The 71293-nt window shown below is 42.3% G+C and overlaps 4 protein-coding genes across 4 annotated transcripts in view; 2 read left to right on the top strand and 2 right to left on the bottom strand.

Moving 5' to 3' along the window:
- The window catches only part of LOC140367374 (growth hormone receptor-like), a 26534-nt gene extending 23336 nt beyond the window's left edge, over positions 1 to 3198 (top strand). Inside the window, exon 9 of the mRNA XM_072453832.1 lies at positions 167 to 3198. Within this exon, the coding sequence (XP_072309933.1) occupies positions 167 to 624 (458 nt within the window). The 3' untranslated portion in view covers positions 625 to 3198. The remainder of the gene's footprint in view (positions 1 to 166) is intronic.
- Positions 3199 to 8532: 5334 nt separating this feature from the next.
- Positions 8533 to 15235, top strand: LOC140368006 (serine/threonine-protein kinase NIM1-like). The gene is made up of 5 exons (XM_072454837.1): positions 8533 to 8773; positions 10616 to 10901; positions 11704 to 11972; positions 12468 to 12973; positions 14978 to 15235. Exons 2-5 carry the CDS (start codon positions 10628 to 10630, stop codon positions 15207 to 15209), a joined length of 1281 nt encoding a protein of 426 aa, XP_072310938.1. The 5' UTR covers positions 8533 to 8773; positions 10616 to 10627; the 3' UTR covers positions 15210 to 15235.
- A 6770-nt stretch (positions 15236 to 22005) lies between these two features.
- On the bottom strand, positions 22006 to 23427 carry LOC140367230 (growth arrest and DNA damage-inducible protein GADD45 gamma-like). The gene is made up of 2 exons (XM_072453587.1): positions 23017 to 23427; positions 22006 to 22909 (listed from the first exon to the last, which is right to left on the bottom strand). Exons 1-2 carry the CDS (start codon positions 23148 to 23150, stop codon positions 22597 to 22599), a joined length of 447 nt encoding a protein of 148 aa, XP_072309688.1. The 5' UTR covers positions 23151 to 23427; the 3' UTR covers positions 22006 to 22596.
- Positions 23428 to 31903: 8476 nt separating this feature from the next.
- On the bottom strand, positions 31904 to 61969 carry LOC140368224 (uncharacterized). The gene is made up of 25 exons (XM_072455176.1): positions 61605 to 61969; positions 58193 to 58395; positions 54615 to 54716; positions 54429 to 54524; positions 53220 to 53330; positions 52441 to 52564; positions 50568 to 50871; positions 49702 to 49769; positions 47503 to 47734; positions 46941 to 47064; positions 46817 to 46907; positions 44477 to 44705; positions 42565 to 42707; positions 42372 to 42463; positions 41590 to 41741; positions 41113 to 41279; positions 39612 to 39852; positions 39427 to 39533; positions 37831 to 38053; positions 37005 to 37147; positions 36131 to 36380; positions 35749 to 35903; positions 35120 to 35360; positions 33955 to 34055; positions 31904 to 33527 (listed from the first exon to the last, which is right to left on the bottom strand). The coding sequence occupies exons 1-25, from the start codon at positions 61642 to 61644 to the stop codon at positions 33520 to 33522; spliced, it is 3747 nt and encodes a 1248-aa protein (XP_072311277.1). The 5' UTR covers positions 61645 to 61969; the 3' UTR covers positions 31904 to 33519.
- Positions 61970 to 71293: the final 9324 nt, after the last annotated feature.

The following is a 71293-nucleotide window of genomic DNA, read 5'->3' as shown; positions in this document are numbered from 1 at the left end:
ATATTGTGGTCTTTGCTATAGAAGTATTTTTGTTTGTCTGTCTGCATAGTCCAGATAACAATAACGATGATCAAAATACAACTAAAGTCATTTTTCTGTCGCTTGCCCTCCAGCTGATAGTTAACATCGACTTTAACCCAACCTGATCATTGTGTTGTTTTCACAGGTTTCCACGATGACGACTCGGGCCGAGAGAGCTGCTGTGACCCGGACCTCCACAGTGACGCGGAGAGCACGCCCTCTCAGCCCAACGCCCCGGAGGACACGCCCAACAAGCACCCCGCCCTGGACATGCCGCTCACCCAGGAGGCCATGTACACGCAGGTCAGCGAAGTCCAGCTCTCCGGCAACGTGGTCCTGTCCCCCGAGGAGGACGCTTCGGGCGCGGATTACTCCCTCAAACAAAAGCCAGAGAGCGATGGCGGCGGTTACACGTCAGACGTGAACGCGGGGAAGATCTCGGATGTGTCGAGGGCGACGTCGCTGCGGCCCGCTCCGGCGTACACAGTGGTGGAGGCGGTGGATCGACAGAACGGCCTCCTTTTGAGTCCGAACCTGCTCAGCTCCAAACCCACGCCTGAAGGATACCTGACCCCGGACCTGTTCGGAGGGATAACGGTGTAGAAGTCTACTCACACACAAGAAGTGTTGCTTACCAGTGACTACGAGGCACGAAAAGGAACTTAAATAGTCAGAAGCGGGCAAGTTTATTTGTATAGAAGTGCTTTACAGATCAAGAAATCATAATTAGCGGTGAGAGATGCTGTCAATAATGAAAATATGTCGATAACAATATTAAGTTGCCCTTAAAAATGACCCCCAATTCAACCTGAAGCTGTTCCTGAACCCTCTAGAGCACAAACAATTGGCTGGAGCCTTTGTGAAGCTCAGACTAGTTTTGGACTCTGATGTCTGTTTTACTCTAATCATAAGTAGAAACAAGCTCTGCACAGAGGAAGATCAAGCAGCCTGAGAGCTCCCTTTTATAAGATAGTGGACAAAATGGAATAAATAAAGAAAAAGTCCTAATTAAAAATACATTAGGGATGTGCTATGAAAACATGAACGGAACATAACATGAATCACAAATGAGCAGAAATATCACTCTTTTAGGTCATTTGAAATAGCATTTGCAATATCCTCTCGAAATTCAAATTTTGCAGATCTCCAAAACAACATTTGCCAATATTATCAATATATATATATATTTTTTTTTTATCTCCAATGCCAAATTACAGTACAAACAAATACAAATATTAAACAAATCCCTGTCAAAGTGCAGATAGAAAACAGAGGTAGAAGATAGACAAAGCATTCAGTATTTGGTCTGAAGCTGCTGTGTTTTCAGGCCCTGGAACAGGAAAACACGATAAGAAAGCATTTTCTTCACCCAAGGTCAATTCTGTGACTGAGAGTTTGTGACACATTTACATCATGTAGCGCCGACCAGTGTTTTAAAACAGTATTATTGCCTCAAAGCCGCTCGCTACAACCAATAAATCAAGACAATTATCTTCTATGTTTTCAAGAAATGATGCCGTGACAGTGAAGTTAATCACAAATTAACTTAATTGAGCTCCAGTATTCTTCTGATGCTGCTCCATAATGAGACGTGCACAGTTTTGTGTACTTTGTCTGTGTTTTTTTGGTGTATTGCAGTGTTAATGTGTCTCAGCAGCAGAGATTGTTTGCTTCTCTTGACAACAGTTACAGAAATCATCACGGTAACGTTCAATCTACTTAATACCACAGATTCAACAACCTTAAAGGAGGATTTTCCCTATAAACCAGGGTTGAATGTGTTTGGAAAAGTACCTCATTGCCATTTTTTTCTTGACATTGTTTACGATGATTTGTGTTTTGATTGTGGGATTTTGTGCAAAGCTCGCGTTTTAAAACACCTCCAGGAGACGTGTTTTTTCCGTGATAAAACAGGATAATGTGAGCTGAATTATGCGATTTGTTTTTGATTGTAAGTTGTTACTTATTATCGGTCCGGACAATTGCCCTTTACTTTTTGTCCCTGAAACAAAACCCAAAACGAGAAGTGACCGCTCTTTCTCTGCTGTTGGGTCAAAACTCTGGAATGAGCTCCCTTTGCGTCTTTGACAAATGGAGCTCTGATTTCAAGCCCTCTCTAAAAACGCACCTTTTCTTGTGGCTTTTAAAGGACACATTTTATGCAGAATGTTTGACTTTTTTTGAGCTTTTAACACTGTTATAAGAGTTTTCCCTTGTCAAAAACACACCTGAAGTTGTGTTTTGCTTCTTTCACACTTGTTTTATTAATCCTGTCTAGTAAGTCCTCTTCCTCTGAGCCTCAGAAAACACTTCCCTAACCCTTTGTGACATCCGTGGCAGAGATAAATCCATAAGTCATCTCTGGACATGAGATTCTGAGCATTTCTGCTAGCTTTTGTTTTATTTTCCCCATTGCATTTCCCTCGGCTGCCAGTAGATGGAGTTCTAACACAGATCCTGATGAGGGAACGCCTGACTCATGTAAAGTAATACACTCGAGAACATGTTTAAAGACCAACAGCAACACAAATAATACATAATGTGTGTCCTTTTACACAGTCTGAGACCAGAGTTTTGAAATGTGTGATTGTTGTTCTGTTTGTACTTGTTTCGTACTCGTTTGTGTGTCAGGTACTTTGGTCCATTTGTTGTTTTAAAGTACTTGACAAATAATGTTGGATTGGATTATACAGCCGGGGTCCACAGTGCAAAGACCTGTAGGTTGTGTGTGTGTGTGTGTGTGTGTGTGTGTGTGTGTGTGTGTGTGTGTGATGAAGGTTACTCGTCATAAAGATTTCTTTTACAAATAATTTGTTTTACTTTTGAATAATATTTGACAGGAATAACGTTTTATAGTGTTTTTACTTGTATGAAAAATGTTTTTTCTTTTTCTTTTTTATTAATCAACTGTCCATGTGTTTCATGAGAAATGAGGACTGTTGTCATGGCAAATGACACATTAAAACTGCAAATATCTTTTGAAAAGTCCTCAAACTGTTGCACATAAAGAAGTTGAGTTTGTCCACACTCTGGTACTGCTCTTCCATTTGGCTCTAGTTATAAACATATATTTAAATAAAATATAGTACTTTTTACTATTGTGTTGCATGTTTACTTTTCTGTTCATATTGTACAGACATCGAATAAGTTCAAATAAACCTCTTTCCTTAAAGCTGCTGTCTTTGTATTTTTTTGTAGTGTTGGGAAGTAATTAAACACATGCAACAAACAACAAATACATTTTAATCTTACGCTGGTGACTTTCTTTACTTGTTTTTAGTTTTTTCTTTATTTCTCACTTTTCTTTTACTTGTTTTTATTGCATGCATCTGTTCTCCTGTTGTAACACTGGAATAGGGCAATCAATGTTTTCTTTGCTTCTGTTTTTTTTCTCTTTCTCCTTCTTTATTTCTTTCTTTCTTTCTCTCTCACGTCCTTAAACATTTGAAAACAGTCTGGCCTCCACACGATAATATAATAGATCCATGCTTCCATACAAGAGCAGGACGTGTGTTTCAGAGCGACACTGCCTCCTGAGGACAGTGACTGAACTGCAGCAGAGTCGGGAGGCTCAGTGTGACGTCAGAGCTCAGCCTGTATCATACTAAAATACTGAAAAATAACTATTGTTATAACTGCTGGACCGCTGGTGATCCTTATTCAAAACCTGTTATTTGATATATTTAGTGAGAGCTATTATCTTTAGCTTTTGTGGTTTCTCCTTTACCACCGTTTATCGTGAATGTCTACATATTATTGCTAAAGGCTTTTGGTAGTGGACTTTAATCAAGCGTTAATTCTAATGTACAATGAGGTTGAACTATGGCCATTGAGGCTTCTAGACAGAATAATTACAAATAATAAAGTGTATTATCGCTGAAAATCTGACGTCTCTTTGGATATTTAGTTTTGTTTTTTACAATAGCGTCACTGTCTTTGTTTTAAAAAGGTCTTTCCATATGTGTTTTAGAGTCGTCCAAATAACTCATCAATGTGACCGCAATTATGTTTTATTGTCACAACTAGATTAATTCAGGCATAGTGTTTGACCTTCTACTGGTCAAATCTTAGTACAATGATAATACAAAAATAAAGTAAAAGATGCAACAACAACAAAAAACACACACGATGACGCTAGACCAGGACAATCCCAGTCAACTCTTTTCTAAATGTACAATATTGTAAACAGATAAAAACAAAATAAGACATAAGCTGCTTTAAAGAAACACCAGAATGAAACACTTTAATAGTTATTATTAATATTCTCCATTTTCTCCACCTGTGCAAAGACAATGTGCACATTTCCCCCAAAACAATGTCGATTATAGCAATTATCATGTTTAAATATGTTTAACCGAGTTTAGCCCTTGCTTGGACTCGATTTGGATCTGGGGTACTCAGAAGGCCACACATTTCTTTAGGTGGTGGTACTTGGTGTGAAACACTTGAGATCCACTTAAAACAATGCATTGGGTGTCAATAAACAGTCATGATAATAACAGCAATAAATAGATTATAAATAAATAAAAATGGCCTATAAACCTGTGAATAGTTTCAGAATACATTTGAATGAGGTTTAGTTTGAGATGAGAGCAGCAGCACACCACCAGCAGAGGGCGCTGGCACACAGACACTTAACATACATTGGGTGTTTGTGTTTGTACCAGGGATGTGTCAAATGTTAATGTAACGAGAATAAATATTGCTATTTAATTTTTTATCTTTGTTGTTTTCTTAACACATTTACCACTCCTGACTATGAAATCAAACTTTCTGAATGATTAATTCAAGATAAACAGCAAGATTTTTTTTTTTTTTTTACCTACCTACCTTATTAACCTATTAATCTTGGCATTTTGTGCTGTGATGTTCCTCAGGGTCGCGTAAAGGCCCCTCACTCAGTCATCAATGAATGAAACAAACACAATTATTTGCAATGATTACAGTTCTGTCCAACGACAATGGAACGGTCACAGGTCAGAGAATCTTTTGATTATTTTAATGCTCAAATTGTGTTAGTAGCATTACATGTATTCAGTTCATAACATGTTGTCGGGGGCTTCAAGCCCCTGGTAGGGTGCTTTATGAATAGACAGCACTGTCACGTTTTCCGAAGAGGAAGCAGAGACTCAGGAATCAGAGGCTGACTCGTCCATCACTCAAGCTGAAGTTACTGAGGTCGTTGGCAAACTCCTCAGTGGCAGGGCTCCGGGGGCGGATGAGATCCACCCTGAGTAATTAAAGTATCTGGATGTTGTAGGACTGTCTTAGCTGACACGTCTCTGAAACATCGCGTGGCAGTCGGGGACAGTGGCTTTGGACTGGCGGCCCAGGGTGGTGGTCCCTCTGTTCAAGAAGGTGGACCGGAGGGTGTGTTTCAACTACAGAGGGATCACACTCCTCAGCTTCCCTGATAAGGTCTATTCCAGGGCACTGAAGAGGAGAATCCGACCAACGGATTCAGGAGGAGCAGAGTGTTTTTTGTCCAGGTATAGACGAGCTCTATACTCTCCACCGGGGGCTCGAGGGTTCATGGAAATTTGCCCAACCAGTCCACATGTGCTATGTGGATCTGGAGAAGGCTTTCGACCGTGTCCCTCGGGGTGTCCTTTGGGGGGTGCTCCGGGAGTACGGGGTCCGGGGCCCTTTGCTCAGGGCTGTCCGGTCCCTGTATGACCGGAGCAGGAGCTGTGTTCGCATTGCCGGCAGTAAGTCAGACCTGTTCCCAGTGCATGTTGGACTCCGCCAGGGCTGCCCTTTGTCACCGGTTCTGTTCATAATTTTTATGGACAGAATTTCTAGGCGCAGTCAGGGGTCGGAGGGTGTCCGGTTTGGGGACCACAGGATTCCATCTCTGCTGTTTGCAGACGATGTTGTCCTGATGGCTCCATCAAAGTGGATGGGATGAGAATCAGCACCTCCAAATCCGAGGCCATGGTTCTCGACCGGAAAAAGGTGGCTTGCCCTCTTCAGGTGGGTGGGAAGTCCTTGCCCCAAGAAGAGGAGTTGAAGTATCTCGGGGTCTTGTTCACGAGTGATGGAGCATGAGATTGACATCGGACTTGTGTTGTGGTAAAGAAGAGCCGAAAGGCAAAGCTCTCTATTTACCGGTCGGTCTACGTTTCTACCCTCACCTATGGTCATGAACTTTGGGTAGTGACCGAAAGGACAAGACCGCTGATACAAGCGGTCGAAATGAGTTCCCTCCGCCAGGTGGCTGGGCTCTCCCTTAGAGATAGGGTGAGGAGCTCAGTCACACGGGAGGAGCTCGGAGTAGAGCAGCTGCTCCTCCACGTTGAGAGGAGCCAGCGGAGGTGGCTCGGGCATCTGTTCTGGTTGCCTCCTGAGCGCCTGTTTCGGGCATGTCCCACCAGGAAGAGGCCCTGGGGAAGACCCAAGACACTATGTCTATAGGGACTAAAGGAGGTTACACACCGCGGCGTCCGAACCGTCCAGATTACATTCAAAGTCTATGTAAACATGCGTCGAACGCGTCCTGCGTTTTCCGCGGCGCGATTCCTGTGTTTTTGTACGCTCTCGACACTTTGAGCGTGCGTACGAGGCGCCCGAGGCGTCCAAAGCGGCCGGCGCGACATGTTCAGCTTGTTCAACTTTCTGCGGCGGATGCGCCGCAGCAGCCAATCAGAGATGACGTGCTACGCACCTGGAAAAAGACCCAAAACAGACCCGCAAGATAAAAAAAGTCCTTAAGACCCAGCTCTTGGAGCAAATAATGAAATCTGGGAGTCCCTGCTTAGACTGCTGCCCCCGCGACTCGGCTCTGGATAAGCGGAAGAAGATGGATGGATGGATAGATAGAACAAAAGTGTAGTAAACAGAATATGAAAACAGACAAAGGAAAAATGTAATTCAGGCCTCAAAACTCCAGCTGTGGACATAATAGATGGATATCTTTGGAGCGCATTTCTGGCAGCAGGGGAAAAGGCAATCACAAAAAAATGGATGACAAAAACTGCTCCGACAATTAAGGACTGGACAGACATGATTACTGACGTACCCACCAAGGACAAAATAACTTCTGGACTCAAAATTTAAGTGAAAATAGATCAATTCAATAAACAATGAACAAAATGGAACTCATATTGTTTGCCATAGTATCCTCTTCTTTTGGATAACATCCTATTACTTTCTAATGTTATTCTTTACTTACCCTGAGTTATCTACGGTCTTGCCCAGCTCTGTTATTTATTTATTTTCTATTATCTTTTATCTTTCATGCTTTTTTTTGCTTTTTTTCTCATTCTTTTCCCATGTTTTTGTTGTTGAAAAAAAAAATTAAAAAAAATTGTTAGCTTGCCCTCGACACGTTAAAGTAAGCCTGCAGGCGTAAGGGACATAATGATCAGCGTCTGAAGATGATTTATGGACTTCCTCCGCAGCTAATGATGACACAAAACAGAAGAGTTGAAAAAAAAGTGTTTCCTGAGGCTCAGAAGGAGTGAAGCGAAGATAGACGTAACTTCAGGCGTGTTAGGATAATGGAACAATGTTATTACGAGGTCAAAGCTCAAACCATTTACAGAGTTGAGGGTTTTGCTGACCGCTGCAGCAGGTGAGGCCACACTTTCATGTTCTGTTCCCGTTCTAATCCAATCAGTTTCCAAGGAAAGCTCTGAGGAGGGGCGGTCATCTCAGCATTGAACATTCTTAGAATCAGAGTCATGTTCAGGATAATAAGTCCTGGACCTGGACCTAAACCAGCCCACTAAAGCTAACCTGGAAGTTTACTTTCAAACCAACTACTTTGGTCTGTCTGTGAAATTAACCTCTGCAATAAAACAAGAACAAGCCCAAAGCACACAGGTTGTAGCCAATCTAACTATTTAATTCTAACATGGAATTTTAGTGAGGATGATTGCTCAAAGCATCTGCCTGGTGCCCTGAGATCAATAGAATCATTTTCATACATTTCCATTTCAGATTTGTGCGTTTTTGTTCTTTTGATGTGATGTGTTTTTTCATCATTTAATAGGGTTGTTTTTATCTATGCATTTTATTTATATATTTTTTACTGCACTGTGTTAAAAAACAAACACTCCCCTACTTGTGTTTTTTTCTTTGTAGTAAGTGGCCCTATGTTGGTGCCGTGACTACTTTGTTAATGTTTGCAAAGTATCTGACAAACAAGTCAGCGCTCATAGAAAGGCCACTGTTGTGAAGTATTTTTCACTTGTCGTACATTTGCTAAACTCACATTGTCCTTCTCCTCACGCCTCGTTGTCACGTCACCGACTGGACATTGGACACCTGCCTTGGTCTGAACCTGAACGCTGCCTGGTCTAATCTCGTTATCTCCGCTCCTGGACCAGCCACACGCCGCTAATCCCAACGAGAACATCTGAGCCTAAGAGTGTTGCATAACATTTCATCTTCGACACGGGGATCAATCAACCTTGGGCACACTCACCCGTGCGAGTTCAGCAAGCGACGACAAGACACCAGAGGTTTGAGAACTTGCTGATTGTTCTTGATAAATCGTCCAGTCTGGTGCTGGTGCTGGTGCCTGTGCTGGAGCTGGTCCTGGTCCTGGTGTTGCCGTTTGACAGGATTGGCCCAGACCTCGGGTTCAGCCCAGGATTAGGCTTCATGACACCGGTGTGAGCGAAGAGGAGCTTCATAGATGTTCTGGTGTGGAGCAGCATGAGCCTGTGTTCTGTGGGGAGATTTTCAGGAGATGGAGACCTCAGGAACAATAACTTGAGGAGGTGCACAGCAGAGCAGCAGGCAATAGGTAAGACTAAAGCTAATTCTAGTATTCTTTGTTTATTATTAGTGTTGACTTTTTGCCGAGATAAAACTGGGCCAAAATTGGATGAAATGGTCATGTTTGACTTTTGTCTTTACACAAACTGATCGAAAACTGCTCTGCGGCGTGAAAAGATCCCAATACATTTGGAAAAACAACTTCAACACAATTGAATTAATGTGAAATCAAAACTATAATGAAGGAAACGCTCCTAATATTTTTATATCTCTTCAGATCTCTGTAATATCATCATTACACCTTAAAGGGCATGTGACAAGTTATTATGCTTTTCTCATTTTGACTTTATTTAGTGTATTTATACCTGTTGTACATATAAATTATAGTTTTACACCAACCGAGTAGGCATTTGTGGAGAAAACATGGAAACATCTGTAGAAAATGACAGGAAGTGACATCACACTCATTCCAGACAAACTTTATGCATAATTTACAGAATTTACACAAAATAAACTACTTTTTTAACATTCTAAGCATTAATTCATCATCATCAACAACAATTGTGACTTTAGATGAGTTTTTGCCAAGAGTTTGCTGGGTAATTTCCTAGTGTGATGTCATCAATTACAAAATGGAAGTGAAATTATAACATGTTTAGCAAAATTCCAAATACATTTATCTTAACTGCTTTTTATTTGAATGAGTCGTCCAAACTTTAGGGGGCACTTTAATGTCATGCTACAGTTAAAGAAGCACAGAATCATCATCATCTAGTTTCCTTTGTTTCAATCATATGGAAGTCCGTTTAGAGCTGTGCGTTACCTGAAATTAAAATGAATGGTTGCTCTAAATGAACACACACTTGGTTCACAGATTCAGGGACTTAATGCCCAGACAAGCTGTTGACTCGCGCTTCTGTCAGGCTTTGAGCGAGGATCAAAACTGTTGCTAAATGTAAGAAATAGTTTGGGGGAAAAGGTAAATGATGAAAACAAAAATCATCAATCTGAAACATACCTAAAGCTTTGTTTTGTTATATTCACAATTGTCTGAAGTTCTCCTTCAACAGATGATGCTTGCAGCTATTGTTGTTAGCCTCATTGGATTGTTTTCCTCCTCACTGCACCTTCTGCTGGAAACTGTGGGGTTATTAAGATCAGAAATCTGGACTTAAAAAGTAAACATTTATTTGTCACAGTTGGGTTCCTTTGCAGTGTTGTTTCCATGGTAATATTCCCTTTTTATGTAGAAATATATTGTACTTCAACATGTATTATTGTAACAGGCCTAAAAAGAAACCAAAATCTAAACCAAATAATAATAATTCGGCATATTAAAACAACTAAACACATTTAAAGTGCATATGACAGATGTACGACAAGTATTATTTGGACAGAATAGGTGTTAAATATGTGTCATACTTTTACATAAGTCAAGCTGCTTTTTGTGAAGACAATTTGAATAAATGAAATGACTGGAAGTAGAGCTTATTTCAAAACCAGAATCTCTCTGTGATGTCATCAATAAGCAACATTTCATCTAGAGTTCAACTGCAGACGCTGTATGAAGCTGCTGTGGAGCTCCGTCACATCCGGTGGCAAAAATATATATATCTTCTAAAATTGGGATAATGTATTCATTTACGGTAGCTGCAGGGTTAAGTTGGGTCAAGTTTGGGTTTGGAGTCGAGAGTTAGTATTAAACTAAACTGCATGTGGAGCTAGCGGAGCTCCCCTCAACATGCTGCTGAAAGGCCGTCCTCAAGAGACAGTTTACACACAACATACACACTTTTGTGACAGTTAACACATGAATTCGCCCGTCACTTTAACATGAACATGTAAATATATTTTAAAGGGTCGTCTCCAGTGCGGTGCAGCGATGCGTGTGAACCAGTACGCGCTGCAGAGTCCTCGGACACACCACAGCTGCTGCAGCCTGACGGACACTTCGGAGGAGGGACCAGCGGAAGAGGAGGAGGGGCCTAAGCAGAAGGCCACCGCCCTCCAGCGCCTCACCTCCGACATGTGCCGTGACGAGCGCATTATCAAGGAGCTGGTGATCGGGCGACGCGTGGGCTTCTACAACGTGCGAGGAGAGATCGGCTACGGGACCTTCTCCAGGGTCAAGATGGCCTTCCACGCACTCACCAAAGGTCAGGCATCTGAGCCCCTTCAAGCACCCTTTAAACAATAGAATATTTGACTTTGAACTGCTGTGGCATTGGTCCTAACCCAGTGTGTTGTGTTTAATCATAAATGTGAGTAATGATAAACTTTTTCATACATTTTACATAAACCTATTCAAAGTTCTCTGAAGCTTCTCCTTCTCAGAACAAACTAGAGCCTGAATGATCTGGTGTGACTCGTGGCTCGACACACAAAGGAATAAATACAATATCTAGTAGTAACAGCACAAAATCTCAAACCACAATTCACAGTACATTCATTTCCCTGGCCCTACCAAAGCTTGGGACCTTCAATAAACTTTTCAAAGAGTCATTATGCACCACAGTCGAGCTCTGCAAACTCCTTTTCAGAGGTGGGCAGTGTACAGAGGCAGGCAGAACGATTTAAAAAGTGCAGTTTTAACGTGATTGGAGGCCACATGAATCTTACGGGCGACATATTAGCCTATAGAGTTTACATATCTGTGTATTGATCATGGTAATCGTTCTCTGGACTATACAAACTGGAAAATATATGCAAAGACCTTTTCATAACAAAGACAGCAACAACACTAAATCAAAATGTCAAAAAAGAACTTCAGATTTTAATCAAAAATTCACTTTATTTGTGAATATTCACAATCTAGGAGTCTTCATTCACCATATCGCCACCTTGTATTGGTTGAAAATGTATTAAAAAAGACTCAATATACAATAAAAACACTAAGATAATGGTTAGCAATAGCCGCAGCCCTCAGCTCATCCATGACTTATTCTGTTCCGTGTGCAGACAAGGTGGCGCTGAAGGTCCTGAACAAAGCGCGCATGGACCCCACAGCCCAGCGCCTGCTCCACAAAGAGATCCAGTGCCTGGAGAGCCTTCACCACCCGAACGTGGCGCGTCTGTACGAGGTGGTGGACACGCCCACCCGCCTCTACCTGGTGCTGGAGTACGCCGGGGGAGGAGACCTGTCCAACCACATCTACACCCACGGCAAGCTGTGCGACCACTTCAGCAAGATCACCTTCTCTCAGATACTTGCTGCCGTCAAGTACATGGTGCGTTTCCAGAGACGTCATTCCGAAGTGGCTCTAGTTTTGTGCGTTTGAGAATTCCACGGTAGAATAGAAGAGCTCAAAACACAAATTAAATGTGAAAGAGCTGCTACAGGATAAGGACAAATATAAACGTCTACAAATATTTAGCTTGTATCTGACATTTAAAAGAAGAGAATCCTGTCAATAGTTTTATAATACTAGATAAACAATAGGAACACTGCGGCGACGATCACACACACAGTTGGAACTCTTATTCTCTTCTTAAAGAACATGTTTCTGAGTCGTGTGTTGGGGAGAATAATACTTGTGAAGTGCAAGTTTGAGGGAGTTGTACATTGCACAAAGAAATACTCTTCAATAGGTGGCACTGTAAATACTTCAAGAAGAGCAGATTGTGGTGTCTGGGCCGTGAAGTACTGAGAATGTAAATAGCTGAATTAGTTTAATATCTTGAGCATTTCCACTGACCTCCTCCACGTTTGTCTGGTCTCTCAGCACAGCCAGAACATCGTCCACCGCGACCTGAAGGCGGAGAACGTGCTCTTCACACTGAGCGGCTGCGTCAAAGTGGCCGACCTGGGCTTCAGCACGCGCCTCTCCGCTCGCCACCAGCTGCTGGAGACCCAGTGCGGCTCGCCCCCATACGCCGCACCCGAGCTCTTCCAGGACCAGCCGTACCTGGGCCCCGCCGTGGACGTGTGGGCCATGGGCGTGCTCCTGTTCTTCATGGTGACCGGGAATATGCCTTTCCGCGCCGAGACCATGGGCAAGCTGCGTCGGTGCGTCCTGAGCGCGGAGTACGAGCTGCCGCGGTGGGTGCCGGGCCCGTGTCAGAGGCTCATCAGGGGGATCCTCAAGCCCAGCCCCGCGGACAGATACGCCCTGGACCAGATGCTCGGCTGTGACTGGCTGCTGCCCGTCGAGTTCCCGTGGGCCTTCGGGACGGCGGACAATAGCGGTGCCACGTTGGAGGAGAACGTGGAGGCGGAGGAGGAAGTCAGGTCAGCTCAAAGTGCTCAAAGTGTCGCTCGGTTTATAGGGAAAGTACATATGACAATTTCTCTGGCTTTTTTCTCAATATAAAAAAAAAAAAAGCGAAACACCAAATATAATTTAAGTTTGGGCGCAATAGACATAATAAAAAGAAGAAGCTCAGAACATTTACAGAAACAAAAATGTGACACTTTAAAGTTCAAATAGTGCTCCCAAGTCTGGTGAATTAGTCCAGGTGTCAGTCCAAATGTCAGTCCAGTTCTTATTTCTTTGTTTGGTGCGTTAGAACCGGTGGTAAATGTTTATCGTTTGCCTGACCAGCCATTCCCAACACATTTTGACAGACTACTTTACAAAACCTGAGGGTCTGGGATCCAACCCAGTCGCTCCAATTTCCAAGTGATTGACAGGCGGATTAACCAATCAGACAAACGCATTGTTCGTTCGTGTCTAAACAAACATGGTGGATGACGAGGAAAGAATAAAAATAACACAGACTGAGAAACGTTGCCAACTTCTGCTGAGTCAACAAGCGACGCACTAAACTCTGTAAATCTGAGGTAAATTAAGTTATATATTTAGTTCTGAATGTTCCGAAAATATTTGAGAGATGTCTTCCGCATTTGAGAGACAAGTGACACAAAGTCTTCCGCATTTGAGAGACACGTGACACAAATTAGCGGCGGTGGTTGGACCGTTTTTTTTGACGCCCCCCAATGGTCCGAATCCAGACCGAGACGCATTCGAACAGAATGTGGCGGGTCAGGCAAGTTTATCGTAGTTCTTTAAGGTTCCCACACATCCTGGAAATCTGGAAAAACCTGGAAAATGCCTGGAAAATGAGGAAAAACGGCAGAATGTCCTGGAATAAATATATTTGTCTCCACCCTTTGTGTAGTTGGATTACTGTATCTTAAATTAATAGATTGACATTAATAATAACATTAATAGATTGCCATTATCACAGTAAAAATATTTTTAAAAATATCTCAAATCCACCAAAATTCATTCAATTTTACCCGTTTTGTACATCATTTCTTGGGAGAGGAACCCTCAAGCCCCCCTTTTTCTCTTATTTCGCCTACTCGATGTGACTTTTGCATCAGACATTTCATATTTTACCACAACGTGTCAGTTTTAAAGAAACGCTCTGTCCTTATTTTCCTTGTCCTTTGGTAATCTATACGTCTAAAAATACAACGCAGTCAAACCACAAAGCAGAAAGAACACGTGAACAGAAGCGTTTAACTTAATGGTGTGTAGTCCCTTTGCATTCAAGAAAAATGGAAGAATATCATTGCAGAGGTCTCTACCCACAGGGTGTTGTCACAAAACAGCACTCCATCCAAAATATGGAGACAATTCACACACGAGACATTTTTCAGTTTAAACAATTTATCAAAACAGAGGTGTTATTGGGTGTTTTATTTGTCAAATCATAATTTTGGAGTGATTTAAACGAATTCTGACCCTCGTTTAAAATACCGTAAGTAACAGTTGTGTAATACCTCTGCTTCTCATGTCCAACAGGAAGTGACATGATAAATATCAGCCAAAGTGTCAAAATGGTAAACAACAGTCAAATATTTTCAAACATAATCAGTACATTTACTGAAATGTGTAAACCTGTCATGTGCACATGACGGCTTCTGAGAGATGCAACATTTGGGCTGAAAGTTTATCAATCGATTATTGATTTATTCATCAACCTATTTAGAATAATCGTTTTATGAAAACAAAGCAGGAATGACATCAAATTTAACAGAAGTGAATTTAACAGAAGTGAATGTAAAATAAGTGAATGTAAGATAAGTGAATGTAACAGAAGTGAATGTAACAGAAATGAATGTAACAGAAGTAAATGTAACGGAAGTGAATGTGACAGAAGTGAATATAAGATAAGTGAATGTAAAAGCAGTGAATGTAACTGGAATGAATGTAATAGAATAGATGCTTTAGTAGAAAACTGTAATAAATGTTGACCCGTCACTGCCCCCTGTGTCGGTTTGCAGAGCTGCGATGATCGCGCTGGGCTTCACGGAGCAGCAGCTGAGGATCAACCCGGTGTCCGACAGTCGTAGTCCTGTAGAGGGCGTGTATCGCATCCTCCTGCACCGCTCCGAGCTGGCTCGTGGCGCCGACACTCTGCCCATGGTCACAGGCGTGGTCCGGGATCCGAAACGAGAGGGGCTCCGGGCCTACAGAGGCCTTAGACACACTTCCAAGTTCTGCGCCATCGCCTGAGATACTGCCCCCTGCTGGACTCAGATTGGAGCGTTGTGCGGGGACACAAACACACACTTGTAACTGAAAAGACACAAACACACACTTGTAACTGAAAAGACACAAACACACACACTTGTAACTGAAAAGACACAAACACACACTTGTAACTGAAAAGACACAAACACACACCTGTAACTGAAAAGACACAAACACACACCTGTAACTGAAAAGACACAAACACACACTTGTAACTGAAAAGACACAAACACACACCTGTAACTGAAAAGACACAAACACACACCTGTAACTGAAAAGACACAAACACACACTTGTAACTGAAAAGACACAAACACACACCTGTAACTGAAAAGACACAAACACACACCTGTAACTGAAAAGACACAAACACACACTTGTAACTGAAAAGACACAAACACACACCTGTAACTGAAAAGACACAAACACACACCTGTAACTGAAAAGACACAAACACACACTTGTAACTGAAAAGACACAAACACACACCTGTAACTGAAAAGACACAAACACACACCTGTAACTGAAAAGACACAAACACACACTTGTAACTGAAAAGACACAAACACACACCTGTAACTGAAAAGACACAAACACACACCTGTAACTGAAAAGACACAAACACACACCTGTAACTGAAAAGACACACACACACCTGTAACTGAAAATACACACACCGTTACAGACACACTTTTTCATTCACTGTTTTTTCTCTCTCTTCACATCGTGGAACGTCAAAAGTGGGAAAAAACTCAAAATATGTTCCAATGTAGATTTTTTTTTTTAAAAACAGTGTCCAGACAACTACAACTGAATCATTTTCTACAACCAAAACATATTTTATATTTTGACAAACATGACCCTGAGGCTGAGGCTGCGGCTGAATCATCTGACTTCATTCTGCTCACGATTCCTCTGATTACTCACGTCAAAGTTTGCATATCATTTAAATAATCATATTTTGGATGTGAACATGGACTAGAAAACAAATTAAGATGAAGCTCAGGGAAAGAAGAACAAGGGTTTGCAGCAACATCAACAAAGCAAAGAGCGGAATCGAAAATCATATAAAACATTTTCCTTTGCTGCATCTCGCCTCAAAAATATTTTATATTTTCAGTATCTACATTGTATAAGTATAAAACTTAAAGTTAAAAAAAATACCCAGAATGTGACGGTGTGTGCAAACTTGGGACTGGTTGTTTATTTATTAAAGAGAAGGATAAAGAAGAGACACAGATTTTTCGCCGATTTGAGAAATCACCCATCACCCTCCTGACTTTCCAAGAGGCCACCTACCATCAAACCTCGTGCGGAAGCATGCAACAGCCCCGCTGCTACATGTGCGGTTGTTATTAGCGCGACAGATCGCATCGCATCTTTTGTCTCTGTCGTCATTTTTGTACTGTACACTGAAGGAACTCACTAATCACACACCGGCATATAAACCATGCATGCGCAGGGAAACGTGCTGCTGTCCTGGGAACGAGGCTGCAGGTGTGCAGTAGCACGCAGGGAATGATTGACATGTGGGAGAACTACTCAGCTGTCCACGCCACGAGGAAAGGAGACTCAGATTTCTCGCCAAAAATCCTCTATTATTCTTTTAAATATTTTTCAATTGTTTTGTATAATTTAACTTTACTGTGGTCTTTTATATCGGCGGTGGATAAACTATTGTAAAGTAGCTTTTATTATTTTAATTGCTCATAGTGCCAAACAGAATAAAGGAGTTTTTGTTTTTATGTTGATTATTGGCCTTTTTTTTAACCACGGACTGGATTCCTCTTTGTGACACGATCAATAAAAATGTTCAACAAATGTTTCCTTCAAGAATATTTATTGATTGTGAATTCATTATTTATTTTGGAGGTGGAAGGAACTGCCGTTCTAGAAGAGGTGAATGTTTGGTTTGAGCGTCGTTTAGTATCCTTATGTTCAAGGTACAAATCATCCATAACATGAAACTTGGGAAACGTCTTTATTTATTACCGTTTTATTTGAAGAAAAACTTTAAATCTGTCAGTTAAATTTAGAAATCAAATGTCCTTGTCACGCAATCAATACTTCAAATGCAATCAAGTACTTTTGTAGATTTCAAAGTTCGTAAATCACTTATTTTGCCTAATAAAGTAATGCATTTCATGGCTTGAGTAAAAGTAAAGATACACATGGGCAAATATTACTCCCAGCGGTGAAAAGTGACGAAGAACAAAAGTTTAAAAGCTGGACTTAATGTGACGTATGCTTTTATGACTTTAGAATTTTGACTTTATTTGGTGTATTTCAACCTGCTGTAAATATAAATTATAGTTTGACACTAATTAAGTAGGTATTTGTGGAGAACATTTTGAAAAATCTGTATAGAATAACAGGAAGTGACATCACAATAGGAGACTCATTCCTGTCACGTTTATGCATAATTTACACAAAAAAAAACCCTTTTTGGATTCCTAAACAAAATAAACAAAATAAAGGTGCTCTCATATATTTTTATTTGTTAAATGAATTAAAAAAGACAATAGATTTTTTGTTTTTGCAAATTGATTGCAAGCTAATTTCCTATTTCATACGTCATAAGGCGCTGGTACAGCTGGCAGCCCGGTGTAAACGCTCTCTCTTCTTTCTCACACTTATTGTGCTTTATCTCCTATATTTTGTAAATATAGTTAGTATATTTTTTCTATTTTACTGTACGATAGGGACACGCGCTGGAATAGTTTTTTAATTCAACTGTTTTTGACTTTTTTCGGCTGGATTTGAGCGTTTTTCGTTGTGTTGTTGTGACGTGAGCTAGCTCCGAGCGAGCCCACCAGCCCCCCCCCGCGCCCTCCGGCCGCGCTAAAGTACGGCGTGTCGTCGGTACACGTTTATATACACGTTTATATGAAAGAGGAACTTCACGAACGATCGAGACACGCACTGGAATCGCTTTAAATTAACTTGTTTTGACTTTATTCGGCTGGATTGAGTGTTTTCGTCGTGTCGTCGCGATGTGTTTTGGCTCTGAGTCCCCCGGCTCCGGCCCCCGGCTCCGGCCCCGCCCCCCGGCTCCGGCCCCGCCCCCCGGCTCCGGCCCCCGGCTCCGGCCCCCGGCTCCGGCCCCGCCCCGCCCCCCGGCTCCGGCCCCGCCCCCCGGCTCCGGCCCCGCCCCCCGGCCGGCGCCGTACCGCGTTTACACAAAGGAGGAACTCATGAAACTGCGGAGAACTGTCGTCTTACCCGGAGATCGTCACGTTATCCCGTCGCAATACTGACCTAACCTAATACTGATGTGCAATTCTGTCATATGTGCAATTGCTGTTGGAATTCATGTGCAATTCATGTGCAATTACTGTGAAATTCATGTGCAATCTATGTGCTGTTGTGACACATATGTGCAATTACTGTCGGGATCACATGCAATGGTATTTATTTATTTATTTGTCTATGGGAGTTTTTGTTTATAGGAGATCTTCTACTGAAAGTGTTTTTCAGACTTCCTATAAGTGATCTGTTCTTCTGGATCTACCTCTGTATCTACCTGCGTTGCACCAATGAAATTTCCCCATGTGGGACAATTAAAGGATTATCTTATCTTATCTTATCTTATCTTATTGATACAAACAGGAAGTACAATTATACACCTAAAAGATTTGCTATTCTGGGATACATTTTTAAGCAAAATTTTAAATATATAAATATATATCTGAACTACGTGTAGTTGACGATGTTATTTGTTAACTTGGGTTCGGGAGCAGGACCACGCCTCAACCTCTTACTTCTCCAGCAACCACACCTCCACTCTTTAACGACGCCTCTAATTACCCAGAAGGCCTATATATATACATGCCAATCCCAGCATGTCTTGTTGTCTCTGCTCTCTCGACAGAGAGACAGTTCAAGCGAGCCAGAGCGTTCGCTTGAACAAATCGTCAGCCGTTTTCTATCAGATTCTGACCTGTTCCAAGTCAGAGCTTCAGTCGGTTGTGTCACCAGTAGCCACGTTCTCCAGAGGACCCGTTCTCCGCCGCGCGCACTCACGGTAGTGATCTTATGCCTCCGAACACCATCTCCTCCGCACGTGCTTCTTCCGTGGACCCCTACCTCCGGGACGTCCACACATGCACACCGACCTATACTCCAGCAACGGGACCCAATGGGACCCGCTTCTTGCTTCTTGGCCTCAGCTCGCACCACAGTTCCTGCGCGTCCTCTTGCGCCGTGAGCTCCGTGCGGCGCCTGCGCCGTGAGCGTGAACTTTGCCAACAGCAACGCTCGCTCCGAGCACTAACTTCAGAAGCGGCCTACCGCCCCAATCCACGGCAACTGCCTCGTCTCAGTAATGGACAGACTGCTTTAGATTCCATCCAGCTTCTCTTCAAAGTGTCCTTGAATATACAGCTCCTCTTCCCTCGTACCACTCAGTAACATTATTTTCAGCCAGGCTTACGTCGAGATCCAGATCATCTTCCTTCATCTTAAATCATCTTTAGGGGTTCTGAATCGGCTGGGCTGATTACCAGAGACAAAGCCCCCATCCTGAGTCTCTACCCAGCCAACTATCATCGCTCCATCATCGCTCCATCATCGCTCCTTCATCACTATTATCAATAAACATTCTTTCGTATTCTATTGTTGTGGTGTGGTCCTTGCTAGTGAAATTTTTGTTTAATGAATCATCTGACCTGTCAGAGGCACTTTAAGTAAAATTATTAGGTATCTGTACTTTACTTCAGAGGATGTTTTATACTTTTGTTAGTATCTGCACTTATTACTCTACTAAAAGGGGTTATTTTTAACCTGCGTGTGGTGACGTACTGCGTAAAGTTTTGAGTTCAAGTCCCAGCTTTGAGCAACTAAAATATACACGTAATGTTTACTACAAATGTGAAGACATTTAACCAAATGTACCTTTGTTAGACCAAAGATCTGGACAATTCTTTACCAAAATCACTAAATTCAACACATTCAAAACAGTTAAAAACGTTTTGAATGTGTTAAATGTTAAATGTCTTTATACTTTATGCTAAAGAATAGGTATTATTCTAAAGAATAAAGTAGATGGCGGTAATTGCCCCTTTGCTCTTCGCTGCCATTAAAAGCAACAAGAACAGCAACAGTTAAAAACGTTGTACTTTTTATTCTTTAAATGCCTTTTTAAACAGGTGCTTCAATACTTTCACTTAAATGGATTTTTTACTTTTAGTTTTTTGCACACATATTTGCACTTTTACTTTAAAGTGCCCCCTACAGGTTTGACGACTCATTGAACTAAAATACTGTAAAGATAAATACATTTAGAATTTTGCAAAAATTATCACCAAAAAATCATTTTGTAGGTTCACAATTTCCCTTTCTCTTTGTATTCGATAACATCACACTAGGAAATTACCCAGCAAACACTGGGCAAAAACTCATCTAATGTCACAATTATTTTTATTTGACAAATAAAATATATGAGAGTGTCTTTATTTTGTCAAATTAATGTTTAGACTTTGTTTTGTGTTTTTTTGTGTACATTTTGCATAAACTTGGACTGGATTGAGTGTGTGATGTCACTTCCTGTCATTTTCTACAGATTTTTTTCAACATTTTCTCCACAAATATCTATCGGTTGGTGTAAAACTACAATTCATATGTACAACAGGTATGAATACACCAAATAAAGTACAAATTTGAAAATCGTTATGTATTGGATTTTACTATCTACCAAAACAAAAGAAATAAAACTCGAAAGTGGTCAGAGCTGCAGATACTGTTAACAAACCCTAAAATAGATTTAAACAAGTCACAAAAGCAAACTGACTAATCCATAAGAAGCAACATGAGGGAAAACCTGTGTAGTATCTGCACGAATCGAGTCTCTGTGAACATTGTGAGGCTTCGAATGGGACAAAAGACGTGGAAAAAGATAAACAAGTACTTCTGGACCATTTTTAGACATGTAGCGGAGGGGAAAGTACTTTATTTATCTTTCAAATGGTGTCAAAGTAATAAGTACTCAACTAAAACATGACTCAAAGTTTTATTCTTTTAAATCTAGACTATAAGTGAGTGTAGTGTGTGCTGTTTTATGACCTCAAAGCACCTTTGTTCAAATCGCTCTGTTTCGTGTCCTGTTTTTGTTGATCCCCAAGTGCTTTTTAACTTATGGAATGAAGAAAGTTGTCTGAATCTGAAAGTAAAGTCCGTTTATAAGTACATTTTCAGTTATTGTTACTTCCAAATTATATTCTTCTTCTCTTAACTGGTAAACAACAGTAAACGTGAGCAAGTGCCATCTTAAACTCTTAAATGTTTGGTGTTCTGCCCTGCTCCGGGACAATGTTGTGGTGACGCAGAAGCAGGTGGTCCGTGTCTCGCCTCTCTTTTGTCTCCAAACAAAGTTCCAGTGAGTGTCCCCCCCCTCTGAGGCGTCCCCCCTCAGAGGCCCCACAGCAGCTGGCGAGGCACAGATGACGCTCGAGCCCCTGGACCCCCACTGCACACGCTCAGAGGCAGATGGTCCCAACAATGGGGCCTGTGTCCCAGAGCCATTGTCCCACACACATTCACATGTAAATGAAGAGGCCCCGCCTCTCTGCACAAAGACAAACACTATGTGAAGTTTAGAGTTTATTTATTATTTCAGTTTCATCGAGAACATTTTAAATCTCTAAAGTCTTTTACAGAATGTTTCATTCCCCACAGATCAGACAAGTTCAGACATGTTCAGGTTCCAAAATCAAACCCTTAGAAAACATTTCCATCTCTTGTGTTCTAACAATAACATTTTAAATTAATATTTTTCTTTTCATAATTTAGTAACTTTTCCAAAGTGAAACCTTTAGAAAATCTTATAGTTTAATAATATCAATTATTTTTTTAAATCATTTTAGTAGTTTAGGTGAGCAGTCCCTGCAGTGAAACCTTCAGAGGACACACTCGGTAGGACGGGTGTCTCAGACATTTCTAAAGTGAAACCTTTAGAGCATTAGGACAGTTCTGGAAAGTGGGAACGGCTGAATGCGACGGTGCTCTGTCGCCAGCCCGGAGGACGTCTCCAAAAAGTCCCTTTTGTTGACGCCTCCTCCTCAGCACCGCTTCTTCTCCTGCTGCGCGTGCTTCAGCCCGCTGCGTCCCGGGCCGGGCGCACGCGGACGTGCGCGCTCGGGCCACGGGACGGGGCTTCTCCTTTCTCTCCAAACCTCATCCGCACAAAGAATGAGGGTCAGTGTGGCCCGCAGCGCCGCCCGGTTCACAGAAAGAACCGGGACGTGTGGCGCGCGTGTGCACGAGAGCACGTGCACGGGCCGGGCGCCGTGCGTGGTGCGTCCTCCTCAGAGGAGTAAGAGAGTAGATCCTGTCATCAGGAGCAAAGGTACAACAGCGTGTGTCGGTGCTCGGTTCAGCGCTCGGGAAGGCTGATCTCCGGGAGCCAGTCGTTGAGCGCGCGACTCTCTTCACAGAACACGCGCAGCTTCTCCATGGACGGGTCCTCCCACGCGTCCTCGCACGGGCCCGTGATCAGGACGCAGTGCGCGTCCTCGTCTTTGCGTCCCACGAGCTCGTGCAGGCGCTGACGGTCGCTCACGCGCACGATGCTGATGTCGTTGTCGAAGCAGAAAGACTGAATGAGCGTGAAGTGGATCTGCAGAGCCACGTCCCACTCGAACTGCTCGTCCATGGCCAGGACGCAGAAGGACACGCTGTCCGGGTCTCTGTGGGAGAGAGGAGACATGGTCAGGAAACAAAGTTCAGAGAAACACTGGAGAGAAACACTTGAGACAAACACTGGAGCTAAAGTTAAGCCACATAAGACACTTACAGGTTCATCACTTTGGCGCACTCGTACACGCCCACGGTGAGCGTGTCGTTGTCTTTGGCCGTCTCCAGCACGTCCACGAGCGCCTGGCTCGTGCAGGCGGAGGCGGACTGAAGCTGCACTTCTTCCAGAGTCATGATGACGCAAAAGTCAAGAGATATTTCGCCAAAGCGCGAGAGAGAGCGAGATGTTTGGAGTAAATCCACAAAGAGCGGAGTGACCAGTGCCGGGCGCGTGGCGATTATATACGCGCGGCTCGACCTGTGATTGGCTGCTGGCTCGTGTATTGGTATGCTAATGCTATTGTCAGCGCGAGGCTCGTGGCAGATTGATGGGGGTCAGTGAGCCGTGCACGCCCCCCTCACGCGACAGCAGCCGGGTTAAAAATAGTCCCATTCACAAGATCCAGCTGGAGATTAAAGCTTCTATGAGGCACTTTCCAAAGTCCGCAGACTCAGTTTGCTCTGCACTTTGTGTCTCTGAGCGCGGCCTCAGCCTCTGTTTGTCTGAGTGGACTTTATTCAAGGACCAAAACAAGCAAGTGCCAAAAGACAAGGCTCAACTGCGCTCATGTTACATAGTACATAGAACATAGTACAATAGGGATGTAACCGCATAGTTCTGTAATGAAATATAAAAGTGCTTCATAACGATTATTTCTTCAGGTTTCCAGCATGGAAATTGAGCAAAAGCTCTATGCTGTTCCCTCTGTTTCTTAAACTGTTTCGGAAACTAACTTGTGTTTAACAAAGTTTAACAGTGACACAGTGATGAACATCACAATATTTCGATTATTGTTGCATCCCTACAATACATTAATTTGCAGTCATTTATTATGCTCAACGTTCCATTGTACAGTGACTCTGTCATGGTCAATATAAAATGCAAAAGTTAAACAATATTATTCCTCAACAGCAAGTGGTAAATCCTTTTGTCAGGGACATGTTTCAGCTTGTTGCAGTCACATTTTTGTATCGATCGACTCCATATGGATCGGTTTCATTAAAACTGTATGTGGAAAACATCTTCACACTTCAGTGTATGCCAAAGTGAGACCTTACAGTGGAGTCTGTATGTACACATGAACATCCAGAAGTGCCATGTTTGTCATGTTTGGAGAAAGTGTGTCCACCTCCTTCCACGGTCGAAACCCGTTGACCCAGTGACGCCCCTCCCCTCCCCCTCCCGGACAGAAAAGGCAGGTGGACCGTGCCATCTGTGGACTGGGGCCGTGCCATTGTCCGCGCATCGTCTTTTACGCACAATGCTTCCATACAAATGCAAATGAGCAGCGCGTGCCAGAGCGCTCCGCAGGATGAATAGAGGGGGGAACGGAGGGAGGGATTTGGGGAGGCTCCACGTGGACGTCAGCTGCGGATTATTTATTTACTTTGCTCAGGGTCAGCACGAGTTTGGAGTGAGTCTCCGTGAACCCGGCGCACCGCGACTGAATTAATGCGAAGTTTGATTTGCGGCTAAAGCACGGCGCATGTTGCATTTCTCCTGCGCGTTTTTATGACTCGGCTTCAAAACAAGTTTCCAGTGGTTTGTGTTTGATTGTTGATGATCGATCTCGTTTCAATTGTCCGAGTGTGGAATAAGAAAATTGCACAGTAACGACACCATTACGCATGCACCAAAACATTGCAAATCACGTGCTCATTGATTTAAGATGCAACGATTAATCGACTAATCGTGACCAGTCGACTAGAGCTAGTTTTTGCACTCTGACTAAACTGTAAATAGTGTGTATATATTCAAAGTATTTAGTTTAAGTTATTTTTTATCTCATGATCTTATTTATTTTTTCTTGATATTTTGCGATTATATTTGTGGTTTCATGTTGCGCCTTTTCACAGAAGAATGCTCCATGTTTATTCACCGACCTTTTCTTATTCTGAAAATAATTATAGTTGTATATCAATAATCGTTATGTTATCTGGACTATACAGACTCAGTGTCTTTGGGTCACTGAAAAGCGCTATATAAATAAAAGTTATTATTATTAAAACTCACATGACAAAAAAGCATTTCTGATCTTCATCACTAATCCACGTTATTTGTCAATATTCTCAATTTTCAAGCCTTCAGTAAACCATTTTTAAACTTATCTGATGATGTGTTTCAAAGTAAAGGTTTTTAACGGGCTCAATTTTGGGCAAAATCAGGATACGAGAAAAAGCATCCGAATGTTACTTTAATCTGGATCTTCTGTGTTTTACAATAGCGTGCACAAACTCCACAGTGCGCATGCGTACACCTGCCTGCGCTGTTTTGGTGGAACATGTGTTCAGCGGCGCGGGGGCGGGGCCTGGACAGATTGATGTGATTCAGGCTTTTGTTTGGGTGAAGCAGCAGATGGAGAACTGCAGCGATGTGTGTGTGCGTGAGCGAGCGTGCAGCCGACCCCGAGCCCCCTGAGGTCACGAGCCCATTGTCCACGCGCCTCCACATCCTGCATTAGAATGAACGCGCCTCAGCTGCAGAAGAACTCACGTTGCTCAAGTTATGTGCAAATATATGGAGTCAAAGTAACAAATAAAAACAACTGAGTTAAAAGTGCTGAAATACACGTTTAAAAATGTACCTAGTAAATTCAAAATATTCCACGCGGATTTTGAGATCTGTTGAAGCATTCCATGTATTTTGATGAAGAATTGTGCTGATCTTTGGTCGAAAAGTAAAGTTTAAGTTTTAACAGGCTATTTCTGTTTGGTCAAAGCAGCTCGTAACCACTTTTGCTGCCATAACAACAGCGCACTTTCTCATGTCGCTCTCTATTTTCTTCTGTTTTTGGCCCAAACAACAGTCGGGGCCAAAAACACTGTGTCGCTTTCCCTGCGCAAAAAGTCTTGTCTCCAAATGGGACAGGGCGGGGCGGGGCAGGAGCAAGGGTGTGGGCGCGTGCAGGGGGACACGTCCCATTGTGAGGCTCGCGAGCACATCTGCCGCCCAGAGAGGGAGGGGAGAGGAGAGGGGGAGGGAGAAGAATGGAGCTGAAAGAGCGACAGGTGTTGGACTGAGGTCTGACCCAATGACCCGGGATACACAGACACGCTCACAAACACAGACACACTTTGGTTGCATACTTTGTGGGGACATGATTCAAGATTCAGAGGACTGTTTTAATCACATCAGGAGCAATTAGTTTGAGCAGTAAAAAGAAACAGACAAAAAAATACAATCAATTAGAACCCGAATCCGAATCAGTACTATGTACACAAAATTTACAGTTGAATTTACATATGTTGTGCAGAAAAGTGAACAGTGCAGTGAGTGATTAAATTATGGTTAAAGATACAGTGTTTAAAAAGTGTTCATGAATCCAACGACAGAGGGAAATAAACTGTTCTTATGGCGGGAGGGGAGTGGCTCAAATAGTCAATGTCCAGGGTGAGAAGGGTCGGCTGTGATCCGACCTGCTCGTCCCAGAGCCCTGGAGACGTACAGGTCCTGTAGAGATGGAAATCTGCAGCCCATCACCTTCTCAGCAGAGCGCACAAAGCGCTGTAGTCTCTGTTTGTCCCTGGCTGTGGCTCCAGCGTACCACATGGTGATGGAGGAGGTGAGGATGGACTCAATGATGGCCGTGTAGAACTGCACCATCATCTGCACCGGCAGCTTAGCTTTCCTCAGCTGCCACAGGAAGTACATCCTCTGCTGGGCCTGAGGAAGCTGATTGTGGGCTCCCACTTGAGGTCCCGGGTGATGGTGGTGCCGAGGAAGCGGAAGGAGTCCACAGTGGTGCTGGGGGAGTTTGTTATAGTGAGGGGGGCTGTGACTTTCCTGAAGTCCACAATCATCTCCACTTGTCTTCTGGGCATTGTTACCACTGCACCAGGACACAAGCTGGTCCACCTCCCTCCTGTAGACAGACTCATCCCTGTCCAAGATGAGCCCGATGAGGGTGGTGTCGTTCAGTTTTATGGAGTCGTGGCTGGAGGTGCAGCAGTTTGTGTACAGGGAGAAGAGGAGAGGGGAAAGTACGCAGCCCTGTGGAGCTCCTGTGCTGATAGTCCGCGTGTCTGAGACATTATTCCCCAGCCGCACGCACTGCCTCCGATCCGTCAGGAAGTCAGTGATCCACCTGCAGGTGGAGTCAGGCACGTTGAGCTGAGAGAGCTTGTCCTGGAGCAGAGCAGGGAAGATGGTGTTGAATGCAGAGCTGAAGTCCACAAACAGGATCCTGGCATAGGTTCCCGGGGAGTCCAGAAGCTGCAGGGTGAAGTGGAGTGCCAGGTTGATTGCGTCGTCCACAGACCTGTTGGCGCTGTAGGCGCTGCAGGGGGTCCAGCCGGGGGGAGGTGAATGACTTGAGGTGGGGGAGGACCAGGCGCTCAAATTACTTCATGACAACAGACGTCAGCGCCACAGGTCTGTTGTCATTAAGTCCAGTGATCCGGGGCTCCTTGGGGACAATGATGGACGACTTGAAGCAGGCTGGGACATGGCATGACTCCAGGGATGTGTTAAAAATGTCTGAAGACGGGGGACAGCTCTCCTGCACAGACCAAAACAGAAAGAAAAAAAATACTAAAACAGACACACAGACCAAAACAGACAAGAAAACAGAAAAAACAGACAAGAAAAAAAAATAAACAAAAAAAAAGACACATGGAGCGATTTCAGATCCATGTGTCGACTTACATTCACGTCATGGAGATTGATCCTAACAACTGATTTATTTTCACATGTTCATTTTAAAGTCTTTACAGCACTCACTTAATAATGTATTCCCAGCATCGATTGTCACCGCAATGAGTTTAGAAGCACTTTTCACAACTCATCTCTGATGCCTTTACAATAATATTGTACACTATGTCTGTGCTGGGGCTAAACAGATTTTACTTTATTACATCCAAAGTTCCAAACATATCAGACGCAGGCGCTTTAATATAAACAATCCCCATTTTGAAACGCATAGCCGAACGTAAAAACATATTATGCATTATTTGTTTTGTTATTGGTCTTTAAACAATGTGCCTTTAGTTTTCTTAAAGGTCCCATAACATGCAAAATCGACTTTTCAGAGCTTTTAACCTTTTTACATTGCTATTTGTGCTTCATATATGTACCCAGAGTGTTTTTTTGATTGATTCCCGCAGTTTTTAGCTCTAGTACAGACTATATCCTTTCCTCGAATCTCCAAACTGACGGGGGGTAGGTGCAAGACCGCGTCATAACCACAGGCACGCGTCACCATCCCCCCCTCCCCTTCTATCGGTTGTCACTCGCGCGCGGACGGAGCGGCTCGCGGCGGAGCTGACAGCTGTTTAGCCCGGAGTAGGTGACCGAACCCCGGGCATGCAGCCTCACGCACTGCCTGCCTGCGCTGGAGCTCCGGAGAATAAATGCTGTAGAATAACATGTTTTATTCAGCCGTTGAGCCTTTGATCAAAATTGGGACTTGTGAACCATGGAACCAGTGGGCTTGGAGATATCTGGAAGAGTTGTGATTTAGGCATAAAATATGGATTTGAGTTGATTGATCGCAGCTTTTCTAAATATCGACCTCTGTGTAGCCCATCCAAGGAGTTTGTGGCCTCTGAAAGCACTGGGGGCTCCATAATGTACGTTTGAGATCACTTTCCACAAGGGGACCGGCCCCGTCGTTTTTCACCGCCGCTAGAATCGAAAACGTGATTATTGAGTTAGTTTGTTTACACCCCGACCGTCTCCGGGGTGGGCGGGGCACACACGCTCTCGCTGAGACTACGTCACGGGTTGGGCGGGGGAGCCAGATCGCTCTTCGCAAGGGTGGGGGCGAATATCAAACCAAGCCGTTTGCATTTCCGGGTTGGTGAGGGGGTCCAAGGTCTGGGTGATATTTCTTAACTATAATGTTATGGGTGTTGCACAACCCTTATCATTATCAATTATACACTTAGGATAGACTACGAAACGAGAAAAAAAGTATGTTATGGCACCTTTAAAGGCACATTTACATGTTATGTATAAAGTTAACGAAAAATATTAGTTTGCCATAGCCTTAGGAAACGCTAGAGCAAGTGAGTTTGGGCTCCATCTACCTGCTGTAATGACTATAATGTAATTTAACTACCTGGAAGTGGATGGTTGTAAAATATTGATATTATTGTGTCTTTTACCATTGCAGAGGGAACTAGATAATGTGCAATAGCTGAAGCCATTGCGAGTGTCTGCGTTCTTGCATAAAAGTACAACATGTGTGTAAGAGTACTACATGTGTGTAAGTAGTACTGGTAGTACTACTTAAGATAAAAAGTCCAATTTAATTGAACAAATTACATTAAAGCCGCGCTAGCAGCAATGATGGCTCTCGCCTTCCCGCCCGTCCGTCCATGTTTTCTGCTGCGCTTTGCGGCATACGACGCTCAGTAATTCACAGTTGATGATTGCGTAGTTTGCGACTCAAATAGGTGTTTGTCCTGACAAATTGCAAGATTGTGCTGAACGCAGACCTGAGCAGGGAGAAAGGGAGAGAGAGCCTCGGTGACCCGGCTGCACCTCCTCCTCCCTGTACCTCCGTCACCTAGCAAGAGAGACGCTAATGCTAACGCTAATGCTAGTTAGCGTTAGCATTGGCAATTTACTTCTGCAAATACTGAAAAAAAGTACAAGGTGTACAAATGTCAAAAGCAATAGCACCCCTAAGACAGTGAAAGTGATCATAAAGAGGTATAACTTGTTGAAATCGGTGAATGTGTTAAGGAGTTGCAAGCAAATACTGAAAAAGTGCACAGATAGCAAGTTAGCGCAGGAGGCAGTTAGCGCTCTTGCCTCCCAAGAAGGAGATCATGGGTTCGATTCCCAGACCAGACCGAGACCAAATCACATGATCTCTCTGGGTGGAGTCTGCATGTCTTCCCCATGTTACCGTGGATTCTCTCCGGGTTCCTCCCACGGCCACCGCCCACAAATATCAAAAGCAATAGCACCTCTAAGACGGTTAAAGCGATTGTAAAGAGGTATAACTTATTGAAATCGGTGAAAGTGTTAAGGAGTGCAAACGCGTCAAAAATCCCGATATGGAAAAATAAATGGGAATACAAGAACATATAGTGTCGCAGACACTTAATTACATGAGTTTAAAGACTTCAAGCTGGCAGTGGCAGCCTCCCAATAAGGAGATCATTTGGGTGTGTTTCCCGGGCCAGACCAACATCAGATGATCTCTCTGGGTGGACTTTACATGCTCTTCCTGTGTTACTGTAAGTTCTCTCCGTTCAAACACATGCGAAAGTTAAATACCCCCTAGTAAATGAATGTGAGAGTGAATGTTTGTCTGTGACTCTGTAAAGTCTGCGTGGAACCCCTGTCCAGTGTGAACCCACCTAAGACCCAAAGTCACCCGCGACCCCAAACTGGAACAAGCAGTAAAGAATGAATGAAAACGGGCTTCAAGCAACTCAGACTTCGTCATAGCCACGCAGTTGTACTGATAGTGATTTGTCCCTTTTAAACCTTCGGGGTGTTTGTTGTGATGTCAGTATTAAACTTTTCGGGTCATATAGATTGTTGAGATGTCAGTATTAAACTCTCAGGGTGATATAGGCGGTTGTGATGTGCTCCTCCTCCTGTCCCGTGTCACGTTGACACACAGCAGCTCTGGTGTTGTGGATCTCTGGGGGTTTACGATGTTTGGACACTGCCTGAGGAGAGTTCAGGAGCTAAACTCAAACAAACTGTAAAACCCCCACGGATGAGGAAACATCTCATCTGCACCAGGAGGGGTCAGAGTGAAGGGTCAGAGCTGTAAAACACAACCACACTGTAGCCCAGAGACCCACCAGTACAGACTAGTTACTCAGGACTAAACCAGAACTGAACCAGGACTAAACAATCTACAGAAAATAAGGCCTAAATGTTTGTAATTTTAATTTCAAGAAAACTGTAAACTTAGGCAGCAACGAAAAAAATAATAATTGTACAGCTGCATTATCATTCTCTGGACCAAACAAACTCTAAAACACATAAGAAAAGGCCTTTTAGAGTACACAAACCGTGGCATTACTAAATAAAAATGTAAAAAAAACAACAAACTTTCAGATTCTAATCAATAATATACTTTTCATAAATATCTTCCATCTAGAATCCATCAGTCCATATTTCAAACTTTATTTTGTTGATAATGTATTCAAAAAGTACAATAGAAACAAGCGTTTGACATTCATTGCTAAAATAATTGTTAGTTGCAGTTCTGGCATAAACTTTGTACATGTTGAAAAATATATTTATTAGGTTTTGTAAACTTTTGTTCTGTTTCTTTTACAGTTACAGCAAACAACAGTTTTGCTCATCAATAGCGCCCCCAAGTGGCCGCGATTTCAAAACCACTTTGAACAAATTTCCAAATGTTTTTCTATCTCTAAAATCCAACTCAAAAATGTCTTCTGTAAAAATCCACATAGTGTCAGAATAGACTTTTGTTTTTGCAGTTGTATTTTTAAGAAAAATGCTCAAATGTCATGCGGTGTAACACTTGTAACTTGTAACACAAGACGTTGGCATAAAGAGAATTGTGTATTATTAATTTACTAAAATGACACAATTTTTAAAAATCACATTAAAAAACAAAACAAAAAACAGCTAATGAGTCATTTATGCTCCAGAACAAACTTTGGGGTTCAGGGTTTAAGCGTCAGCTCAAAAGAAATAATTATCTTCTTATTTGTGTAAAAACTACCTGGAAAAAGTTTAGAAAACTGTTCTCATTGTTAAAAAAATATCCTTTATGATGAGACAGTCTCATCATTATTTAACCTATTATGTGTTTTATGATGTATATTTTTTTAACGTGGCAAATTTTAATTTTGTGTGTTATTTTTAGTGAATGTGCTGCAGCGGGACGAGTTAAAATGTTTAAAAGTTCAAACACAATGATGTAAAAACACACACACGTTCAGAGAAGTTATAAACAGTGAACCTTTTATTGGTCTTAAAAAAGCATTCAGGACAAGAACCATTCAGATAAAGCTCCCTTTTGAGCAGGTAGTTTGAGTCGATATAAAGAGAATTGTCGAGCAACTTTTACCAGTGTTTTCACTTTTAATGATGAATGAACATGTAAAAATATGTGTCCGAATTAAAATGTTAACTCCTGTTTTAAAGTTGTAGAATTAACATGTTAACTTCTTAAAGTGCCTTTGACAGGTCGGACGACTCATTGAACTCAAATACAGTTACGATAAATAATTTTGAATTCATGGTTGCTAAAAATGATTAAAATAATATCACAGAAAGCACATTTTTTAGTTTTCTAATTTTACTTTCTGTTTGTAATTGATGACATCACACTAGGAAATTACCCAGCAAACACTGTGAAAAAACAAGAGTGACTTTATTTTGTTGAATTAATGTTTAGATCAGGGGTGCCCACACATTTTCTACAGATTTTTCAACGTTTTCTCCACAAATACCTACTCGATTGGTGTAAAACTATAATTCATAAGTAAAACAGGTATAGATACACCCAAATAAAGTAAAAATTAAAAAGTAGTAAAAACCTGTCAGAGGCACTTTAAAGTTAAAGCAGAATCAACACATACAAAGTTGGCTTTTACAGTGGTGTGAAAAAGTGTTTGCCCTAGTCCTACTTACTCATGTAGTTGTATTTGTATTCGTAGTCGTAGTAGTAGTAGTTGTAGTAAATTTCTTATTTTTTGCATGTTTGTCACAATTTTAATATTTCCTGATGACAAAGCTTTTAAATTAAGGTAAAAGTAACTGCATTTTGTGTTTCCGTGTGTCATCTTTGACAAACATGCAAAAAAACAAAAAAAGAAACCATGAACACTTTTTCACAGTGGAACTTTTCTGGTGAACGGCCCGCGTTCCGGTCGCCGTCAACGCCTTGTCCGGAATGTCCCACAGCATGGCTTTAATCCTCTCTTGCCTTCATCAAAATCGATTAGTGTTTTTATTGCTAAGAGTTTCGGCGGTCCCTCCCTCCTTCCTGCCGACCTGACCTGTAACTCGGGCCGGGTACGGTAGCGTCGCTTAAAGATACGGGCAAGATTAATGCCCTCTGTGGAACATTCTAGGCCTCCAGCGTGAAAGACTTCGGGCAACAAGGAAACGAGGAGAACGCGTATTCATGTTGATAAAAATAATATAGTTTGACTTTGCAGAGGCAGAAATGCATGAGACCGACTTAAAAACAGCTCAAATATGAATAATAAATATAAATAATTACTTAAATAAGAAAGATAAAATTTGAATACTTGCACATACGACACTTCGCCGCTCTAAATTCGTACATTAAAAAAAAAAAAGTACCGCCTCCTCAAAATGCGGCCGCCCGCGCGCGCCGAGATGCAGAACACTTACGTTTTAGTAGGACGGACGTCAGCTCATGTCTCCGTCGAGGTTAAGGCCGATCGGACGGTGTAATCTTTTTTTAAAAAAAGGCTAAAATCGGAGCTGCGCGAACAGATTAAAATTCATCGAAATCCTGTAAACAAGAAACTGTGTTGTCGCGTCTTCGGTTGAGGCGTTTTCTCTATGGCTGTGTGGTGATGAGACGTATCAAAAATCTGCAATAAAAAAAAAACAGAATGAGAAAAAGAAGAGCTATAACTGATTTTTTTTGTTTAACTTCTATTGAATATTAAAGGACAACAATTACATTTTTTTGTACTGATATTGCCATTTAAACATAATTTTGAGAACCTCAGCTTTGGCATGACCCGTTTCATAACTTAAAATAATGTATCTACAGAAAGCACACGTGACTTTAAACAGTATTTGTGAGGTTTGTGTCGGGCGGTCCATCTACTGGCGGCGGAGGGAATGAGGCAGAATAGTCACAAATCTGGGAAATGTGAGTGTTTTTTGACGCTCGACGGGAGAGGACGAAGCTAAAATACACAAACTCCAGGTGTGTTTCAGACGAGGGAACGCTGTTATACAATGTAGATAAAGTTAGTTTGGCGTATTACGTGTTAGTTTGTTTTCTCTCACCTCCGTCCTCCCCTCCTCGCTCCTCAGTTGTACAGTTTAGGTATTTGTTTCCAAAAGCTCGCATCAAATGGCTGAAGAACTTCGTCTCCTGCCTTCCTCCTCTGAAAATGCAAAAATAAAGTACATTAAGTGGTAGAAGGAGTACTGAAACTGTACTGACACTGTGTACTTAGGTAAAAGTACACATGAAAGTACGAGTTAGTTTAATATATTTTCAGTCTTTTTAACTAAACCTTTAGACAGATGTTTTCTTAGAGCTGGTTATGCTCATGTTTAGTATAGAAATACTTGGGACTTTTGGTGTTCTCAAGAAGAAGTGTGATTTTAAATGAAGTTTATTACAATTACCTGGCTAGAATTTTACTCCATTACGGCAACTCAAAAAACTACAAACTCCTAAAAACATTTGGAATATTTGGAATAAGTTACTTTCCACTCCTGATTTTATGTAAAGATAAATTGCTTTGTGGGGACTGGAGTAGGACACTAAATCTACAGGATTCATTGAAAAGTGTATGATGATATGATATGAGGTATGTTTTAGGTGGGGGACAGAAGGGTCCTGGCTAGATTCACATCTATGCTGGACCATGAGTGTCGCCCCCTGCAGGACACTCTGTCCGCTCTGGAGAGCAGCTTCAGTGAGAGACTGATCCACCCTCACTGTGTGAAGGAAAGGTTTCGTAGGTCTTTCCTTCCTGCTGCTGTCAGACTTTATAACAAACACTATTAGTCCTGAACACTCGAAATACTGACCTAACCATGTGCAATTCCGTCATATGTGCAATTACTGTCGTGATTCATGTGCAATTACTGTGAAATTCATGTGCAATCCATGTGCCGTCGTGACACATATTCATGTGCAATTACTGTCGTGATCACATGCAATGGTATTTGTGTATTTATTTATTTTTATCTTTATTATTTTTCCCCTCCATCCTTGTTGGGAAATGGGAGGTTTTGTCTATGGGAGTTTTTGTTTATAGGAGATCTTCTACTGAGAGTGTTTTTCAAACTTCCTAAAAGTGATCTGTTCTTTTCTTCTGTATCTACCTGCGTTGCATCAATGAAATTTCCCCATGTGGGACAATAAAGGAATATCTTATCTTATTTATAAAATGGATAAAAGCTCAGATAAGTGAAAAGTGAGAGTCGCGTGACTCACTTGCGTCCGTCGAGAGCGCCCTTGAAGCCGGCGCGGAGCCTCTTGATGCGGCTCTGGCACTGGTCGGCGCTGCGCATGTAGCCCTGGCTCTGCATGGCTTTGGCGATCTGCTCAAAGATGTGCTTGTTCTTGGTGCTGCCTTTCAGGTTCTGCTGCACGGCTTCACTCGCCCAAATGTCCAGCAGCGCTCTGGTCTCTCGGTCGTTCCAGATCACCTTTGCGCCGTCAACGCTCCACACTCCTGAAAACACAAAATAATTCTGTAAATCTTTAAAACTGAAACGTTTCATGTATAAAATACATATTCTTAATGTTTTAAGTAAGTAGTTTATTTTCAGGTTTCACTATTTTTTAACTTTCATGTCATATTTGTTCAAGGTTAGTTTGTGGTCGCAGGAAGAAACTTACACCTTAAAATGAATTAAATATATATATATATATATAGTAGTTCTTTTGGCTCCATAAGGGTCTCCGCTAGTTTTAACATAAAATACTTTTTCTATATTATTAAAGCAAAAATACAATTGGAGTCTTTGGAATTAAAGGTCATCATTCTATAAATCCCAGAAGACTGAGTTGACAGTGGCACCAGATTGTCAAACACAAAAGCAGATCGAACTGAGGCGCACCTTTGTTTGGCTCTGGGTCCTCGATGAAGGAGATGTCGGAGAAGGTCAGGTCGGGGAGGCTCAGTTCTGGCAGAGGAATATCCTCAAATGAAGTGTTGGCTTTGGGCTGTTTGTGCAGAACCTCCTCCAGCTCTTTGTAATACCTGAAGTCCGCCCTGAAAACAGATTAGAAACGACATCACAATTTCTCAAATTAATTGAGGAAATCTAATAATTGTAAACAAAGGTGTGTGTAAGGATGAAGGTTAATTATGTCCAGATCTTCAGGTTTCAGAGTGTTTTTTGTACTGATGCCCTAGTCCTCAAAATGGCTCCTTAAGCAGAAACTGGCGCAACGACGCTACGCTACTCAGTAAAATGTTGAGCGTGATGTGGAACATACTTCTCGTGGTGGTATCCGGCCTTGAGGCGTTTGATGCGCGTGTAGCACTGGTCTGCGCTGCGGGTGAAGCCGCGCTCGCTCAGGGTTGTGGAGATGTGGTCATATACGTGACGGTTCTTCAGGGAGCCCTTTAGTGCGTGCTGGATCCGGTCCTCGCCCCAGATCTTCAGCAGGAGTCGGGTCTCCTGGTCCGACCACGTGGCCTTCTTGCTCTGGTCTGATAGAAGCTGACTCGTGGACGGCTGCTCGTCTAAAACCACACAAACAACACATAATAGTATTACCTAGTCTTGTGCTAGCTATTTTTACTTTATTTTTTATTTTATTCTATTATCATTATTTTATTATTATTATCTGATTGTTATCTTTATTTTGTATTTTTATTTATCTATTTTATTTTATTTCCCCCCTCCATTCCCTATTAAGATAGGAGAGGAGTTTTGTTAATAAGAGTTTTTTTTGTTTTTGTTCATAAGAGTTCTATTAAGAGTGTGTTTTGAAACTTCCTATAATCTGTCCTTTCCTCCTGTTCTACTGCGTTGTAACAACGAAATTTCCCCTTGTGTGGACATTAAAGGATTATCTTATCTTAATATAACATCTGATCACTGGATATGTATTGGTATTTTTTTTTGTTGAAGAAGCAGAGTAACACCCCAACAGGTCAAAAATCAGACGGCTAAATGCTGCCGGCTTGTCGTCAATGAGCACTGCCGGTGTGCGCAGTGAGCAGGCTAGTAGCTGTTAGCATTACTGTTAAGTTAAATGAATAATAGAGTATTTTTTGCCAATTTGAGAACTCAAAGAGACTGTTAATCCCTTTTTAAAAAATGCACATGCACAACAAAATGAATCCAAACTAAGGTTCACATACAGACATCCTGGTCTTTGTCCATGAAGACGTCTTGGTTGGAGTCAAAAACAGCTGAAGCTTCGGCGTCAGCAGAAAATCCCAAACCTCCGAGAACTGGAGCCATGATGTGGAGGTAAGGGAACACCGTCCTGCGCGAGCCGCCTCTGGAAATGCACACCGTAAACTCAAGTTAGATCCAATGTTGACTCGAAATAACAGGCCAATTTATCTGGGACCTTTTCATGGTACAATATATGAAAAACACCAGAAATCATAGGCGCAGACACATGATTGTCCGTTCTTATCTAGTTCATCTTCGTAATTTAAGAAGTTCTCTCCAAAAGCATTTTTCCCCACAAAAATGAGCTCTTAAAGTAGCTCCACCACACCAAACTTTACAATCGTACGTGGCAAGATTATGACAAATTGTACAGAAGGATTTGTCCAATTCTGTCTAATTCAAAGCCTGTTTTATTAGTTTAAACTAATAAAACAGGCTAAAAATGAAACAAAATCAGAATTTTGATGTAACATTTGTTCTCAAATACTAAATCAGACATCTCTTCTGTAATTTTTTTATGTCCAATAGGTCAACTAAATGAAATGGGGAATCTAAACCTGGCTCTGTCCATTTTTCAGCTTCATATGTCCCAAATATGAGCAATGCCTTATTTTTATATGAAAATATTATAGAATGAAAAACTTTTATACATAATACAAGAGCATCTAGATTTTTTTTTTAACTTTAAATGCATTTTTTCTTACATTATTTTAAGTAAACTGGCAAATTGATATCTCAAAATTTTCCTGTTGGCCTGCAGCGGCCCGACGCCGTTCACATACAAACCTGCAGTAGCGCCTGTAGTTCTTCTTGAGTTTGGTGATGTGGTCGTGGCACTGCTCGGCGCTCTTGTGGTAGCCCAACGTGGACATTTTGTCAGATATTTCAGCGTAGATCCGTCCGGTTCGAAAAGAGGACTTGAGGTTTTGCTGCATGTCGTCCCCCGCCCAGATCTGGAGGAACGCGATGGTCTCGGGTTCTCTCCAGACAGAGCTCACGCTGTCGGCCGCTGTGGAGGGAACGTTTGAACGAGGAGAAAAACAACAAAACATTCATATGACAGTTTTCTTGAGCCTGAGTAATGTTTTAAACACATTGTGCTTCTCAGAGTAGTTTTCAGAACCCATATTTTACTCCTACTTGACTCACATATTCATGGATTAGGGCTGAAAGAATAATTGCAATCGAATCGGACAGACCCAATTAGAAAATGGCAAAGATTTGCCCGAACAACAAAATATCCTGTTTAATTCTGCCAAAAAACTTCCCACTATAGTTTAGATCTGTACAAACATGCTCTGATTTTGGAATAATGTACGTTGGCCTCAAAACCCCTGCTGTGGACACAATGGATGGATATCTTTGGAACATACTCCTGGCAGAAGAAGAAGTGAAGAAAGCTCTCACAAAAAACGCTCAGACAATTCAGGACTGGACCAATATCATAACAGACAAATGCACAATGGAAAAAATAACTTATGGACTCAACTTGAAAATAGACAAATTTTAAAAACAATAAAAAACAATGGGACAGTTATTTAGGCCGTAGTATTCCAACACTCTTTTTTGGATGCCACTCTCTTATTTTCCAATTCCATCTTGTATTTTCTCTGGTCCTGATCTATTTTTTTTAATTAACTATTATTATTTTTGTAATTGGTGTGTTGTTGTTTTTTGTTCTGAAAAGATACATAAAAAAACTCTGAAATACATGCAAGTCTTGTAGTAGTTTGTAGCATGTTAACCCTGAACAGAATCCTATGACTAGAAGATAAATTGCAAATCGAATCGCGGTCTCAGCCACTCGGAGCGGGTCGGGAGCGGGCGAGTGTGGTTTAAAAATGGTATGTGTAATCGTATGAATGAATGCCAGTGAGCTGAATGCGACTGATGAGGCAAACTGAAACTTCAATATCAGCGAGACCCTCCTGCATAGCCCTCTAAATCCTCTGTGTGTCACTCAAACCACTCTATCGTATCACGGCGCAGCCACAGTGAAAGAAAAGACCAGAGACTGACCAATAAGACAAGTGTTTGGGGAAAAATGTCCAACAGTTCACTACTACTCGAGTAAAGCAAGTCACGGTAAATGTAGCAGCAACTAATCGAATAAATGTTACAAAATAAAAGCATGACAAATGTATAAAAGCTATACATCTTAATGTTGTCATAGCGAAAACATAATTAAGAAATTAGCTAAACTTCCTAATCTCTCAATAACACCATAATCCTTGGGTTCACACAGAAATGCATCGTTGTACAACTTTTGTCTGATTGGATCAAGGCTTTATTATTTCAGCTTTTTTGTCCATTACTCAGACAATCTTTTGACGCTTTCAAACCGCTTCAATTCATGTGCGTGTGTCGATATCTGAACTGCACCTGGACGGTTTTCTCCCTCGTCATCCTTTTCGTCGGCATCTTCCATCAAAGGTCCGAGTGTCGGCTCCAGTTGATCATAAAACCTGTATTCCACCGCTTTACCAGCCCTAAAAACCAGCCACATTTCAGTGATTCAAAACAGCAGTAGAAAACTTCTGACACGAGACGGAGCGGATCATTCTTACTTCTTTCTTTCGTAGCACTGGTGGAAGTTGCTCCGCAGTTCTTGGACTTTTAGGCAGCACTGGTCATAGGTTTTGGAGAAGCCGAGAGACACCATCTTCTCGATTATATTCGAGTACATTTGCCCGTTTTGAACTTCCCCCGTGAGAGACTTTTTCACCTCCTCCTCGGCCCAGATGTCAATCAGCGTCCGGACCTCCACGTCAGACCACTGTCCGATCTCTGCGCACGAACTCAATCCATCTGAAAGAAAATACAAGCGTCTGAGGGCTTTGTGGGAACATCGCTATCTTAGCGCTGCAGCTGACGATTATTTTAGTAGTCGACAAGTCAAATTATTAATTCTGTTGGAACACCACAACTTTTTAAATGCATTATCATCCAAATAAAGGCTGACAAATGCGGAATGAAGGCTTCTAGATTGAGAATATTCACAAATAAGGCGTATTATTCATGAAAATCAGAGGCAGTTTAATAATCTTTAGACATTTTGATTTAATAAACGCCTCATTGTGATAAAACGCATCATCCAGTCTAGAGTTTCAGTCAGTCTAGTCCATAAAATAATGTGATAATAAAAGCACGATAATTTTTTTAAGTCGACCTGTCATGATTAGTTGATTAATCTATATCTTTTCAGTCAGCATGTAGTTCATTGTTTTGTTAATTTAATGTCCTTATTTGTAACAACAAAGCATTTCAAAATGTTCATTTAAAAATAGATGGAGCATCTTGGTGTTATGATGATATATTTATATATTTGTGATATTATTATTATTATTGCAGCCCTGCAATCATCTTGCACGTGAAACGTCAAAACACAAAACAACTGAAAATGGCTCAAGGTCTCCATTTAGTGGTTTCCTCAGGAGTGAATCAACTTTAACTAAGCAAACACAATGGCTGCTAATGGCCAAGTCGATTAGCTGTGGATCAGAATGAGTCTGGTGAAGGTGTTAGTACTTAAAACACGGATGATCTTCAGGCATTACAAGAAGATGACAATTCAAACATAAGTGTTTTTTTTTAGAAATTGACGAGTCAGCGATAATTTTTTCTAATACCGGTACTCAATGGTTATTTCCATTGCAAATTTATATTATTTAAATACATTATCAACCAAATGCATTTTGAAATGTGGTGACTGAAGGCTTCTTGATATAGAATATAAGTGTAAAATAATAAGTGTATTATTGATTAAAATCTCTCTCTTTTTTTTTTTTTACATTTGGTTTCAATAGTGACATTGTCTTTGTTATAAAAGGTCTTTTCATAAGTGTTTTAGAGTCTAGATACAGATTACAATTATTAAAATACAATTACTGTAATAGGACTACGCACGATCATTAAGATTCATTGTTACTTTGGAATAAAAGAGACTGACTACATTTGCAAGTTTATTCAAACAAAACACCCCTTTAGGAAGATTATTTTAAATGAGGGAATCCCATCAAGATTCAAAGTTCTAACTGTAAAATGAGGACACACGGGAGCTGTCTTTACCCATTTCAGGCACTGAGTTGCTGTTGGAGTCTTCAGATATTTCCATGGCGTCCACTACTTTGGTCGAAGGCGTTGATGGCGTTGAAGATGTCGACGGCTGGCTGCCCAGGATCTTCTCCAGGATGTTGTAGAATTTAAAATCGGGTTTGTCCCCTCCTTTCTCTAATCTGGAATTGAAAAGTAAAGGTTTATTAGAAAACAGAAAAGCTTTCGTGATCAAGATCAAATTCTCTATATCGTGACATTTGTTTATATTTGGCACAGACAAAACCACTGGTGAGTTACGCCTCTTTCGGACGCCAAACACATACGATGGTACAGATTCACTAAAAGCTACGATATCAGAACATTTGAAAGAAGATTAACTAGCCGATATTTAACAGAACCGTGCGGGTAACGGTGGCGGTCGGGCCCTGTGACACTGGCCCTCGAAGACAAACCCGTCGCCCTGGTCTAAAGTAAGACTCAGCTCCGTACCTCTCCAGGCAGTTGCGATACAGAGCTTTAAGGCGTTTGATCCGCGTGTAGCACTGGTCAGCGCTGCGACGGTAACCACAGGCCGCCAACTTCTCTGCGATCTCGTTGTAGACGGGAGTGTTGTGGGGGAAGCGCTTCAGGTCCTGTTGAACCTACAAGTGTCAAATGAAACCAAGCCAGGGATAAAACAAAACAAACAAAAATCAAGAGTGTATCAGTGTTAAGATTATTTTCGTCATGTTTATTCAGGTCACAATATAATCGTATGAACCAAAATATAATAATCGTGACAGTTAAAAATGAAGTATTCCACTGATGTTCAATAATCGTAAATATCGGGATATTTTTTCTCATGAACCACTCAAATTATGCTGCGTTCCAGTCCTTCTCGGAGTGAGAGTCGGAAAAACCAGGAGCAAGTCATTACAGTTTATTTGCTGTAACGGCTCAACTCAAATAACATAAAGCAGGACTGTGCTCAAATCAACCAAAACAAGGCTCCAATTTAGCTAATTTAAAACCCCAGAGTTTTATTGCTGGTACATTTGTGAGTTCTAAATCAATGTCTGAACGTGAGTTACTCCATGTACTGATAGGTTAACAGAGTTTCCAAGTAAGAGTTCTGAGATGCAAGAGTGTCTCAGTGTGAATTTTAAACTATATGACACTGATGAATAAATAAAAAACATCAAGCCTGGTGGAGGTGTATGTACACACAAATGTATTCAAAACATATCTAAAGGAAGACATTTGATAAAGGACATAAAATAACAAAGCCAAACCTGTGGATCGCCCCAGATCTCCAGCAGCAGAACAGTCTCTTTGTCGGACCAAGTTACTTTTTTCCTTTCTTCCTGAAGATTGAAAACAGCGTCTGAGGAAACACAAAAGGAACACCGTTGCTACTACTACACGTCACAGTTTTTCGCCTCGCTTTAAAAGGTAAATGTCACAACAACAGGAGCGACATCGTACCCAGGTCCTGGTTGAAGTAGGTGGAGAGGTCGTCGTCCTGCAGCTCCTCCAGCGCCCGGTCCACCTCGTCCTCCAGAGAGTGGTCCCTGGGCATAAACCGGGCCAGTTCAGAGAAAACCCGGTCCTGCCCACCGCTGACGCAGCTGCACAAACGAGGGACAAAAGGGTCAGTGGTTACGGCCGCACACGGATAAAGAGTCAGAAATAACAGTCAAGAACGGACAAACGTGTACAAGGGCGGCGACTAGTGACCCTTTTAAGAGATATATTCTCTGTCCATATAACAGCTGTAAATAAGAGTGTTACTATTGTTATTATTAATATTTTTTAATTAAGTTTAAGAGGTTTTTTACATAAGTTTTATAAGAGCTTTTCTATAAGAGTTTTTTATAAGTTATGTTTTTTTTTACAAATTATCATTTGCTTCTGTTGCAACAGTGGAATTTCCCCATTGTGGGACAAATAAAGGGCTTATCTTATCTTAGTATGTCAGGGTCAAATTGACTAGGATAATTTAAGACTTGTACAAACTAATAAAGTAGTAGTCTACTATTTTTGGCACATTTAGGTTTTGAAAGTACATTTTTAACCAAATAAAGGTCAAAATACAGGCACTGAAGGCTTTTAGATTTACAAATCAAGGGTATAATCAGACAAATCGGCCTTTGTCATAAAAAAGGTCTATAGTATGCGTTTGTAAAATCCAGATAACAATTATGATTAAGACCATCAGGCTGAGAAATAGATTTTCAAAGTTAGGGGCCAGGGGGGCCCCCTACCTAAAAAAGTTAGGGGCCCCCCAGCAATTTCAGGGGTCCACAAGCGAGCGCGGCGTCATAAGAACAAGATAAATTTGTAGTTTTAAACCTCATTATTAGCATGTAAAACAATTTAAAGTACTTTTATTTGATATGAAGGAGGAGCACAAATACTGAATTCCTATAAACCAGAGATCATGATCTTTCAATATTGTTTAATTTAATATAATGTTTCTTAGATACAAAATAAATACTGTATACAGCATTTGACACAAGGAGATCTTATATGTTCTGCAGCAGGAATAAATAAAATCACAGTCTACAAAATAACCTGAGTACAGACATAGCAAGGACATCTTTTATGTTTTTATAATAATAAATATTCTGAATCATAATCTTCTTGTCAGGCAACAAATCAAGTATCAATATTGTTAAAATAGTGGCTTGTAAGAGTTCTGTTAAATACCAAAGCTTGTCAAATAAATACCTGTGGCTTGTTGTATCCCTTTTGAGGAAAAGCCAAACACACAACAATCCAGCCTCCTTGTCATACTGATGCCATGGGAAAGGTGTGTCCCACCACTCCATGCATCAGTACGACAATATTATTGTCTGTCCCTTTCATTCTTTTTTTTCTTCTTCTTCTTCTGTTCTTCTGTAACTTTTTGTCTTTTGGGTGGTGGGGGTTTTCCCCCTTCAAGGTACTTCCACATCGACATACAGTTTTTGTTGTAAACAACTTCACTCAGTCCGCTATTCAGTCTTCCCTTTTGCCACAAAATTAGACCGGGCATTTCCGTGGACACCCGAACAAGACCAAACGCAGCGGCCAATCAGATGCCCGCTTTCATTGAAATTAGATCACAGACACCGCTCGGCCAATTTGAAGCGAGAAGACTGCGAAGTGGACATGTCTGTCAAAACGAAACGGAGATTTAACTGCTTACGGACCCCGGGCCCCAGTCTATTTCGCGGCCTGGCCATTATTATTTGTATATCTAAATATTGATTAAATGTCGCAGTAACACGTTTATAAAACATATTGATACAGCCAATGCTTTTTGTATTACAATTTGGCATACTTAAAGTCATTTTAGACACTTTTTGTTCACACTGTGAATAACTTTAGGGTCAACATTTTCCCCATGACTCACTTGTTGTCGTAGCTCTGCCTGAACCTGGACTTAAGCCGTTTCATCCTGGTCTGGCACTGGTCCGGCGTCCGGAAGTATCCCAGTGCCGCCATCTTCTTTGAGACGATGTTGAAGAGCTGAGCGCCGCGGTGTCCTCCTCTGGACCCGACCTGGTGCTTGTTCTCGCCCCACATGTTGATGAGAGCCAAGGTCTCCGAGTCGGACCAGGCGGCTCGAGCGCTGGAGGAAACTGCACACAAGTGTGTAACTCAACAAATGCCCTTAATTTATCCCTTAACCTAAGTTGCGATATACATGTATTTTTTAAATATACAAAATCATGACATAAAAAGTCCAACATTTAAGTCCCATTTAGTCCAAAGTTCCTGACACAAGCCTGAATGCATTTTTTTCATTTGTCTAATGTCTGTTATAAAGTCAGTCCAGTTCTTGATCACCAGTGAGGTCTGTGTCATCACCTCGTTGTGATTGCCTTTTCCCCCTTTGCCAGGAGTATGTTCCAATGGTACCCATTTATTGTGTCCATGGCAGGAGTTTTGAGGCCCAAGTACATAGTTCTTAAGTTGAAAGGGATGTCAAAAACAGTTTGCAGTGCATTGATTATTTCAGGCCAATATTCCTGAGCAACAGGACAGTCCCAAAACACATGATAGTGGTTTGCCTCCTAGTGCCACAGTTTCACTAAAAGTTTGTGTTTTCTTGTGAATAATGGGCACTTTGACATGAAAAAACGTGACACATTCCCCGAAGACATGTGATTTTGAGGTTCTTCACTTGGATTTATACGCACTTTCCCACTCTTTGTCAATCAAGAAAGAAAACAAGAAAACCTTCTCTTTCCCATTTTTTTCTTTTTATAATATAATGAATTAACCAAGTTTTTTGTGTATTTATCTTAATGTCTTAAGACTTAAATGTAAGTTTAGTGTTAGCCCTTAACCATTGCACCACCAGCGGCCAGCCAATTATTTTTTCGAGTTCTAGTTCTCTAGTTGTTCTAACCAGATGCCCCAGAATAATACAACTTCTACTGTTAAAGGAGGAGAGTATAATTTAAAAGTAGTACAAAATCAGACCACTGCATGTCATCCGTTTCTAATAATAAAGTTTTCTTTCTTTGTTGTTGGGAAGAGTTGAGCCGAAATTGATGAAATAAATAACTTTTTAGACTAATTATAGACACTAAGTACATTTTTAAGTGCTTCATTCTAGGGCTGGGTATTGCCAAGACCCTCGCGATACAATACGTATCCCGATACAGGGGTCACGATACGATACGCATCCCGATACTTGTATGTCCCGATACAATTCCCTCATTACGATACGTATCCCGATACTTTTTTTGAAAAAAGGGTCTTAGAGTTTACCAAATGGGCATTTGTTTTATTCCGGATAATAAAATGCATGAATTTTCATGTTTATCCAGAAAGCTTAAGCAAAGAACACATTCAAGTAAAGTTGCCAAACAATTGGCAAGGTCTGAACAAAATAAATAATAGCAGTAACTTGAATGAATGTAAACATGGCTTCTTGGCATCTTAATTAGCCTTCTGGTATGTCAGGTGTGTAATGTGTGGGAATCTGTTGACCCTCTGTTTGTGACTTTTTGTTGTTGTTTTGGTCTTAAAATCCTGTTTCCGGTCGGGCTCAGCACTAAGCTAAGTAGCGCTAGCCCGGAAGTGGCCACGGCTAACGCCAAGGTAACAGGCGCTCAGCGGGGCCCTGTTGGATAGTTGTATTGTTTAACCGCTCGGTTTTATTGTTGAACCGTTCGGTTTATGTAGTGTAGAGTAGGGAAGATGTGTGTGATGTTGGTGTCAGGTTTGTGTCCGGTTTTGTGCCTCCAGTTCGGCTGTTGTGGTGGCCTCGGGGCTAAGTTAGCTCCGGGGCTGCGTTGAATTTGTATAAAATAAAGGGGTGAAAGGAATGAAATCAATGAAAAAGGAAATCAAATAGAATGGAAAAGGGAGGCGTGTAACAGTAGCGACGTTTCGAGCCAAAAGCTCTTCTTCAGGCCTGTGTACACGCTGGTGCACGGTGTGTGTAAGCCGCTCAGTAGTTCCGCGGTGTTTACCGCCCTCTACAGGAGGGAGCTTCTAAACGGCCGCCCGGACAATTTGTAATAAATTAACGTTATTGAAAAGTATCGATATGGCGACTCCGTATCGGAGCCCGTGACGATATATCGCCGTATTGATATTTTGAACACAGCCCTACTTCATTCTGATATTTACATCCTGCAACTCTTGCTTTTAAACAGTATTGTACATTAGGAAAGGGTTTACTGGGATGATCCTGTTTTAGTCTGTAACCGTGAACACAAACCGAACCGTGTTGTACCTGTGTCTGTGGAGATGTCCAGCGGCAGGTTCTCTTGGATGTAGCGCAGGTCGTCATCCATGTCCTGGCTCTCCTCCTCCTCCTCCTCCTCCTCCTCCTCCTCCTCCTCCTCCTGCTGCTCCTGCTCCTGCTCCTGCTCGTGCTCGTGCTCGTCGCGGTCCTCCGCGTCGCACGTGGAGTCGGGATCCGCTCTGAGGATCCGCTCCAGCTGCTCGTAAAACCGGCACTCCACTTTACCGTTCACATTGCTGCGGGAAAAAGCCACAATTTTGTTCAATGCAATTCATCAACGTGACAAAGTAAAAAAAACCCAGCATGTATAAAAAAAAAAAAATATTCAAATTCCGAACTTAAAGTCTGAACTCTGCTCCAAACCACCTGCTTTTCCCCATAGAAACTGGATTTAAAAAAGAGGGTGTGGCAAATGTATCTCAATGTATCTAACATCAAACTGCACAGGAATTTTAGCTCGAGATGAAATGCAGTTTTTTTGCCGCAACATGCACAAAAATCACAACCTGGGGCTGCAACTAACGATTATTTTAGTATTTAACCAGTCAATGATTTTCTTTTACTGAAAATACTGAATATCTTCAAACGATTATTGTTTTCCATTTTCTAGATTGAGAAATTAACTTTGGCCCGTTATATGCCCATGTTACGACCTCCTTTGTGCCTTGGCTCACCTGCTCAGCTGCGTGAAGTATCGGCGGAGGCGTTTGATCCTCGACTTGCACTGCTCGGGTGTCCTCCTGTAGCCGCGCTCTGACAGCTTGCGGGAGATTTGGCCGAGGAGCTGCGGGTTCTTGAGCCGTCGAGGGTTCACCACGTTCATGCCCCAGACGTCCAGCAGGATCACCGTCTCCTCATCCGACCAGAGCACCTTCGAGTCCGGGCACGCGGGCGCCTTGAGGCTGTCTGAAGGGCGTTTGGAACAGGGCATACGGTCAGTGATTGAAGCAAAATTAGACTTGGACACACATTTACTACTTCTTCATTTTTTAAAAAGATCTTTTTCAATGATTAACATGTCTGAATTTTACAATTACAAAAGGAAGCAGAAAGGCCAAATAAAAACAAAGACCTTACAAAAAAGCCATATGAAAAGGAAAAAACAAATTGGAGAGACAATTAAAAAAATAATGACATGAAAAAACAGTTAAAATCTGTGCTCAACATAACACCACTGAGTGAAGAGAGTGTGACTGAAGAATCAAACCAGATCCTATAACAAAAAGATGCAACTGAAATAGAGAAGTTATGTTCAACTGAGCACAAAGCAGCCAACACAACTCCGGCAACTTCCCCAATAACAACAAAAGTGAGGACATCTACCGTACTCCAAATGAAAGACACAACAGTAAAAAAAAGACAGAAGGAATAAAAAAATTTCCTATCTGAGAACATTGATACAGTACACGGAAAGGAAGCTGCTGTTTGAAAGGACAAAAGAGATGAATACACTTAAGACTGAAGAGGCTAAAGAACATGGAAAGTAAAGATGATGATATGACAGAAAAAAGAAACCGTGACCCATGCTCAATTCCCCTCATTGGCAAACGGAAACTGATGAGTTCACTTGTAAGCCACTTCCTTCATGAGGATGGAGTCTCTACTGTGGTAAATGGGAACGTTGGGGACAGTCAAATATTCCACAAAAGGCCCCTTGGTGACACAATCAGGCTTTTAGATAGAGGGCCGTCTTCCCATATTTTGGACGGGGCATTTTAAAATGTGAACGGGCATTTTCGAGTGCAGGGACGCACTCGCACACAGGCACACTGCGCACACGGCTCTCGCACGGTACCCGTGTGCTCGTTTACAGCGCACAGCGTAACGTCAGTTAGCGCTGCTTTATTTAGCAAAAGCGGCGGAAAATACGGCACGATACGCCGCGGGTGTGTTCATAATTTTGGCTTTCCGCGCAAATTTTTAAGTACTTTTTGCGGACAAAATTATTTGGACGGGGTGTTTTCAAATTCTATCCAAAAGCCTGGACACAATGGGCAAAATTTCAAAGGATTTCCAGGTTTGGATCCAGTACCAAAAAGTGAAAGATCGAGAAAGATGTGCAGTCAAAACACATGAGAGCTACTGCTTGAAAATAAAGAAGTTGCACCATCTTGGAATAGTCACACCTCCTATCCTAACGAAAGTTAAATCTGCTGTATGTAGTGTTGCGTGCACAGGACAAGCCATGCTTGGAAAGACAAGACAATGCATTCTACATCCTTCCACAAAAAAACATATTTGCATGGGACAAAGTTGAGTCCTTTGTGTCGCGTTCACCAAGCCTTCAACATACTGAAGTCGTTTTCATTGTTGTTAGTGTTTTTAAAAACGACAAAGTCAAAGGTTTTTGGTTGGGTTTATAGATTGATTGAGTGAGACTGGCCCAACTGCATTTTTAGTTCCAAGAGTGGTTCAACCCATCTTAGAAGGTTTGACTCTCAAAACAATAAAGTTGGCAAATATGCAACGGAGAGGGCGAGTGGCTAAGCGTGTGAGGAGGGCCCAGCGCTTTTGGTACCACAGATACACAGGTAGAACACTGACAAACACACAGACCACACATACACAGGTAGAACACTGACATAAACACACGAAGCACAGGTAGAACACTGACGCAGGCAAACACACAGACCACTGATACATCTTTGGACCAGGTTTAAACTATTTCAAAGGATTCGTTATGGACACTGAAATTAAGATGTTTCAACTTCCATACAAATGTTGTTTTGTACCTTTTCTACTACAACTAGTTAAAATCTAACTTTGCTGCAGTGTACAGTAAGATATAGGAGCAGTGTTTTCTGTTGTCTGAGGTATTTATGCTAAAATACCACAAAGACGTAGTGGTAGTAACGGTGTTACGTCAGATTTACCTGTGTAATCGCCCCATATGGAGATCAGAGGAGAATCACTTGAATTGTCTTCGTCAGCCGAGGAGTTTCTAAAGAAGGGAAAAATACAGTTATGTTAGTTTTGTTGGACCAAAGCACGGCCTGCAGCGCCGAAAACTATGAGAAGTATTCACTTTATCTACATCTGCTACAAACATGTGCACGGGGAAGGGAAGAGGTTCATGGAGTGGGTTTAGCTTCTGACGGCTGCCTTTGAGCATCGTTTCATTGTGTTTTAAACTGCTCAAATAAAATATAAATAAAAAGTATGTATAAGATGGACCAGACAACAAAAATGTAGTAAACACACGGATAATGTAGTAAACACGGATAAACTGTCTTCTTGTAAACTTTGTCAACAACTAAAACCTATGGAAACATTGTAAATAAAAGAAAAGTGTTAAACTGTATGAATTTAACTAAACTGCTGTTCAGGAGATATACAAAATTAGAATTGTCTTAATAAAAATTAAACTAATAAAATTGTGTTGGTCTTATCTGTACAAGTTGTATAAGGTCTTGGTAAGAGTTTAATTTAGATAATTCAGGTTGTATAAGAAATGTATTCAACTAAGACCTTCCCTGATTGATCACTGCTGGGCCATATTAATTACTACATTGATTTATTGTTGATTAAATAATTGCTGGAACTGCTGGAACTGAGGGTCAAAAAAGTAACTTCTATAACTAATTATAGGAACAAAATACTAAAACATTTCATTCTGATTTTATTAAATGCAATACTATATTGTGACTAGGGAAAAACGTTTCAAATCATTGTTTATCGAGACATTTTTCTGTACCAATAAAATTGCACTTCGGAATCTCTAACTGTTACTGCGGCGTACCTCAGGGGTAAGGCCTTGGGCGGCTGCTTTCGGGGGACGTCTTTATAGTCCGTCTGCTTCCTCTTCCGCAGCACTCGTCCTCCTTTCACCAGACAGGACTCGCTAACATCGTCCGCTTCCATGGACGAGGTCAGGTCTGTGCTCGTGGTGGTTTTCCCGGGACAAGGACTGAGGTCTCTGCTGTCGTGGTCCAGCTCCGAGTCTGGGGTCAGCTCAAGGAGGGCGGAGTCTGGGGCGCGCCGAGCCTCGGAAGGAAGCGACAAGGCGGAGAGGATGCAGTCGTCCATCGGCAAAAGTCTGGAGCCTGAAAGGAAACGTAGAGGGATGTGACCAACCGCGCCGCTTTAGATGATCCAGAGGGGCTTCATCTGACGGAGGAAGGTTCAGGAGAAACGCGGGCATCACACGGTTAATTTTACACATAAAATCTATGAGTCCTCACGTGGACAAGCGCAGATCACTTAGAGGCTGGTGTTTACGAGCACAGGGAGAGAGCAGGGGGGAGCGGTGGAGAGCAGAAGGAAAGTGGAGAAGAGTGGGGGAGAGCGGTTGAGAGCGAGGGAGAGCGGTAGAGTGTGGTGGAGAGTGCGGGAGAGCGGTGGAGAGCAGTGAGACTTTGTTCCGCACCACAGAACAAACCACAGACACAGCGGAGATCTCCAGTTGCACACTCTGGGCTCCGATAGGAAAATAAAAGTCACGTGTGAGCGCTAAAATGAGTGAAATGAGCCTAAACTTTGAGAGAACGGGCCAACCAGCAGCTCCGGCTGTCACTGAAGGGCCCGTCACTCTGTGGTGAAGGGACTTTAACTCACAAAACTGTGACTGTGCTTTTACCTGAAAGTGTGATTACTCTGACCCATTGACAAGTAAAAACCTAAACAAAGTGCACTTCTTTCTCAAACCTATGAAGCTTAAAGGTTGAATGGACGATTTTTTGGGCCCAAATCTAAGTCTTATTTGCTCGTGGCGTGGACTGCCGATTAGTCCTGCCACGTATCAATCATAAAACGCACCTACCGCTCACCTGCAGCCGCGTCAGGCTCGTCCCCACGTTTCCGCGTGTCTAAGCGCATTGATCTATCATAATATAGTTCCCTCAGGTGTACGGGACAAAATGAAGACGGAGAAAGACAGTTCGAGCTGACTCAGAAGAAGACGGAAGACGAGAGATGCGATTCGATCCGTTGCGCTAATAAACAAACGCACGTGTGTTGTATCAGTCCGCACGGGGGAGTGCACATGCGCACTTCCGCCTGAGTTCGCAAATCGCCGAAAAATCGTCCATTGCGCCTTTAAATGATATTTGCAGATTTGTAAGTAATGGGTCAATAAACGGCACCAGCCACAAACCCCAAACATTTGTCTCTTAGGGGCTGAAACCGAGGCTCTGATACGGCCCAGAACCACAGCTTTGTTCTGGCATTAGCACACGTATTTATAAGTTACATTTACAATGTTTACATTCTTTATTTGACTCTCTTTACATCAGATATGAAACATTAGCGGAAGAAGGGTCACGAGTACGGAGAAAAAACTAATTGCAGCTTAATTAGCCTTTATAAATGGTTCATTAAGAACGAACAAAGACTTTATTAATATTAAAGATTCAGATTTTTTGTAATGATTTAAGAGATTGGTGTATTAATTAAGTAGTTACTAATCCCTTGTTCATTAAAAAGTGTAGATATTTTTTAGTTGAACATTTTCCTTTTCCCCTGACCATTTACTTGTAACTCTGCACTAAACAAGCCTCTATTAGTTTTTCCATCTGTACACATCTCTTCTTTTGTGAAAAGTGAATACTTTCTTTTTGTTATTGACCACAAACTCATCATGATGCATCTTTGACACGCATGTAATTTCTCCTCACCTTTCTCTTCGAAAAAGCCCAGGTTCCTGTGATGTTCCACCACGGCCTTCATGTCCTCGGCAGAGAAGAACGACTGCAAACAATCCTCCAACAAACAGGGCGCGTCGCCGAGGAGAGAGGCGACCTGACGAGACACAATCGCCACATCGTCAGTGCGCAAAGGTCAAACTAAACACAGGATCTGTAGGTAATGTGAACGTCAAAGTCACCGCTACACCCCTGGGAAGTAGGAGAGAAGAGATAGAAATGCTAAATTAAACTATTAGGACTTTATGGGCCAAAGAGGAGACAGAAACCGCAAGTGTAATCTTCCGAATAAGAGCATAAGGCAATATTTCTGCACTTTTGTAGCTAATTTATGGTCCATTCATGTTTTCAACCACTGAAAAGTGAATAAAAAAAAAGAAGAGAAATACTCACTTTTGTCAAGATTGCCCAGTAGTGATGCAGTTCAAGAAATTATAATATTTATTGCGGTGCTGATTAGGGCGGGACATAAACTGCTGCTGCACATGTATCTTTTAGTTGCGTCTAAATTCAGTTTCTCATTAATTAGACTCGTTTCTCTATGAATCTGTCCCCACTGTCCATGATCGCTGTGTGTGTGAGGTGGTTCACCTCCACGTATGGCTCTGCTCCGCTGCACTGAGAGCAAGTGGGAGGGAGGGAATGCGATGGAACCTTTTTAATGCGGGGCGGGGCAGGACGGGGCGAAAAATAGATTCCATTGTGCGGAGTGGCCCTAGATTTGGCTCCGATTTTGGCAGAATAAACCGCACCTGCGTGAAGTCCGGCGCAGGCAGAAGCTCCTCCAGCCTCGTGATGAACTCCCAGACCAACATCTCCAGAGCCGTGTCAAACTTGGGCCCGTAGAAATCGGGGAAGATCTCCTGAAGCGGGACAAATGGCAGGAATGTCAGAATTTGTCTCAACATAACAACGTTTATACAACAGACATTCCAATACTAAATTAATTACGTCACCTAGAAAAAGAGAAGACATCCATTTTGAACCGCACGATTTTGAACTGGATGGTGAATTCACAAATGTTGAACCGGATCTTTTGATATTTGTGACATTATTTGGTGCCACCGTCTGTATTAAATATAGTCCAACAGAATGTTCTGACATCAGTAATGTATCTATCGAAAAGCACACACGATTTTCTTCCAGTCTAGCGTTCCTGTGTCAAGATTTGGTGTCAGCACTCCATCTACTGGCAGCAGAAGGAACACCCAAGGTAAATAAACAAAAGCTAGATTTCCAGACGTGCTAATTGGGGGCGTGATTTGAGGCGGAAATGCTCAGAACGAGTCTTTAAAAAAAAAAGGGGGATCTTGGCCTATGATGTCACAAAACTGGGACGGGGTGTTTTATGAGGCTATCTAAACAGGAATACTGTAAACAAATGAAGTGACACTGAAATCGGACACACAGAGTTCACTGCAAATACAGTCTGATATGTTTTGGCCGACATCACAATCTTCGGATCCCTTACCTACAAAATTAAATGCATTTAAACCGGGCATTAGACTAAGACTTTATTTTAATTTCATTTAGTGGATAATACCTGTTGTACGTGTATAAATGATAGTTTTCCACCAATAAAGTGTCAGTTTATGAAGAAAAGTTGTTAAATCAGTTGAAAATGACAATAACATATCGTTGATGTCACACTAGTGAGACTCGGAATTCATGCAAAACATCAGTAAAACTTATATCAAACGCATTTTTAAACATTAATGCAACAAAATAAACATGTTTTGTGCATTTATATTAGTCACATACATATTTCTGTGACACTAGACAAGTTTTCCCCTCAAACAAGCTTGAATGAAGCGAAATGCAACTCCAGGTGCGTTTTTGACGAGGAATAACGTTCCAACAGGATCTTTTTGTGTATAAAGTGTGTCCTTCAAGGGTTATTTGACGCCGTTTCTCATTCCGCCGACTGTAACGCTAAAAGCACACGACTGAAACCATGTTACCTGAAAAAAGTGATTTCGTTTTGAAGAATCCTTTAACAACAAGTGAACGAGCTCAACGAATTTCGCTTGCGACACTTCAACTCGATCGAGATTCTCCTGTTTAACGAAAAAAAACAACAACAACAGTGATTAATGTATACTTTGAACATGTTATTCTCAAGTTTGCATTCGCAGTTTCACACTCACGGGGCGATCCTTCCCGGTGCCGGGGGCTTTAATTCTATCCAGATGGTTCTGAATGTCGTTCGTGTCCAGCGGCTCTTCTCCTCGACACATCTCCAAAACGAGCTGAAAACCACAACAAGGAGTTTAGTCTTTTGGTTAAGAAGGAAAAGAAGGAAAACCATTATTGTGAGCTTTAATGATGACAAAAGTGAAATCCTTCATTTACATACAGGCGTTACTGTTCCAGCTTCATGAAATCTTTCCGAATGCAAAAGTGAAGTTATTGTGACACACACATTTAGGTGTAATTTTTGTGGTCCAGATTTAATAGAAGAGACATAATTTTGCCTCTAAAAGGGTCACAATTATAATTTGTTTGTTCTTACGATGACATTATGAGCGAATTATCACGATTATCGATTAACCAATTAATCTAGACTAATCTTGACGTATCCCGACTACCACTAAATGTAAACTTAGAATGTCATTGAGAGTGGCGAAAAAGTACATCCGATGCCTCTTTTTTGCAAATCTTCCCGTGTCGTCTTTCCTTTTCAAATATAACAAAGAATGTTTGACCAAGCACTTATTGATTCTGGTACAGATTCAATACTCGATACTGATTTTCTGTGAAATACAGTGTCATTTTCAACACTAAATAACAGTCAAACAATTACTTCTACAGTACATAAGACTTTTTAAATGCCAATAAAGGCTGAAACATCTTGACCGAAGAGTTCCACATAAGAGAATATGAATCAATAAACTGTATTAATGATATTTTGAATATTATATATATATATACACATATATATATATATATATATATATATATATATATAATCTTTTAAATATATTTTTTGATTCATAAACATTTCTTTTTGTGTGTGTTTAGAGTCTGCAATTATCAAAATATAAGACAAGATAATATAAGCCTTTATTAGTCCACACAGTGGGGAAATTTCAGGGTTACAACGCACAAGTAGGTACAGAAGTGAGAACAGATAACTTATAGAAGACTTAAAAAAACAAAAAAACACTCCTAATAGAGGAGCTCTTACAAAAGAAAAAAACAACCTTATATTCTGTATGAAAGTTAAAAAACAAAATTAAGAAAATAGTAAGTAACACTCTTATTTACAGCAGTTGTATGGACCGGGAATATTGCACCAACAGGGAATATTCCACCAATATGATTGACATTATGTCAGACTATTGCACATGAATATGGCAGCATTGCGTATGGATATGACAGTATTGCACATGATTAAGTCAGTATTGCACATGATAATATACAGTATACAGCATACACGTGTTCAAGGCTAACAGTGTTTGTTGTAGAGTCTGACAGCAGCAGGGAGGAAAGACCTGTGAAACCTCTCCTTCACATAGCGAGGGTGGATCAGTCAGTCACCGAAGCTGCTCTCCAGAGCGGACAGAGTGTCCTGCAGGGGGTGAGACTCGTGGTCCAGCATGGATGTGAATTTAGCCAGGACCCTTCTGTCCCCCACCTCCTGCACCGAGTCCAGAGCGCAGCCCAGGACGGAGCTGGACTTCTTGATCACTTTGTCCAGCTTCTTCCTCTCCCTCTCTGTGATGCTGCTGCTCCAGCAGGCCACACCGTACAGGAGGGCTGATGCCACCACAGAGTCGTAGAAGGTCTTCAGGAGTGGCCCTGTCACTCCAAAAGAGTCTCCTCAGGAGGTAGAGCCAACTCTGGCTCTTCCTGTACAGTGCGTCTGTGTTATGAGTCCAGTCCAGTTTGTGGTTCAGATGAACACCCAGGTACTTGTATGAGTCCATTCTCTCAATGTCCCTTCCCTGGATGTTCAGTGATGAGGGGGCAGCAGAGTGGCGTCTGCGGAAGTCCACCACCATCTCCTTGGTCTTCTCTGCGTTGATAAGGATGTGGTTTTGCAGACACCAGTCCACAAAGTCCTGCGCCAGTCCTCTGTACTCCGCATCATCGTCGTCTGTGATGAGTCCGATGATGGCAGAGTCGCCAGAGAACTTCTGCAGGACACAGCTGTCCGTGTCGTGTCTGAGGTCTGCAGTGTAGAGGGTGAAGAGAAAGGGCGCAAGGACAGTGCCCTGGGGCGCCCCCACACTGCAGATCCGAGTGTCAGACACACAGTCCCGGGCTCTCACAAACTGGGGTCGGTCTGTGAGGTAGTCCAGGATCCACTCTGCCAGGTCGTAGTCCACACCAGCCGTCTCCAGCTTGTCCCTAAGGAGCAGCGGCTGATGAGGTTGAAGGCGCCGGAGAGATCAAAAAACAGAATCCTCACAGAGCTGCCAGGTTTCTCCAGGTGAGAGAGCGGTGCAGCAGGGAGATGACGGCGTCCTCCACTCCAATGTCAGGCTGGTATGCAAACTGCAGCGGGTCCATGGCTGGGCTCACGGTGGAGCGGAGGTGGTCCAGGACCAGCCGCTCCAGTGTCTTCATCAGGTGGGACGTGAGAGCCACCGGCCTGAAGCTGTTGAGGTCTTTGACGCGCGGTGTCTTGGGCACAGGTACCAGACAGGAGGTCTTCCAGACCTGTGGTACCACCCTCAGCTTCAGGCTCATGTTGAAGACATGCTCCATAACGCCGCACAGTTCATCTGCACAGGACTTAAGGAGCCTGGGGCTGATGCCGTCAGGTCCTGCTTCCTTCCTCACTTTAATCCTCTTCAGCTCTCTCCTCACCTGTGCTGCTGTGACAGTCAGTGGATGGCAGGGGGACTCTGTGTTGGGGGGATGGGTGAGTCCAGGTGAAGTGGAGAGCGGATGGGCCGAGGCAGAGGTGTGAAGAGGAACGGGTGTGGGCCATTGTCCAGCTGTGGAAGAGGGAGCATGCAGCTGTGCAGGGGGAGGGGTGGGTGATTAATCGAATCTCAGGAAGTGAGTATTCAGTTCATTCACCCACTGTAAGTCCCCCTTTGTCTGAACAGGGGGAACTTTGAAGCCCGAGATGGCATGACTATATGCCCGATATGACTACGTCTACTGTAGCAGCTCAAAATATAATAAATGATAAAAAAAAATAATCTTCAAATCAATACCTCATTCTCTAGCTTTGAAACTAGTTTTTGTATCGTACTTTATTAATATCTGGGCATTCGTGGTGAGAAAAACTAAATAATCATGATGTTTCTTTTCAAAATCAAACTACCAGTGTTCTCGCTGAGGGGTTTTGAGCCCGCCATGCTCAAAAGATACCGCAAGGTATTAAGATAACTGCGCGCGCGAAAAGCACCGCAGCGCTCGCACGGTACCCAAAAGATATGGAAAGCCAATATGATCACACTCCGCCACTTGGGAGTGCCGTATGGCGTAAATTAAGAGAACGCAGAGCGCCGTCTGGCGTAAATTACGGCGCACGGCGTTAAAAGCACCGCTTTCTTTTGTAAAAGCGTCAGAAAATACACCGCGATACGCCGCTCCTAAGTGGCGGAGTGTGATCATATTGGCTTTCCATATCAAGCCCCGTGGGCGGCGAGCGCACATTTTTTAAGTACTTTTGCGAGCGGATGATTTGTCCCATCGCCATCCTCCAACCTCAGTCCAGCGAGAACACTGAACTACAAAACCGACTTTGGACACTGTAAGGACTGACCCTGGCACGCAGCCCGAGGATCAGCTGCGCTCTCTGGCTGTAGCTCATGAGCTCCGGGACCAGCTCCGTCACCATGGTAACAAACTCCTCCAACATCCCGTAGTGCTGCACGTGGCTCTGCTGCACGACTTGCCACATGGTCGCCGACAGGAGCTGCAGCGGCGGCGCGAGCAGGCGGAGGTAGCGCATCGGGAGTCCATTACCTGTGGGGCAGATGCAGACGAGAGGTTCAATTTCAATTCAAATTATTTTTGTAACGCCCAAAATCACAACAACAGTTGCCTCTGAGGGCGAAGGTTCAGGCCACATTGTGAACGATGAACTGAACTTTACACATTTTACCTGCAACTGACAAAACTTATTTTCTCAGCTCTAGGGATGTCACAATGTTCAAATGTTAGCATTACGATTATTGTGAGAAAAAAAAACATTACAATTTAACACCGATTAACAGTGATATCTTTAATTTTCGATAATTTCCGTGGTCTAACATGTTACTGTAACAGGTGTTGCTCAAGTTGTAAAGCCAAACTGTTCCTCAAGTTTGGCTTTACAAATTTGAACCTCCTGAAAAACAAAATATGGTATAATTTTACAAAAATAGCAAGATAAAAAGATAGACGATAGATTGACCTGAAGAGACTCAATTTTGCTTCTTAAACCGTCACAATTAGTATTTTTTGGTTCTTATTTTGTCCCGAAATAATCACAATTATCGATTAACCTAATAGCCTTGACATCTCTACACATGATGTAAAGGTCAGGGTTGTAGAAAACTATGAAGTAGCTCGATGTATCCGAGCCCTCAGAAGACGACAACCGGACAGGGATTCATGCAAAAACAACTATTTATACAGAAAAGTATTTGTAAACAGTGTATGCATTAGAAATGCATAAATTAGATTAAACTCTTGATTCACTCAAACATCTTCATCTAACGCAATCCTTTTTTCTGTTTTCTCGTAGAAATCCTTTTAATTTAAATAAAATAATGAATCAACAAAGACACCATCTACCGATTAATCGACTTAAGGACTTTTAACAGATTATTCGATCAATACATTAGTTGTCAGTTATTTAAATAAATTGAATAGTTGTTATTACCTTGTAAGAATCCTTATTTTGAAATTTTGCAAAATGTTAATATCGAATATACGGGTATTGTTAAAAAATGTATATACACACACACCGGTACAAAGAGGATTGAAAAAGTTTTGTTGACAAGGTGATATTTCTACACTTTTGTGATTTGTTTGACAGACACATTTGTCTGACAATTAAAACCTCAACTACTTTAATATGTTTAACAACGTGTTTTAACACATTTCTATTGGACTGACGTGATATTGTCTGAATATCATTATCAGGAAACTCAAAATAATATTGAGATTTATTTTGGTCGAGTGAGTGTCATTAAAAACCTTTGAATGTGTTTTTTTAATGATAAATTAGACAATAATAATAGCAGGACCTTTTCAACACTAAATCATTTATTTTGTTAATTCAGAAAGAAAACTCCAATTTAGAGATGAAACATAGTGCAGTTAGAAGCAAAAGCAGAAGTCATGTAAAACAAATCACTCTAAAAAAGCTTTCAAAATTTAACAAGTTGCGAAGAATTTACAAATCAGAGAACATAAAAGGTTTAACCAAAACAGAATAAGTTATTATTATTGTCTAACACATGTGATTAAGATGCATCCATAGTTAGGAGACATTTTTCATAAATTAAAATGACTAAACTTGGGAACAATTGCCCTTGTGGAGGGTTTTCATTCACAGAAAAAATAATCTACTTTAATAAATGTAGCCGCTGCATAAGTTTGCACAAAATTCAAAAGGAAAACTATTCAAAATTGTTATTCTTGTGGTTTTCCTCAATGTAATTATTTGTAGTAACAACATTATTACAACATAACGTAATAGTAAGGTTCAAAAGGAACGTTGATTTGAAAATGTTACCTTTATTAGGAGCTTTTCTCATTATTTTGTCTGAATAACACACTAAAGATTGGTTTGTGAGAAAAATAGAAATTATGTAATGATATGCAAGTATTAATAACAGATTATGTTGAAGCAAAGAAAACAACAGTGTCAGTCATCAAGCCTTGATCTAGTAGATTTAGACAGGGATTTAATTGAATAGTTTTGGAGTGTCCTGGACAAACTTTGCACCAAAAAAGAATGTAAAAGATTGAAAAACCAGACAGTGGCACAGACATTCTCCACCACGTTTTCCACTGTATTCAGCTTGAAACTGGAGAAGCTACATTCCCATCAAGATAGTTAAGTAATCACTAAGCCTGAATCATTCTTAATAAACTATTTTTTAAATTACGACTTTGTTCATACTATATTAAGGCAGGAATGAGTGTAATTAATATAAAGTGTTTCCTAATTTTCTTACTCATGATTTGAAATGATTTATACTCTCAAATCTACAGTAATAAATACAATAATGATAATAATAGTAATAACACTTTTGGCGATGAACGGAAGGAATGTTTGAAAGTGTTCGATTTGAAAATGTAGTCCTCATTTTAGATTTTCACATGATTTTAAAGGCTTAATTTGTCTAACGTGAAAGCGCTGTGATGTCGTTATTTGTCATGATTGTGACTAAATTCAATCATTAATGGCATTACAAATATTGGATAATATTAAATTATAAATAGTTTTGAAACTGACTTCATTATTGATGAGTAATTATTAATAATATTTTATGAAGCAATTTACTATCTACAGTAATAGATTAGTAACAACATTTGTATTTCGCTAAGTATGAGAGTATGTCTTAGTTCTTTAATCTTATCTTGAATTAAATTAATAAAGAAGACAATGTAAAAAGCACATTTCTCGCTATTGTAACCGCATTGCTAGCACGTGCATAATTGGAGAAAGGAAACTTTTTAGATTTTCACACAATTTATTTATCTTATTAAAACGCTTTACAAAAAGTGTGCAAGAAGATTACTCTTGTTTCTCATAGGAGTATTTTTTTTTTATTGATTTATAAAGAAATTCACGTCAACTTGAGCTAACGTAACGTCGGCGCGCTCCGCTGCAAACATTGTGGAACTAGTTTTTTGAAGTAGCATTCATTCTTAGCATCCTATTGCCACAGCCAGCCTCTCAAAATGAAACTATTAGATTTATTTGCGCCGCCGTGAAAACACCACGTCCACGCAAAAATGCAGCGCCGAACTGAAATAACTCCACTCAAATCCCCGAGGGGCATTGTTAGCGCCGCCTGTTGTGTTGACATGACTGCCTCGGATTGTTAGCTAACTCCGAGTTAGCAGCGTTAGCATGGATGCAAAAGTGCGGCTAACACTTCTTCTTCTCGGGCGCGGACGTAAACAAACGACTTTTTCAAGGCACACGGAGCAGGTCTCGGTCGGATTGCACGCACCTTGTCGGCTCTCGTGCTCATCTTCGTGTTTTGTTTCCATTGGCAGTGGACGAAACGGGCTGTTCTTCCCCGGGCGGGCTGCTTCTGCTGCTGCTGCTCGTTCTGCTGCTGCTGCCTCTTCTTCTTCTGCTGGATTTCCCCACTCAAACGTAGCTCGTAGTTTTCGGTAAATGTCGGCGGTAAAACTACAGCCATGAAGCTACAGACACGCGCTGATCGGAGGCTGTTTCCGTCGCGGGTCGTACGTGTGTTTGGGTGTTTTTTCGGCGGATTGCGGGACTGAACAAAGGTCCCCGGGTTGAGGCGGTACAGTGCCGATCATAAGTCCTGTTTCCTGGTTGGCTGAACGTGTGTGGCCCGGATCAGCGCGTTCCTCCGCAGTGCCGCGTGCTAGACACGAGGGGGCGCCATTCAGGCTGCGTTTGGAGTGAAGGGCCGCGACTATGAGTACCGTACTGTGAAGCCCCTGTTTGTTTAAGAAAACTTTGGAAAAATACCAACAATCTTAAATTAAATACATTGTTTTGATGTTCAAGTAGTTAATATGACATGAATTTAGATTTCACTCAACATTGGAGATAAGCAAACACACACACACAGACACAAAAAAGAAAAGAAAATTAGTTTTATTTGATTTTCTGTTTTCCCTCTGTGGCAAATAGATGTTAATGGGAAGCTATAAACTGTATTGGAAAGGCCTAATGCTGCATTGTGTCTGTACTTTTGAACACCACATAATCTCTATGTGCCAAACCCAAGGACAGGATTTTATTTTATTATTATATATTTTACTTGTATATACATTTATATTTTTGTTTTATTTGTATGTTTGTTTATTATTGTTTAATATTTTTGATTTAAATATTTTTCAAGAACCAAAATGCAAAAATGAGCAGGACCAGAGAGAACACAAGGTAATAATAATAATAATAATGATAATAATAATAACTTTTATTTATATAGCGCTTTTCAGTGACCCAAAGACGCTGAACATAATAAAAAAAGGGGGGGTATTTACAGACAGGGGGGGACAACACGTACAATACACATTAATATACAGATAAAATGAACAAGACAGAAGAAGTAGAGAGAAAAAGATGGGGATGTAACAGGGGGTAGAAGAGTAGGCAATGGGGTAGAGGAGGCTAGGGGTAGGGGAGGTCATAGGCTTGGGTGAAGAGGTATGTTTTTAGGTGGGATTTGAATGTTGTGAGTGAGGGAGAGTGGCGGACAGGTTGGAGGAGGGAGTTCCAGAGTCGGGGTGCTGTTCGGGAGAATGCTCTGTTGCCAAAAGTTTTGAGTCGGGATGTTGGTGCAGCCAGGGTGAGAGAGGAGGAGGATCGGAGAGCTCGGGTGGGGCGGTGGGGGATGAGGAGGTCAGACAGGTAAGGGGGGGCAAGGTGGTGAAGAGCTTTGAAGGTGAGGAGGAGTATTTTAAAGTTGATGCGCTGCTTGATGGGGAGCCAGTGGAGAGAGCGGAGAACGGGAGTGATGTGATCACGGGACCGGGTGTGGGTGAGGAGGCGGGCAGCGGAGTTTTGGACCATTTGGAGTCTGTGGAGGGAATGGGAGGAGATGCCAGTGAGGAGGGAGTTGCAGTAGTCGAGGCGGGAGGAGATGAAGGCATGGATGAGGGATTCAGTAGCGGGGAGGGTGAGGCAGTGTCGGATTTTGGCGATGCGGCGGAGGTGGAAGTATGAGGTCTTGACGATGTGGCTGACATGGGGAGTGAAGGAGAGGGTGGGGTCCATGATGACACCGAGATTGCGTACCAGGGTAGAGGGGGTGATGGTCGAGGTGTCGATGCTAAGTGAAAAGGGACCAGTTTTATTGAGAGTGGATTTGGTGCCAATGAGGAGGAGCTCTGTTTTGTCACTGTTCAGTTTGAGGAAGTTGAGAGTGAGCCATGATTTTATTGTAGAGATGCAGGTTTCGATGTGGCTGAGGGGAGGGTTTTGGGTGGATTTGGTGGTGAGGTATATCTGGGTGTCGTCAGCGTAGCAGTGAAAGTCCAGGTTGAGTTGGCGGAGGATGTGACCAAGGGGGAAGATGTAGCAGATGAAGAGGAGGGGGCCGAGGACTGAGCCCTGGGGGACCCCCTGCGTTACTGGGGAGAGGGTGGATGAGTGACCGGAGAGGGAAATGAACTCTTGCCTGTTGGTGAGGTAGGATGTGAGCCAGTCAAGTGCAGAGCCCTCAACACCCAGTTGGCGCAGCCTTTGTAGGAGGATGGAATGGTTTATAGTGTCAAAGGCTGCGCTGAGGTCTAGTAGTAACAGGATGTTGAGGGCCCCGGAGTCTGCAGAGGTAAGGAGATCGTTGAGTACTTTGACCAGGGCTGTTTCAGTGCTGTGAAGTGGGCGGAAGCCAGATTGGAGGGGTTCATAGAGGTTGTTTGACTGGAGGTGGGTGTGAAGTTGGGCGGCGACGATGCGTTCCAGCGTTTTTGAGAGGAACGGCAGTTTGGAGATGGGGCGGTAGTTGGAGAGGTTGGCGGAGTCTAGGGTGGGTTTTTTGAGGATGGGGGTGATGGAGGCCAGTTTGTAGATGGAAGGAACATGGCCGAGGGATAAAGACTGGTTGAAGAGGGTGGTGAGATGGGGGATGAGAGCAGGGAGCCAGGCCTTGGTTAGAGTCGTTGGGAGGGGGTCGAGAGAGCAGGTGGTGGTTTTGGAAGCGGTGATGAGGTCTATGATATGAGAGGAGTTAACAGAGGAGAAGGTGGTGAGGGGAGGGAAGGGTGGGTGGTCAGGGAGAGGAGGAGGGGCAGGGGTGGGGGTGGTGATGGAGTTAATGGAGACGGCAGTCATGGAGCTGTTGATTTTGGAAATTTTGTCATTGAAGGCAAGGAGGAAAGAGTTGCAGAGGTCAGGGGAGGAGGGTGGAGTGATGTCCGGTGGCTGGAGCAGCTTGTTGACGGTGGAGAACAGGGTGCGAGGGCTCCGGTGGGAGCTGTTGATGAGGGTGGAGAGGTGGGCAGATTTGGTGGCTTGGAGAGCGTCACGGTAGGAGGAGATGTGTAATTTGAAAGCTTCGGCGTGGACGGTGAGGCGGGTTCTTTTGAGGAGTCGTTCGAGTTGGCGGCCAGTCTGCTTCATGGTGCGGAGTTCAGGAGTGTACCAGGGGGCGGGGTTGATGTATGAGACGGAGGAGGTTTTCCAGGGGGCTAGGGAGTCAAGGGAGTCGGAGAGGGTGGTGTTGAGCATGACAGCATAGTCGTCGGGGGAAGGGGGGGGGGAGTCAGGGGGGAAAGCAGAGGATATGAGCTGGGAGAGCGTGAGGGGGTTGACTGACTTGATATTGCGGTAGGTGATGGTGCGTTTTTTGGGGTTGTGGGGCGAGGGTAGGGGGGCGGAGAAAAGGATGCAGAGATGATCAGAGAGTGGGAAGGGGAGGGGGTGGGGCTTAGATATGGGTAGGAGAGAGGAACAGACTAAGTCCAGAGTGTGGCCTTTGGTATGGGTGGGGAAGTCAATATGTTGGGTGAGATGGAAGCAGTCCAGGAGAGAGAGGAAGTCGGATGTCAGTGGGGCGTTGGGGCAGTCAATGTGGATGTTGAAGTCACCAGTGAGTAGGAGGCGGGCAGAGAGAGAGGATGCGATGGTGAGGAGTTCGGATAATTCAGTGGGGAAAGAGGGGTGGGGCTTTGGGGGACGATAGATCAGGATAGCGGTGATAGAGTTGGGGAGGGAGAAGGCGAGGTATTCAAATGATGAGATGGATGGAAGGTTGAGGTTCAGTTCAGTGATGGATGTAGATTTTTTATGAATAACAGCAAGACCTCCCCCACGCCTGGAGAGGCGGGGTTTGGCAGTGTAAGTGTAGTTGGAGGGAGTGGCTTGGTTGAGAGCATAGAAGTCCAGGGGCTGTTGCCATGTTTCACAGAGGAGAAGCAGGTCAATGTTATTGTCCAGTAGCAGTTCAGATATAACAGGTGATTTGTTGGAGAGGGAGCGGCAGTTCAGCAGTGCAAGGGAGATGGATGGGGGCGCGGAGATGGATGGGGGCACAGGGGTGGGGGGGCGGAGGTTGCTGAGGTTGGCAGTGCGGCAGGTGGGGGTGACGGGGGGGCGAAAACTAGTCCAGAGTGAGGGGATAGGTGAGCCGTCGTTGGAGTGTTGGTTATGGGAGAGACCAGAGCCCCTGTGGATGTAGCGGGGCCGGCGAAGGATCCCAGCTGAGCTAGCTGCAGAGGCAGCAGCAGCTGGGAGACGGTGGTTATGGTTGAGGAGGTGAAGGTCAGCAGCGGTGTAGGTGAGTAGGCGAGAAGTTGGTGGAGCGGTGGCCTGGAGGCGCGGGAGTGATAGTCCGAGGAGGAGATGGAACGTAGCAGCAGATGAGAGTAATCCAGTTAGTATGTTGGCGGTGGCTAGAAGCTGGTTAACTAGAAGCTGGTGGGCAGAGAGTTGTGAAAAAGCAGCAGTGGACCGGGTGTTGAAGCTGGTGGAGTGAGTGGCGTTGGTTGCCCCAGACCTTGTCTGCACGGCAGGGAGGCCCCGCGATACCATGACGGACCTCAGCAGGTGTTAAGCCAGCTGTTAGCTGGCGGCTAGGGCAGTAGATAGTCCAGGAGTGAGGGAGGAGATGAGCGATGGACGGTGCAGTAATGTCCGATGAAGTTAAGGAACAGGGATGTAGACAGAAGACAACACAGAGACGCGGGAACAAAACAAAACAATGGAAACGACTAACAAAACAAAGACGCTGGGACAGAAGCGGCAGTCCACATACCAGACGCCGGCGTTGCTCTAGCCCAATCAAGACGCATTTGAGTCCAGTTTTGTGACCAGATCGCCCCCGTCTGTGGAGCGGGGGAAAGCAGAGAAACGGGGCTGTACCTTGGTTGTATGGGGCTGCTTTTCTCCGGGTGGAGCCGGTGCCCCGCTCTCCGTGTCTGCTCCTGTGGCGGGCTGGGGCCACACCTTCGCCCAGGTACAGACCTCCGGGGCGGCGGGTGCGGGAGCGCGGAACCGGTGTTCGGGCGTGGAAACGGCGGTGCAGCGGAGGAGAAGCGGAGCCGCGTGCGGCTCGTGGCGGTGCGTGCCGCTCGTGGTGGAGCCGGTGATCGGACACGGAAACGCCGGTGCAGCGGAGGAGAAGCGGTGCCGCTCGCCTTTAGGTAAGTAAAGGAATTTAGAGCATATTAAGTCTGAGTCAGAATAAGAAAAGATTATTGCCAATGAACAGAATTCACAAACATAGGAACTTGTCTTGGTGATTCGGTGCAACATAAAACAATGAACAAAGAAAAAAACAACTTATATAAGTCAAAAAGTAAAACAATTAATTCTGCTATGGGATAAAAATAAAAATAGGCTATAAGGAAAACATAAAAAAATAGTCTTACTATGTACACAAGTTTACAGTGGAATTTTCATAGTAGTAGTGCAGAAAGTGAACAGTGCAGTGAGTGAATTATGGTTAAAGTGACAGTGTGTTACCATCCACCTGTCCGCCTGCAAGCATTTTCCAAGTTACAAAAGTTCTCTTACATCATCACTTTTATTTCCGTGGTCAATACCAGCAAGTTATACATCATTTTAAAGCGAAACGAATATGTCATTGATTTACATTGAATAATATGCCCCAAGAAGCAATTGTCAATAGTTTGTGAGAAAGTCTCTCTTTTACAAACGCATGTCCTACCTGTTTGCTGTTTATGACGGACGAAACGGCTTTAATTCTGTACATCCTTGTGCTCAGTCTGTCCGTAAGGAACCATTGAAAAACAATATCCACTTGTATTTTTCCTGAGGTTATCCGATTTCGAGATATTGTCAAGTAAACAAAGTTTTCTTCGTTGACGATAGTCAGAGAATGCGCCTGTCCGGCGCATTTCTCCCTCCATAACAAATGACCTGTTTGACTTATAAGATGGTGTTTGGCATCGATCTCCTCCTCAGACTGTTACCTACAGAATGAGACCATCCACAAATTTGTCTGTCACTGGATTTGTTCTCTACAGCCTCCGGAGGAAAAAAATGCGCCGCTTCCGAAGCGCGCGTCCATCTTTTTTAGCCCTTAGCTACTGCTAACAGTCACGTAGGAGACTTTGATTGACATATTATTCTAGCCAATAAGAATAGCTTTCGAATGGTAGGCCTTATTCACACAGAATTCTCCCTGTTCTCGTGCGTAAGGCAGTCAGAGCCTAGATATTTCTGCATTTTGCGACTACATTTTACGCATCACGTTTTCTGATTTGATTATCCTTTTGGACGCGCATTTTGTTAGATGTATGTATTATTATATCAATACAAAAATAAAATAAAAAAATATTATGTATATATATATATTTTTTTCACCTTTTATATGGGAAATTCATGAGTAAACTCATTTACACATTTTCACATTCATTGTTTTTAGCAGTTATAATAGATATTAGTGGCCTACAAAACATCAAAATGTATGTTTTATGATCATAGAGGAGCTAAAATTGTAATAAAACAGTTTGGTACAGTTGGCACATATTTGGATCACTTGTTTCGAATATACTTTTTGATACAAAAAATGCCTGTTCCTAGAGATCTGAAACTTTACACAGTTGTTGTCAATAAGATAAACATCATGTACAGTGAACAGCATATGCACACAATTACCATTACAAATTGACAATATTCAGGCGAGACTAAAAAAAGGATGTTTTGTTTATGTTTGGGCTTCTGTAGTGTAAGTTCTGAAGCCCTGACAATGTTCATGTGCACATCTGCAGAAACTAGAAGGTCTAAGCTTTCTAATGATGCATCACACTTGCATGTGGGCTGTAAGATCCTCTTTTAATAAGCAATGCCATTTGGGTATGTCCAACCATTGTGCACAGGGCGAAATAGGTGGATGGTAACAGGTTAAGAAATGTTTATGAGTCCAACAGCAGAGGGAAAGAAACTTCTTGTGGCGGGAGGTTCTGGTCCGGATGGACCGTAGCCTCCTGTCTGAGAGGAGTGGCTCAAATAGTTTGTGTCCAGGGTCAGAAGGGTCAGCTGTGACCTGTACATCCCAGAGCCCTGGAGACGTACAGGTCCGGCAGAGATGGAAGTCTGCAGCCGATCACCTTCTCAGCAGAGCACACCATGCGCTGTAGTCTCTGTTTGTCCCTGGCTGTGGCTCCAGCGTACCACAAGGTGATGGAGGAGGTGAGGATGGGCTCAATGATGGCCGTGTAGAACTGCACCATCATCTGCACCGGCAGCTTGGCTTTCCTCAGCTGCCACAGGAAGACTATCCTCTGCTGGGCCTTCTTGATGAGGGAGCTGATGGTGGGCTCCCACTTGAGATCCTGGATGATGGTAGGGCAGAAGAAGCGAAGGGAGTCCATTGTGGTGATGGGGGAGTCTGTGATAATGTCTTCTGGGCGTTGAACTCCAGGTTGTTACCGCTGCACCACCTCCACCTCCCTCCTGTAGACAGGACTCATCCCCGTCTGAGATGAGCCCTATGAGGGTGGTGTCGTCCGCAAACTTGATCAGTTTTACAGAGTCATAAAGTCCAAAATAACGGTCTCATTCTGTCCATTGTTTGTGTCGTCTATTTTCAAGTTGAGTCCAGAAGTTATTTTCTCCCTTGTGCGTATGTCGGTTATGATATTAATCCAGTCCTGAATTGTCGGTGCAGTTTGAGTTGTCCATTTATTTGTGAGGGAAGAGAAAAGTTTCTAAAAGTAGTGACGGGGCAGTGAGGTGGAGCTGCATCGGTCAGTCTGGGATGTGGGTCAGAGGTCAAGGGTCACAGCTTGAGCAAGAATGGCTCACACAGTTAAAGTCCACGCACATTTCAGGGTGGACAATTTTCCACAGCGTTGATAAATGAAGGACTGAATTGTCAAGGATCTATCCACGTGAAAGTGGAAAGTGCAAAGATTTTTATTATTAATATTATTATTATTTTTATAATAATAATAATATATATATATATATATATATATATATATATATATATATATATATATATTACATTATTATTATTTTTTAGAAAGTGCAAAGTTGTTCAAGCACAACTCAGATAATATCCCTGCATTTGAGGTGGCTTTTCATATCATCCATGTCAGCATTTCACTTCTCTTTTTGACTTCAAACTCCAAAAAAGTGTAAAAGTTGCAATTTTAACTTCCTGTGGTGCTTTTTGATCATTCATAGTTTCTTTGACCATCAGGGAATTCAGAAAAGAAAAACAACCGCTTTTTCACCTCCGTCTTTCTGTGTTTTTGCCTATTTTATATAGTATAGGAAAAAAGTTGATTGCATTTATATTTAATAAAAAAAATAAACCTTGATTAACTTGAACACTAAAACTAAAACTATTGTATTTTACATCAGTTTTCTGTATTTAAAAACAGAAAACTGAAGTAATCATTTACTGAATTCTGAAAAATAAATTCAAAATACCCATAAAGACACCATTTTCAGAACATTTTAAGTAAACAACATTTTGGATTTTGAAAGTCATCAGACGTTCCTTTGGATTTCCGTCTCATTTTTAAAGTTCTAAATGGACTCGCCCCTCTGTCCTGAATGGACATTTATTATTAAAAACGAACACTGGAAAAAGCACCAGAGCATTGACTACTAGAGGAAACCAAATTCAGCCAAACGGTGGTGTTTATCAGAGGCACAAAATGATGGAACTCACTGCCAGAGCGTCAGAAACTGTTACTGTTGCTCCCCCTTCTAAACCGTCTGAAAACAAACCAGTCGTGCTTCACAGAGGATCTTATGCCTTTTCTTTCCCCTGAGTGCTTTCAACTGCGGCTTGTACTGTAAATAATCTCTGTTTTCTGTGTAACGCCTCAGATTTGTGGTGGACTAAAGAGAGTTTTCATCAAATACACCTAATTTACAGATTTTCCACCTCATTTTCACTTAATTACGGCTCAGTTCAGTCATAAAGATTCCTTTCTCGGCTCATGACATGTTTGTGAACCTGTGTTGAGACAAGTTAATGATCATTTGATTACTTAATTTAATTCTCCATTCACTTGTTGCAGCCCGAGAGTAGATTACAAACTTTTATGACTATTATGTCCTACTATTGACATTGATCGCTATTTTGGTTGTCCTGCACAGCCATTTAAAGTCCATATGAAGATTCTCGTGATTTTTTCTAATAGATTATGACTTAGTTTAGTGGGAGGGCACCTGGGGTAAATATTTATCATAGTTTTGTGTCCGTGAAGTTGCAGTTTATGAAATAATTTTGAAAAACAAGAGTTTAAAATGACAGGGAGTAGAGAAGAATGTTTTCCTATTCAAGAATTTTTATTTATGAATATGAAATTGCAGAAGGTTTATAAAGTAATGCTGGTTAAGTTTGTTTACCAAAAAGCATGTCTTGAAACTGAAACGTAAAGTTTGAGTCGATTTTTGAATGAACCTGACCAAGTATTTCCAGAAGGTGGCGTGTTGGGACATGACCAGAGGTGAGTTCCTGTTTCAGATTTTGACAAACAGAATGTACATCTTGTGTCAGTTCATTTATCCGAGGTTGCTTTTACCTGAATAACATTGATGAAGGTGATGAAGCTTGTTTGTAATGAATAAAATGTATGGCAAAGTCCAGGGTCCAAGGATCGACAGTCAAATTTTCCTATTGATAATATTTTATTTTGTCATTAAATATCTACAATTCATTATGAAATCTTTACTCTGATTTTCTCTATTACAGACTTTCACTTCTTGTTTTATGACAGTGGCAGA

This window comes from Eucyclogobius newberryi, unplaced genomic scaffold, assembly GCF_026437365.1.
Source record: "Eucyclogobius newberryi isolate DKJ021-1_F unplaced genomic scaffold, fEucNew1.0.hap1 SCAF_2, whole genome shotgun sequence".
NCBI lineage: Eukaryota > Metazoa > Chordata > Actinopteri > Gobiiformes > Gobiidae > Eucyclogobius > Eucyclogobius newberryi.
The sequence above is the reverse complement of the archived record's forward strand: the minus strand, read 5'-3'. Positions and strand labels throughout refer to the sequence as shown.

What these genes read in the sequence shown, in the direction of transcription:
- LOC140368006 (XM_072454837.1), top strand. Translation starts at nt 10,628, where the DNA reads ATGCGTGTGAACCAGTACGCGCTGCAGAGTCCTCGGACACACCACAGC. An exon ending in CTTCCACGCACTCACCAAAG is followed by an intron (nt 10,902 to 11,703) that starts GTCAGGCATCTG and finishes TTCCGTGTGCAG; the next exon opens with ACAAGGTGGCGCTGAAGGTC. An exon ending in TTGCTGCCGTCAAGTACATG is followed by an intron (nt 11,973 to 12,467) that starts GTGCGTTTCCAG and finishes CTGGTCTCTCAG; the next exon opens with CACAGCCAGAACATCGTCCA.
- LOC140367230 (XM_072453587.1), bottom strand. Translation starts at nt 23,150, where the DNA reads ATGACTCTGGAAGAAGTGCAGCTTCAGTCCGCCTCCGCCTGCACGAGC. An exon ending in TGCGCCAAAGTGATGAACCT is followed by an intron (nt 22,910 to 23,016) that starts GTAAGTGTCTTA and finishes TCTCTCCCACAG; the next exon opens with AGACCCGGACAGCGTGTCCT.
- LOC140368224 (XM_072455176.1), bottom strand. Translation starts at nt 61,644, where the DNA reads ATGGAAACAAAACACGAAGATGAGCACGAGAGCCGACAAG. An exon ending in GCACCGGGAAGGATCGCCCC is followed by an intron (nt 54,525 to 54,614) that starts GTGAGTGTGAAA and finishes TTCGTTAAACAG; the next exon opens with GAGAATCTCGATCGAGTTGA. An exon ending in TATCGCAACTGCCTGGAGAG is followed by an intron (nt 41,280 to 41,589) that starts GTACGGAGCTGA and finishes TTTCAATTCCAG; the next exon opens with ATTAGAGAAAGGAGGGGACA.